The sequence below is a fragment of the Capra hircus genome, chromosome 29, assembly GCF_001704415.2.
Source record: "Capra hircus breed San Clemente chromosome 29, ASM170441v1, whole genome shotgun sequence".
NCBI lineage: Eukaryota > Metazoa > Chordata > Mammalia > Artiodactyla > Bovidae > Capra > Capra hircus.
Window position 1 is genome coordinate 42,001,614 of NC_030836.1, and position 72,089 is coordinate 42,073,702.

At 39.7% G+C, this 72,089-nt stretch overlaps 2 protein-coding genes across 2 annotated transcripts in view; both read left to right on the top strand.

Annotated features, from left to right (window-relative positions):
* Positions 4,167-52,690, top strand: LOC102176103 (solute carrier family 22 member 9). Its single transcript, XM_005699832.3, has 10 exons — positions 4,167-4,800; positions 5,781-5,884; positions 29,209-29,363; positions 29,466-29,634; positions 33,827-33,950; positions 47,101-47,216; positions 47,892-48,106; positions 50,854-50,962; positions 51,422-51,625; positions 52,536-52,690. The coding sequence occupies exons 1-10, from the start codon at positions 4,399-4,401 to the stop codon at positions 52,594-52,596; spliced, it is 1,659 nt and encodes a 552-aa protein (XP_005699889.3). The 5' UTR covers positions 4,167-4,398; the 3' UTR covers positions 52,597-52,690.
* Positions 58,545-72,089, top strand: part of LOC102175191 (solute carrier family 22 member 9) — a 14,918-nt gene continuing 1,373 nt past the window's right edge. Inside the window, 8 exon segments of the mRNA XM_013975929.2 lie at positions 58,545-59,164; positions 59,787-59,890; positions 60,821-60,975; positions 61,074-61,242; positions 62,631-62,754; positions 66,656-66,771; positions 67,988-68,202; positions 71,763-71,871. Of these exon segments, the coding sequence (XP_013831383.2) occupies positions 58,763-59,164; positions 59,787-59,890; positions 60,821-60,975; positions 61,074-61,242; positions 62,631-62,754; positions 66,656-66,771; positions 67,988-68,202; positions 71,763-71,871 (1,394 nt within the window). The 5' untranslated portion in view covers positions 58,545-58,762.

A 72,089-nucleotide genomic window follows, 5' to 3' on the forward strand; every position in this document is an offset into this window, starting at 1 on the left:
TTGGTTGGTTGGTTGGTTGATTTTTCACCATCCCATGGACACATAATCTTTCTTTCCAGAAGACTCAGAGACATTAGTTGAGCCTTGTTCCCTTTGTTCAGAGTCCATGAGCTGCTGTTGATCACATGACAGAGGTTAAGAGGCTAAGTCACCATTAGCCATTGTCTGCACAGCATGCTCTGTAGGAGCTAAAAACTCTTATATGAGGATATCTCAACTACAGAGCTGCCATTTGTCATCTATCAATATGTTTTACTTCCTAGATATAGTGTTTATTGTTTCACTTTAGATAACCAGTGGTAATAATAAAAGAAACATATCATCCTTCTGGGCAAGATAGATGGGCCACAACAAGAGTATGACTTAATGCATACATCTATTCTTTGGGTCCTTGGTTAAGGGGATGTACATCCTTCAGTGTTACACCTACTGACATCCTTTACAACAACCAGAGTACTACACATATGTAATATATCCAGTGTCACAACACATTCAGCAATATCAATCACTACTACTTGATGGCCCAAAAGTTCCAACCCACAAAATTACATAAGCAACATCTTAGCAAGATGGCAGAAAAAGAAGCCCTAGACCTTCCTTCTCCACAGATTTAACAACAAAATTACAAAATACTTCTCTGAGAAATCCAGAATCCAGTTAAAATATTCATGCACCCCAGATGAGCATGAAGCCAACATCATCAACCAGTAGGGAATTCCTAACACTATCCACCCTCTCTGATCACAGCTCCTCTATACACCTCACACTGAGGGGCATTTGACTAGAAATCACCGAATTCTCTCTTCTTTCTGGAGAAGAAATTAAAATATTGTAAGTTCAACTGATTTACACCAGGTATCTGGAGAGATTATCATCTATATAAACAGGAACGGATGCCAGGTTGAAGAGAGTGTCTCTGAAAATGCAGACATAAACCTTGCACCAGGATATGCAATACCATAAACAGACACTAGAAGGAGACCCAGGACAGTGATTTACCACAGCACCTGCTATCCTCAATACTACATGGGGAGAAGTCCTGAGTAAAAATCAGCCAGCTTCTTCAAACTGGAGATGAGACACAGAAGTCAGAGAGGACATATATCTAGAAAAGGTTTGAGAGGTCTCCAGAATCTCTAGCCAGGCTTTGTTAAAGTCCTCCCTGTATGAGACCAGATTACAGAGTTTGAAAGAGCTAGCTGATTCTTCAGATGTTAAATGGCATTGAAACATGTATACTATCATGTAAGAAACGAATCACCAGTCTATGTTCAATACAGGATACAGGATGCTTGGGGCTGGTGCACGGGGATGATTCAGAGAGGTGATATGGGGTGGGAGGTGGGAGGGGGGTTCAGGATTGGGAACTCATGTACACCCGTGGTGGATTCATGTCAATGTATGGCAAAACCAATACAGTATTGTAAAGTAAAATAAAGTAAAAATAAAATTAAAAAAATTTTTAATCTCAATAAGAAAAATAACAAAATATTCAATGAAACAGGCAATCATGACACATTTAAATGAACCACTAAATCTCCAGAAACTGGACCTAAAAGAAATAGAAATACATGAATTGCCAAAAAATGTAAAATTACCATGATAAGAATGCTCAGTGACTTAAAGAGAGCACAGACAATGAAACAAAACTGGGGTTGGGGGAGAAATGTGTGAACAAAATGACACTATCAACAGAGGTGTAAACTATGAATGAAAACCAGACAAATTCTGGAACTGAAAAATAGAAAAACTAAATTGAAAATTTTATGGGAAGGACTAAACACCAGACTTGACCAGGCAGAAGACAGAATCAACCAACTCGAAGACCGAACTTTTGAAATTACAAAAGCAGAGGATCAAACAGAAGAACAAATAAAGAAAAATGAAGAGAGCTGAAAGGACTTATGGAACACATTCAAGTGGAACAACATGAACATTATGGGAGTCACAAAATAGGAGAGAAAGGAGCAGAGAAGCAATCTGAAGAAATAATAGCCAAAAATTCCCAAGTCCAAGGAGACAAATAGAAAATCAAGTTGGGACTCCAACTGAGATAGGTCTAAAGAGACCTATCCTGAGGTACATTATAAACATCTCATCAAAAGCCACAAACAAAGAGAGAATCTTGAAAGCAACAAGAGAGAAACAACTTGTTATGCACAAGACAGTGCCTATTAGATTATCAGCAGGTTTTCAACCGAGATCTTGCAGTCTAGAAGGAAGTGGAATGATAAAAATCAATGAAAAATACACTGCGAATCAAGAATACTATATCCAGCAAAACTATCCTTTAAAAAAAAGAAGAAAGACTTTCCCAAACAAAAAATGAAGAAGTTTATCATCACTGGATCAGGCCTATATGAAATGCTTAAAGAAGTCCTACAAGTTAAAGCAAAGGGACAATAAGCAGCAAAGAAAACCATGTAAAAGTCTAAAATGCCTGACAAAGTTAAATATAGAAACAAATATAGAACCCTGTGGCTTGTATTGTAGATGAGTGTCTTTTCATTTGTTTGTATCTTCCTCAATTTCTTTCACTGATGTCTTTATTGTTGTCTAGTTTTTCAGTCATGTCCAACTCTTTGCAAACCCATAGACTGGTCCACCAGGTTTCTCTATCCATGAGATTTCCCAGGCAAGAATACTGGAACGGGTTGCCATTTCTTTTTTCCAGGGGATCTTCCAAACCTAGGGATTGAACCTATGTCTCCTGCTTGACAAGCAGATTCTTTACCACTGAGCCACCTGGTAAGCCAGAGATTAGCATGATGTGATGTCTTATGTTTTCCAAATACAACTCTTTCACCTAGCTAAATTTTCTTTTGATGCAATGTTTAAGGTGATTGTTTTCTTAGTTTTTCTTTCTAACAGATTTTTAATTTATAGAAATGCAACAGATTTCCATATATTAATTTTGCATCCTACAACTTTACAAAATTAGTTTATCAGTTGTTCAGTTTTGTAAATCATCACTTCAGGATTTTATATATAGTTTTATGTCATCTGCAAATAGTGACAGTTTTACTGTGGCCTTTTCAGTAAGGATCCTTTGAATTGTTTTCTGTCTGTTTTCTATGGCCAGGATTTCCAATACTATGTTTAATAAAAGTGGCAAAAGTGAGTATCCTTTCTTGATCCCAGACTTAAAATGTTTTCAGTATTTCACTAAGTATGATGATGGCTGTATGTTTATCATATATAACCTTTACTTATGTTCCTTTTCTACCCGCTTAGTCAACTGTCTTTATCATAAATGGATGTTGAATTTTGCCAAAAGCTTTATGCATCTATGGACTTGATAATATGATTTGATTTTTTCTACTCTTCAATTTGTTAATGTTGCATATCACATGGATTCATTTGTGACTATTGAACCATCTTTGCATCCTTGAGCTAAATCCCACTTGACATGGTATATATTTATTTTGAAGTCAACATGAATCTGCCATGGGTGCACATGTGTTCCCCATCCTGAACTCCCCTCCCGCCTCCCTCCCCATCCCATCCCTCTGGGTCATCTCAGTGCACCAGCCCTGAGCACCCTGTATCATGCATCAAGGACTGATGCTAAAGCTCCAATACTTTGGCCACCTGATGTGATGAGCTGACTCATTGGAAAAGACTGTGATGCTGGGAAAGATTGAAGGCAAAAGAAGAGGACAACAGGGTAAGATGGTTGAATAGCATCACCAACTCAATGGACATGAGTCTCAGCAAACTCTGGGAGATGGTGAAGGAAAGGGATGCCTGGTGTGCTGCAATCCGTGGCGTCTCAGTGTTGGACATGACTTAGCAACTGAACAACAACAGTTTTCATTGTGTTGATTTTCATTGATCTGATTTGAACCGAAGCAGTTACTGGAAGGGAAGGATTTCATCATATTTCACTTGTTTTAATTTAACTCAGGATTATTTTCATTAACTCTTTTAATAAAGATTTAGTACTAACTGAGCAAAAATCTACTTTCACTTCTTTTCACACACAAAAAGTCATAAAGCACTTAACGTTTGAGTCTCACATATTTTGAAAAGGACTGTGCATACAATACAGAAGGTTATTTTAGTTTATTTACTAGAGAATCTACAAGTCAAAGTTCAATGCTACTTTGAATCTTGCTGGAAGAATTTTTACAAAGTAAACATGTAACAGATGTGATCATCAACTGCTAGAGTTACTCAGCAAATTATTTATCTCTAATAAATCGCTAATTACTTACCTGACCTTAAAACAACACGGAGAAACAGCTTCCACTATCCTGATGGAAGAGCCAGTTGAGGAGAAAGTGTGGCCAGGATCAACACACACTTAGGGTGACATTGCAGCTGGAAATATTTTTTCCCTTGAACTTTTCTAGATAGTCATTTTGCCTCCTTTTGAGGATCACCGGCTCATCCTTGATGGCCTTTCAGGACCTTCTGGATCAAGTTGGAGGCCTGGGGAGATTCCAGATCCTTCAGATGGTTTTCTTTTGTATCTCTAGCCTCATAGTGTACCCTCACATCCTACTGGAGAACTTCACTGCAGCCATCCCTGGTCATCGCTGCTGGGTCCACATCTTGGACAATGACACTGGTTCTGCTAATGACACTGGGACCCTCAGTCAAGATGCCCTCCTGAGAATCTCCATCCCACTGGACTCAAACCTGAGGCCAGAGAAGTGTCGTCGCTTCAGCCACCCCCAGTGGCAATTCCTTCACCTGAATGGGACCTTCCCCAACATGACTGACCTGGACACAGAGCCCTGTGTGGACGGCTGGATGTATGACCGAAGTTCCTTCTCCTCCACCATCGTAACTGAGGTAAGAGGCCCCATTTACCTCTTGTGAGTACATGATCTGGGTGTTTAGGGGTAACAGAATAATAAACATTCTTCTAGCCTTTAGTCACTAGGTAGGTGTTCATTCTTCATCCTTTCAGGAAATATCAATTACCTCTCTATTAAATGCCAGGCACCTACATTTTTAATGAGTCTGCTGTTGCTGCTGCTGCTAAGTCGCTTCAGTCGTGTCTGACTCTGTGCGACCCCATAGACAGCAGCCCACTGTCTAACAAATTCCAAAATAGAAATGAACCCTTCTATTATAGTACTTTTATTCTTGGGATGACCAAAGTCTAAACAAGTAATTTATGTAATGTGTTTAAAATATTATACCAGGTCAGTAATGTTCATCGTTTGATTGTATATTACAAATATTTATTAGACTGATGAAAAACTCCATTCCCAGACTATATTCTGGAGCAATCATATTACATCTACTGTAAAGTTCTAATTAGTAAAATTTTACATCTCCTCAAGTGAGTTCACTCTGTGGCCAAGACTGAGAACTGCTTAGTTTGATATAAACTAGAGATTATTAAAACCAACAGATTTAGAGTACACTTCCCTAAGGAAGTTATGTTTAAATGAGACCTGAACTAATGTAGAAAAAAAGAAGCTGAAGAGGGTGATAAAGGCCCAAAATATTGAACTTTGCAAGTTATATTAAGAAGTTTTGACCAGATTTCCACTGAGAGATTGTTTATTTTTTATTGGAGGAAAATTGCTTACAAAGTTGTGTTGGTTTCTGCCATACAACAATATGAATAAACCCTAAGTATGCATATTCCATTCCGTCTTGAATCTCCCTCCCACCTCCACATCCTACCCCTCTAGGTTGTCACAGAGCACTGGGTTGAGCTCCCCGCATTATATAGCTGTTTTCCACTAGCTATTTTACATATGGTAATGAGATTTTAAGCTGCTGTGAAGCTCTGCAGTGATGGTGTCCTTCTCTTTCAGTGGGACCTGGTATGTAAATCTCAGTCACTGATCTCAGTGGCTAAATTCCTAGTCATGAGTGGAATTCTGGTGGGAGGCATCATATATGGCTATTTATCAGACAGGTGAGTATCTCTCAATCATAGCTTTCTTTATTCTCAAGTACTTTCAGCTTATAAATTATACTTTCATTAAAGAAATATATATTTCAACTTAGTTTTCAGTTCAGTTCAGTTCAGTTCAGTCACTCAGTAGTGTCCGACTTTTTGCGACCCCATGAATCACAGCACGCCAGGCCTCCCTGCCCATCACCACCTCCCGGAGTTCACTCAGACTCATGTTCATCGAGTCAGTGATGCCATCCAGCCGTCTCATCCTCTGACCTTCTCCTCCTGCCCCCAATTCCTCCCACCATTAGAGTCTTTTCCAATGAGTCAACTCTTTGCATAAGGTGGCCAAAGTATTGGAGTTTCAGCTTTAGCATCAGGCCTTCCAAAGAAATCCCACGGCTGATCTCCTTCAGAATGGATTGGTTGGATTTCCTTGCAGTCCAAGGGACTCTCAAGAGTCTTCTTCAACACCACAGTTCAAAAGCATCAATTCTTCGGCGCTCAGCCTTCTTCACAGTCCAACTCTCACATCCATACAGGACCACAGGAAAAACCATAGCCTTGACTAGATGGACCTTAGTCAGCAAAGTAATGTCTATGCTTTCGAATAAGCTATCTAGGTTGGTCATAACTTTTCTTCCAAGGAGTAAGCATCTTTTAATTTCATGGCTGCAGTTTTATGAAGCATCAATCATAACAATTGAGAAGTCTTTTATTTAACTTTGTTTTTTTTTATTGTCTTCTTCTTCTCTCTCTCTCTCTCTTTTTTTTTTTTTTTTACTTTATTTTGCTTTACAATACTGTATTGGTTTTGCCATACATTGACAAAATCCGCCACGGGTGTACATAAGTTCCAAATCCTGAACCCCCCCTCCCACCTACCACCCCATATCATCTCTCTGGATCATCCCCATGCACCAGCTCCAAGCATCCTGTATCCTGTATCGAACATAGACTGGCGATTTGTTTCTTACCATAGTATATATGTTTCAATGCCATTCTCCCAAATCATCCCACCCTCTCCCTCTCCCACAGAGTCTAAAAGTCCGTTCTATACATCTGTGTCTCTTTTGCTGTCTCGCATACAGGGTTATCATTACCATCTTTCTAAATTTCATATATATGTGTTAGTACACTGTATTGGTGTTTTTCTTTCCAGCTTACTTCACTCTGTATAATCGGCTCCAGTTTCACCCACCTCATTAGAACTGATTCAAATGTATTCTTTTTAATGGCTGAGTAATACTCCATTGTGTATATGTACCACAGCTTTCTTATCCATTCATCTGCTGATGGACATCTAGGTTGTTTCCATGTCCTGGCTATTATAAACAGTGCTGCAATGAACACCGGGGTACATGTGTCTCTTTCAATTCTGGTTTCCTCGGTGTGTATGCCAAGCAGTGGGATTGCTGGGTCATAAGGCAGTTCTATTTGCAATTTTTTAACGAATCTCCACACTGTTCTCCATAGTGGCTATACTAGTTTGCATTCCCACCAACAGGGTAAGAGGGTTTCCTTTTCTCCACACCCTCTCCAGCATTTATTGCTTGTAGAATTTTGGATCACTGCCATTCTGACTGGCGTGAAATGGTACTTCATTGTGGTTTTGATTTGCATTTCTCTGAAAATGAGTGATGTTGAGCATCTTTTCATGTGTTTGTTAGCCATCCATATGTCTTCTTTGGAGAAATGTCTATTTAGTTCTTTGGCCCATTTTTTGATAGGGTCATTTATTTTTCTGGACTTGATCTGCAGGAGTTGCTTGTATATTTTTGAGATTAGTTGTCAGTTGCTTCATTTGCTATTATTTTCTCCCATTCAGAAGGCTGTCTTTTCACCTTGCTTATGGTTTCCTTTGTTTTGCAGAAGCTTTTAATTTTAATTAGATCCCATTTGTTTATTTTTGCTTTTATTCCAGTATTCTGGGAGGTGGATCATAGAGGATCCTGCTGTGACTTATGTCAGAGAGTGTTTTGCCTATGTTCTCCTCTAGGAGTTTTATAGTTTCTGGTCTTACATTTAGATCTTTAATCCATTTTGAGTTTATTTTTGTGTATGGTGTTAGAAAGTATTCTAGTTTCATTCTTTTACAAGTGGTTGACCAGTTTTCCCAGCACCACTTGTTAAAGAGATTGTCTTTAATCCACTGTATATTCTTGCCTCCTTTGTCTAAGATAAGGTGTCCATAGGTGTGTGGATTTATCTCTGGGCTTTCTATTTTGTTCCATTGATCTATATTTCTGTCTTTATGCCAGTACCATACTGTCTTGATGACTGTGGCTTTGTAGTAGAGCCTGAAGTCAGGCAGGTTGATGCCTCCAGTTCCATTCTTCTTTCTCAAGATTGCTTTGGCTCTTCGAGGTTTTTTGTATTTCCATACAAATTGTGAAATTATTTGTTCTAGCTCTGTGAAAAATACCGCTGGTAGCTTGATAGGGATTGCATCGAATCTGTAGATTGCTTTGGGTAGTATGCTCATTTTCACTATATTGATTCTTCCGATCCATGAACACGGTATATTTCTCCATCTATTAGTGTCCTCTTTGATTTCTTTCACTAGTGTTTTATAATTTTCTATATATAGGTCTTTAGTTTCTTTATGTAGATATATTCTTAAGTATTTTATTCTTTTCGTTGCAATGGTGAATGAAATTGTTTCCTTAATTTCTCTTTCTATTTTCTCATTACTAGTGTATAGGAATGCAAGGGATTTCTGTGTGTTGATTTTGTCTCCTGCAACTTAACTATATTCATTGATTAGCTCTAGTAATTTTCTGGTGGAGTCTTTAGGGTTTTCTATGTAGAGGATCATGTCATCTGCAAACAGTGAGAGTTTTGCTTCTGCTTTTCCAATTTGGATTCCTTTTATTTCTTTTTCTACTCTGATTGCTGTGGCCAAAACTTCCAGAACTATGTTGAATAGTAGCAGTGAAAGTGGGCACCCTTGTCTTGTTCCTGACTTTAGGGGAAATGCTTTCAATTTTTCACCATTGAGGATAATGTTTGCTGTGGGTTTGTCATAGATAGCTTTTATTATGTTGAGATATGTTCCTTCTATTCCTGCTTTCTGGAGAGTTTTTATCATAAATGGATGTTGAATTTTGTCAAAGGCCTTCTCTGCATCTATTGAGACAATCATATGGCTTTTATTTTTCAATTTGTTTATGTGGTGTATTACACTGATTGATTTGTGGATATTGAAGAATCCTTGCATCCCTGGGATAAAGGCCACTTGGTCATGGTGTATGATCTTTTTAATGTGTTGTTGGATTCTGATTGCTAGAATTTTGTTAAGGATTTTTGCATCTATGTTCATCAGTAATATTGGCTTGTAGTTTTCTTTTTTGGTGGCATCTTTGTCAGGTTTTGGTATTGGGGTGATGGTGTTCTCATAGAATGAGTTTGGAAGTTTACCTTCCTTTGCAATTTTCTGGAAGATTTTGAGTAGGATAGGTGTTAGCTCTTCTCTAAATTTTTGGTAGAATTCAGCTGTGAAGCCTTCTGGACCTGGGCTATGTTTGCTGGAAGATTTCTGATTACAGTTTCCATTTCCATGCTTGTGATGTTTCTGTTAAGATTGTCTATTTCTTCCTGGTTCAGTTTTGGAAAGTTGTACTTTTCTAAGAATTTGTCCATTTCTTCCACGTTGTCCATTTTATTGGCACATAATTGCTGATAGTAGTCTCTCATGATCCTTTGTATTTCTGTGTTGTCTGTTGTGATCTCTCCATTTTCATTTCTAATTTTATTGATTTGATTTTTCTCCCTTTGTTTCTTGATGAGTCTGGCTAATGGTTTGTCAATTTTATTTATCCTGTCAAAGAACCAGCTTTTGGCTTTGTTGATTTTTGCTATGGTCTCTTTTGTTTCTTTTGCATTTATTTCTGCCCTAATTTTTAAGATTTCTTTCCTTCTGCTAACTCTAGAGTTCTCCATTTCTTCCTTTTCTAGTTGCTTTAGGTGTAGAGTTAGGTTATTTTTTTTTCTTGTTTCTTGAGGTATGCCTCTATTGCTATGAACTTTCTTCTTAGCACTGCTTTTATAGTGTCCCACAGGTTTCGGGTTGTTGTGTTTTCATTTTCATTTATTTCTATGCATAATTTGATTTCTTTTTTTATTTCTTCTGTGATTTGTTGGTTATTCAAAGCATGTTGTTCAGCCTCCATATGTTGGAATTTTTAATAGTTTTTCTCCTGTAATTGAGATCTAATCTTAATGCATTATGGTCAGAAAAGATGCTTGGAATGATTTCAATTTTTTTTAATTTATCAAGCTTAGATTTATGGCCCAGGATGTTATCTATCCTGGAGAAGGTTCCGTGAGCACTTGAGGAAAAGGTGAAATTCATTGTTTTGGGGTGAAATGTCCTATAGATATCAATTAGGTCTAACTGGTCTATTGTATCATTTAAAGTTTGCATCTTTGTTTATTTTCTGTTTAGTTGGTCTGTCCATAGATATGAGTGGGGTATTAAAGTCTTCCACTATTACTGTGTTATTGTTAATTTCCCCTTTCATACTTGTTTTGTCTTAGATATTGCGGTGCTCCTATGTTGGGTGCACATATATTTATAATTGTTATATCTTCTTCTTGGATTGATCCTTTAATCATTATGTAGTGGCCTTCTTTGTTTCTTTTCACAGCCTTTGTTTTAAAGTCTATTTTATCGGATATGAGTATTGCTATTCCTGCTTTCTTTTTGTCTCTATTTGCATGGAATATCTTTTCCCAGCCCTTCACTTTCAGTCTGTATGTGTCCCTTGTTTTGAGGTGGGTCTCTTGTAGGCAGCATATATAGGGGTCTTATTTTTGTATCCATTCAGCCAGTCTTTGCCTTTTGGTTGGGATTTCAATCCATTTAGGTTTAAGGTAATTATTGATGAGTATGGTCTCGTTGCCATTTACTTTATTGTTTTGGGTTCAGGTTTATATGCCCTTTTTGTGTTTCCTGTCTAGAGAACATCCTTTAGCATTTGTTGGAGAGCTGTTTTGGTGGTGCTGAATTCTCTCAGCTTTTGCTTGTCTGGAATGCATTTGATTTCTCCTTCATATTTGAATGAGATCCTTGCTGGGTACAGTAATCTGGGCTGTAGGTTATTTTCTTTCATCACTTTAAGTATGTCTTTCCATTCCCTCCTGGCCTGAAGAGTTTCTATTGAAAGATCAGCTGTTATCCTTATGGGAATCCCCTTGTGCATTATTTGTTGTTTTTCCCTTGCTGCTTTTAATATTTGTTCTTTGTGTTTGATCTTTGTTAATTTGATTAATATATGTCTTGGGGTGTTTTGCCTTGGGTTTATCCTGTTTGAAACTCTCTGAGTTTCTTGGACTAGGGTGATTATTTCTTTCCCCATTTTAGGGAAGTTTCCAACTATTATCTCCTCAAGTATTTTCTCATGGTCTTTCTTTTGGTCTTCTTCTGGGACTCCTATAATTCGAATGTTGGAGCGTTTCATATTGTCCTGGAGGTCTCTGAGGTTGTCCTCATTTCTTTTAATTCGTTTTTCTTTTTTCCTCTCTGATTCATTTATTGCTACCATTCTATCTTCTATTTCACTAATCCTATCTTCTGCCTCCTATATTCTACTATTTGTTGCCTCCAGAGTGTTTCTGATCTCATTTATTGCATTATTCATTATATATTGACTCTTTTTTATTTCTTCTAGGTCCTTGTTAAACCTTTCTTGCATCTTCTCAATCCTTGTCTCTTGGCTATTTATCTGTGATTTCATTTTGATTTCAAGATTTTGGATCATTTTCACTATCATTATTCGGAATTCTTTCTCAGGTAGATTCCCTATCTCTTCCTCTTTTGTTTGGTTTGGTGGGCATTTCTCCTGTTCCTTTACCTGCTGGGTATTCCTCTGTCTCTTCATCTTGATTATATTGCTGCATTTGGGGTGGCCGTTCTGTATTCTGGGAATTTGTGGAGTTCTCTTTATTATGGAGTTTCCTCACTGTTGGTGGGGTTGTATCAGTGGCTTGTCAAGGTTTCTTGGTTAGGGAAGCTTGTGTCGGAGTGGGAGTAACTTGAGCTGCCTGTATATTGAAGCTCAGGGGTGTGTTCCTGTGTTGCTGGAGAATTTGTGTGGTATGTCTTGCTCTGGAACTTGTTGACCCTTGGGTGGTGCTTGGTTTCAGTGTAGGTATGGGGGCATTTGATGAGCTCCTGTCGATTAATGTTCCCTGGATTCAGGAGTTCTCTGATGTTCTCAGGATTTGGACTTAAGCCTCCTGCTTCTGGTTTTCAGTTTTATTTTTACAGTAGCCTCAAGACTTTTCCATCTATAAAGCACCGATGATAGAACATCTAGGTTAAAGATGAAAAGTTTCTCCACATTGAGGGACACCCAGAGAGGTTCACTGAGTTGCATGGAGAAGAGAAGAGGGAGGGGGTAGTTAGAGGTGACTGGAATGAGATGAGGTGGGATCAAAAGAGGAGAGAGCAAGCTAGTCAGTAATCACTTCCTTATGTGCGCTCCTCAGTCTGGACCGCTCAGAGATGTTCACGGACTTATACAGAGAAGAGGAGATGGAGGAAGGAGACAGAGGTGGCCAGGAGGATAAAAGAGGGAAATGAAAAGGAGAGAGACAGATCCAGCCAGTAACCAGTTTCCTAAGTGTTCTCCATTGTCTGGAACACACAGAGATTTACAGAGTTGGGTAGAGAAGAGAAGGGGGAGGGAGGAGACAGAGACAACCTGGTGGAGAAAAAGGAGAGTCCAAAGGAGGAGTGGTCAAGCCAGTAGTCTCGCTCTCAGGTAAAATTGGGTACTGAAGATTGGGTTTTTAAATGTACAAAATTGACAACAAATACCAAAAAGCAAAGATTAAAAATCTAGAGTAGAGGTTGGATTTTCAAAAATACAATATTAAAGAAAAGAAGAACAAGAAGAAAGAAAAAAAAGTCACGAGAATTATTAAAAAACAACAACCACAAAAAATACATGTATACGGCATTTGCTTTAAAAATAGGGTCTTTTTTTTGAACAGTGATAGTAGGTTATAAAAATTAAAATTAAAGGAGAAATAGAGGACTTAAAATTTTTTTAAAGTTTAAAAAAAAGGAGAAGAAAAAGAAAAGAAGAAACAATCAAACAACAATATCAACAACAACAACAACAAAAGAGAGAATGGTCATAAAAATAATAAAGATATTTTTGAGACTTTCTCTGGTGTTGTGGGCAGTGTGGGGTCACTTCCAAGGCAGTCCCCTCTGTTTAGCTTCTTCTGTTTGCTGGTCTCTTCAGTGTCTGATTTCCACCCTGACACATGGGGGCAGTGGTGGACACTATTTTTTTTTTAGGCTCACTTGTTCAGTCGTGCTGTGGGGAGGGAGGGATGCTGCAAACAAATAGCCCTGGAATGTGCTCACAGTGTCTCAGCCACACTGGGCATGCCCCTGCACATGGAGCGCACCACTCAGGCTCTACGTTGCTCCTCTGGGAACCATCTGAGGCCGGCCCTAGGCTTCATGCACCTCCCTGGTCTAAGCTGCTCAGGCTCGGCTCTCAGGTAGCCCTCACAGGCGCAGATTCGGCTGGGCCTGCGTTTTGTGCCCTTCCCAGGACCGAGTAGCTCAGGTGTTTGGCGAGCGCGGTCGCTGCGACTTATCGCCTTTCCCTGCTGCTCAGTGTTCTGGGTGGACCGCTGGCGCCCTTGTCAGGCAGATGGTGACTGTCCAGAACCCCCAGAAGTCTTAGTCAGCAAAGAAGCCAGCTTGCAGTTTGGTAGGTAAAGTCTCTCCGGGGCTGCAATTGCCCCCTTCCAGCCCTTACGGCTCTGGCTGCCTGTCACTGGCGGGGGATGGTCTGCAGCTGGCTATTTCTGTTCCGTCCTTTGTTCTGTGTGTGGTCCTGGCGGTGTCTTATGTTAGAGCTTTTTGTGTGGTAGCTATCCCACAGTCTGGTATGCTAGCCCAAGTTAGTTCGCTCTGGTTACATTCGGGGCATTCCAGCCTGATTCTTAAAAAGCACTGCCGCCCACGCCTCCCTGCCCAGCCCCCACTTGCTAGTGGCAGATGCAGGCATCTGTGCTGCTTCTCCACTGGGGGAGTTACCACTGGGCTCATAATCTGTTGATTTTAATTATTCATTTATTTTTCTTCCCTGTTATGTTGCCCTCTGTGTTTCCAAGGCTCGCCACAGACTCGGCAGTGAGAGTGTTTCCTGGTGTTTGGAAACGTCTCTCTTTTTAAGACTCCCTTCCTGGGACGGGACTCCCTTCCTGGGACGGGACTCCCTTCCTGGGAAGGAGCTCCCTCTCTACCTCCTTTGTCTCTTTTTTCATCTTTTATATTTTTCCTACCTGTTTTTGAAGACAATGATCTGCTTTTCTGGGTGCCTGATGTCCTCTGCCAGCATACAGAAGTTGTTTTGTAGAGTTTACTCAGCGTTGAAATGTTGTTTTGATGAATTTGTGGGGGAGAAAGTGGTCTCCCTGTCCTATTCCTCTGCCATCTTAGGACAGCCCCCTTTTATTTAACTTTGAATAATCATTGTGTCCATATAGTTAAATATTCAAAAAATTGCAACAAAAAGAATACTTATTACAATTACTTCAGTATTACAAATACTTCAGTATTCTTGCCTTGAGAACCCCATGAATAGTACAAAAAGGCAAAAATGTAGGACACTGAAAGATGAATTCACCAGGTCAGTAGGTGCCCAATATGCTACTGGAGATCAGTGGAGAACTAACTCGAGAAAGAATGAAGAGATGGAGCCAAAGCAAAAGCAACACCCAGTTGTGGATGTGACTGATGATAGAAGCAAGGTCCAATGCTGTAAACAGCAATATTGCATAGGAACCTGGAATGTTAGGTCCATGAATCAAGGCACATTGAAAGTGGCCAAACAGGAGATGGCAAGAGTGAACATTGACATTTTAGGAATCAGCGAACTAAAATGGAATGGAATGGGTAAATTTAACTCACATGACCATTATATCTGCTACTGTGGGCAGGAATTCCTTGGAAGATATGGAGTAGCCATCATAGTCAACAAAAGAGTCTGAAATGCAGTACTTGAATGCAGTCTCAAAAACAACAGAATGATCTCTGTTTTTTTCCAAGGCAAACCATTCAATAGCACAGTAATCTAAGTCTATGCCCTGGCCAGTAATGCTGAAGATGCTGAAGTTGAACGGTTCTGTGAAAACCTACAAGACCTTTTAGAACTAATACCCCCAAAAGATGTCCTTTTCATTACAGGGGACGGGAATGCAAAAGTAGGAAGTCAAGAAACACCTGGAGTAACAGGCAAATTTGGCCTTTGAGTATAGAATGAAGCAGGGCAAAGGCTAATAGAGTTCTGCCAAGAGAATGCACTAGTCATAGCAAAAACCCTCTTCCAACAACACAAGAGAAGACTCTACACATGGACATCACCAGATGGCTAACGCCAAAATCAGATTGATTATATTCTTTGCAGCCAAAGATAGAGAAGCTCTATACAGTCAGCAAGAACAAGACTGGGAGCTGACTGTGGCTCAGATCATGAACTACTTACTGCCAAATTGAAGAAAGTAGAGAAAACCACTAGACATTTACCTGTGACCTAAGTCAAATCCCTTATGATTATACAGTGGAAGTGAGAAATAGATTTAAGGGACTAGATCTGATGGACAGAGTGCCTGATGAACAATGGATGGAGGTTTGTGACCTTCTACAGGAGACAGGGATCAAGACCATCCCCAAGAAAAAGAAAAGCAAAAAGTGAAATGGCTGTCTGAGGAGGCCTTACAGATAGCTGTGAAAAGAAAAGTGAAAAGCAAAGAAGAAAAGGAAAGATATACCCATTTGAATGCAGAGTTCGAAAAAACAGCAAGGAGAGATAAGAAAGCCTCAGTGATCAATGCAAAGAAATAGAGGAAAACAACAGAATAGGAAAGATTAGAGATCTCTTCAAGAAAACTAGAGATACCAAGGGAACATTTCATGCAAAGATAGGCTCAATAAAGAACAGAAATGGTATGGACCTAACAGAAGCAGAAGATATTAAGAAGAAGTGGCAAAAATACACAGAAGAACTATACAAAAAAGATCTTCATGACCCAGATAGTCACGATGGTGTGATCACTCACCTAGAGCAAGACATCCTGGAATGTGAAGTCAAGTGGGCCTTAGGAAGTATCACTATGAACAAAGCTAGTGGAGGTGATGGAATTCCAGTTGAGCTATTTCAAATCCTGAAAGATGATGCTGTGAAAGTGCTGCACTCAATATGCCAGCAAACTTGGAAAACTCAGTAGTGGCCGCAGGACTGGAAAAGGTCAGTTTTCATTCCAATCCCAAAGAAAGGCAATGCCAAAGAATGTTCAAACTACCGCACAATTGCACTCATCTCACACGCTAGCAAAATAATGCTCAAAATCCTCCTGCTGAAGCCAGACTTCAGCAATATGTGAAATGTGAACTTCCAGATGTTCAAGCTGGATTTAGAAGAGGCAGAGAAACCAGAGACCAAATTGCCAACATCTGCTGGATCATCAAAAAAGCAATAGAGTTCCAGAAAAACATCTATTTCTGCTTTATTGACTATGCCAAAGCCTTTGACTGTGTGGATCACAATAACCTGTGGAAAATTCTGAAAGAGATGGGAATACCAGAGCACCTGACCTGCCTCTTGAGAAACCTGTATGCAGGTCAGGAAGCAACAGTTAAAACTGGACATGGGCCAACAGACTGATTCCAAATCGGAAAAGGAGTATGTCAAGCTGTATATTGTCACCCTGCTTATTTAACTTTTATGCAGAGTACATCATGAGAAACGCTGGGTTGGAAGAAGCACAAGCTGGAATCAAGATTGCCGGGAGAAATATCAATAACCTCAGATATGCAGATGACACCACTCTAATGGCAGAAAGTGAAGAAGAACTAAAGGGCCTCTTGATGAAAGTGAAACAGGAGAGTGGAAAAGTGGGCTTAAAGCTCGACATTCAGAAAACGAAGATCATGGCATCCAGTCCCATCACTTCATGGGAAATAGATGGAGAAACAGTGGAAACAGTGGCTGCCTTTATTTTGTTGGGCTGCAAAATCACTGCAGACGGTGATTGCAGCCATGAAATTAAAAGACGCTTACTCCTTGGAAGGGAAGTTATGATCAACCTAGATAACATATTCAAAAGCAGAGACATTACTTTGCCAACAAAGGTCCTTCTAGTCAAGGCTATGGTTTTTCCAGTGGTCATGTACGGATGTGAGAGTTGGACTGTGAAGAAAGCTGAACGCCAAAGAATTGATGCTTTTGAACTGTGGTGTTGGAGAAGATCTTGAGAGTCCCTTGGACCGCAAGGAGATCGAACCAGTCCATCCTAAAGGAGATCAGTCCTGGGTGTTCATTGGAAGGACTGATGCTGAAGCTGAGACTGGAATACTTTGGCCACCTGATGTGAAGAGCTGACTCATTTGAAAAGACCCTGATGCTGGGAAAGAATGAGGGCGGGAGAAGAAGGGGACGACAGAGGATGAGATGGTTGGATGGCATCACCAAGTCAATGGACATGAGTTTGGGTAATCTCTGGGAGTTAGTGATGTACAGGGAGGCCTGGCGTGCTGTGGTCCATAGGGTTGCTAACAGTCGGACACAACAGAGCAACTGAACTGAATTGAACGGTATTACAATTACAATATTGTAGGACTTACGTAATTGCCCCAGGGATATAGATACACAAATGGAGAATTAACCAGTGTGATAAATGCCATTTTGTCAACACTAAGTTCTGCATACAAGATACAGAAGCAACATCTCCATCAGACCTGGAAGCGTTTCTGGACAGAATTTAGAGAGGGAATGCCATAACATGTAATTTGGAAATTAACAGCTATCTATGGGAACAAAAAGAAGATGTTCCATGACATGGGATTCCACTTCTTTGCAGACATCTTATGGCTAAAAGTGTTTTTATCCTTGGCCATGAGTATTGTATTGATTTGTTCCTAAGCTCTGTTAGCTGAATGGTTATGGATGCTCAGAGAATGGTCATCACATCATAGTTGCCCATGTGTGATGGGTATAAATCCTATTAAACTAAACATATGGGTAAACAGCAATGTGTCATTAGTGGTCTATTGAAAAAGTATGCCATAATTTTGATTTTTGCAAAAACAGTTCTCTAAAGATAACTTTGACAACCATACAATTAATCCAATAACTGCTGTTTCTTTTTTTTTTCCTTGTTTTTTTTTTATTTTAAATTTATTTATTTATTTATTTTTTCTTAAAATTTTAAAATCTTTAATTCTTACATGCATTCCCAAACATGAACCCCCCTCCCACCTCCCTCCCCATAACATCTCTCTGGGTCATCCCCATGCACCAGCTCCAAGCATGCTGTATCCTGCATCAGACATAGACTGGCGATTCAATTCTTACATGAGAGTATACATGTTAGAATGTCATTCTCCCAAATCATCCCACCCTCTCCCTCTCCCTCTGAGTCCAAAAGTCCATTATACACATCTGTGTCTCTTTCCCTGTCTTGCATACAGGGTCGTCATTGCCATCTTCCTAAATTCCATATATATGTGTTAGTATACTGTATTGGTGTTTTTCTTTCTGGCTTACTTCACTCTGTATAATCGGCTCCAGTTTCATCCATCTCATCAGAACTGATTCAAATGAATTCTTTTTAATGGCTGAGTAATACTCCATTGTGTATATGTACCACTGCTTTCTTATCCATTCATCTGCTGATGGACATCTAGGTTGTTTCCATGTCCTAGCTATTATAAACAGTGCTGCGATGAACATTGGGGTACGTGTGTCTCTTTCAATTCTGGTTTCCTCAGTGTGTATGCCCAGCAGTGGGATTGCTGGGTCATAAGGTAGTTCTATTTGCAATTTTTTAAGGAATCTCCACACTGTTCTCCATAGTGGCTGTACCAGTTTGCATTCCCACCAACAGTGTAGGAGGGTTCCCTTTTCTCCACACCCTCTCCAGCATTTATTGCTTGCAGATTTTTGGATCGCAGCCATTCTGACTGGTGTGAAGTAAACTACAGGCCAATATCACTGATGAACATAGATGCAAAAATCCTCAACAAAATTCTAGCAATCAGAATCCAACAACACATTAAAAAGATCATACACCATGACCAAGTGGGCTTTATCCCAGGGATGCAAGGATTCTTCAATATCCGCAAATCAATCAATGTAATTCACCACATTAACAAATTGAAAAATAAAAACCATATGATTATCTCAATAGATGCAGAGAAGGCCTTTGACAAAATTCAACATCCATTTATGATAAAAACTCTCCAGAAAGCAGGAATAGAAGGAACATACCTCAACATAATAAAAGCTATCTATGACAAACCCACAGCAAACATTATCCTCAATGGTGAAAAATTGAAAGCATTTCCCCTAAAGTCAGGAACAAGACAAGGGTGTCCACTTTCACTGCTGTTTCAATATCTTTAAGTCCTGTGACAGTACTTCTTCTGAAATAGACAATCATTGCCACCACTGAAGTATGTCTCCCACAGACACATTGGAGAACTGAGGAGAGTCTTATCACCCATCTGCATAATGGTAACTGTTGCTCAGCTAAAAACTATGAAACTGGAATTAGTGAAGCTCAGTCGTGTCTGACTCTTGCAATCCCATGGACTATACAGTCCATGGAATTCTCCAGGCCAGAATACTGGAGTGGGTAGCCTTTCCCTTCTCCAGAGGACCTTCCCAACCCAGGGGTCAAACCCAGGTCTCCCACATTGCAGGCAGATTCTTTACCAGCTGAGCCACAAAGGGAGCCCAAGAATACTGGAGTGGGTAGCCTATCCCTTCTCCAGCGGATCTTCCCGACCCAGGAATCAAACTGGGGTCTCCTGCATTGCAGGCGAATTCTTTAACAACTGAGCTATGAGGGAAGCCCCTATGAAATTGGAATATATCATAATAAATGTAAATTTGAAAACAGCTCAGAATCAGAGTACTCACTTTCAACAAACCTGTAACCCAGGCATCTGTGAAAATGTCATGAGAAAATGCAGAGATCAATATTCTTATTGAGTTATAATTGACAGATACAACTATATATATTTATAGTGTACATGATGTTTTGACATACGAATACAATATGAGCTACATTACTTGTATGTATTGAATTGGTCATACTCTTTTTATCCTTCTTTACGTTAATGTGATGTATCACATTAATGATTGTGTATGTTGAACTATTCTTGCATCCCAGGGATAAATCCCACTTCCCACTTTATCAGTTCAGTTCAGTTCACTTCAGTCACTCAGTTGTGTCCAACTATTTGTGACCCCATGGACTGCAGCACACCAGGCTTACCTGTCCATCACCAACTCCCAGAGCTTGCTCAAACTCATATCCATAGAGTCAGTGATGGCATCCAACCATCTCATCTTCTGCATCCCCTTCTCCTCCTGCCTTCAATCTTTCCCAGCACCAGGGTCTTTTCCAATGAGTCAGTTCTTCACATCAGGTGGCCAAAGTATTGGAGCTTCAGCTTCAGCATCAGTCCTTCCAATGAATATTCAGGACTGATTTCCTTTAAGATTGACAGGTTTGATCTCACTGTCCAAGGGATTCTCAAGATCTTCTCCAACACCACAGTTCAAAAGCATCAATTCTTAGGCACTCAGCTTTCTTTATGGTCCAACTCTCACATCCATACATGACTACTGGCAAAACTGTAGCTTTGACTAGATGGACATTTTCAGCAAAGTAATGTTTCTGCTTTTTAATATGCTAAGTTTGTTATAGCTTTTCTTCCAAGGAGCTAGCACCTTTTAATTTCATGGCTATAATCACCATATGCAGTGATTTCGGAGCTCAAGAAAATAAAGTCTGCCACTGTTTCCATTGTTTCCCCATCTATTTGTCATGAAATGATGGGACTGGATGCATGATCTTAGTTTTTTGAATGTTGCATTTTAAGCCAGTTTTTTCACTCTCCTCGTTCACTTTCATCAAGAGGCTCTTTGGTTCCTCCCACTTTATCAGGGTGTATGATTCTTTAAGTGTACCATTAAATTAAGCTTGCTAATATTTTGTTGCTTCATGATTGGTTCTTAGTAGGTTGTATGTTTCTGAAATTTATCCATTCCTTAAAGGCCATCCAATTTGTTAGCATATAATTATTTGTAGTACATGCTTATGATTCTTTGTATTTCTGTGGTATCAGTTTTAATGTTTCCTCTCATTTCTGATTTTATTCATTTGAGTCGTCTCAATGAAGAAGTCTAGTTTTTGGTCAGTCTAGCTAATAGTTTGTCAATTTTGTTGATTAAAAAAAATGGCTTCATTGATATTTTATATTTTCTAATCTCTATTTTATTTATCTCTGCTCTGATCTTTGTTACTTCCTTCCTCTGCTAGCTTTAAGTTTAGTTTCCTGGTTCCTTGAGGTGTAAAGTTGGGGTGCTAATTTGAGTTCTCTCTTTTTTAACATAGGAATTTATTTTTATAAATTGTGTTTAAAATTGTTTTAAAATGATTTTGCTGCATTCCATGGCTTTTTTTATGTTGTACTTGCCTTTTCCTTGGTATCATATTTTTGTTTCTCTTTTGATTTCTTCTTTGATCCATTGATTGTCCTGGAGAGTGCTGTTTAATTTCATCATGTTTGTGAATTTTCAGTTTCCTTTTGTTATTAATTTCAAATTTTATAATAAATAACTTCCAATTTCCAAAGAGGTTGGAAAAGATACTCGATATAATTTTGTTGTTGTTTAGTTGCTAAGTCATGTCCGACTCTGAGACCCCATAGACTGTAGCACACCAGGCTTCCCTGTCCTTCACCCTTCCAGATATGATTGCAATCTTCTTAAATTTGTTAAAGCTTATTTCACGACCTAACTTATGATCTATCTTTTATGTGCACTTGAAAAGTATGTATATTCTGCGATTGTTACATGGGATGTTCTATATATTCTATTAAGTTCCTTTAATCTAAAGTGTACTTCATATTTTCTATTTCTTCCTGGTTTATTTTTAGGAGACTACTCCTGTCTAAGAATTTATCCATTTCCTCCAGGTTGTCCATTTTATTGGCATGTATTTGCTTGTAGTGGTCTTTTACAATCTTTTGTATTTTTGTGGTGTCCACTGTAACTTCTTTTTCATTTCTAATTTTATTGATCTGAGTCCTCTCTCTTTTTTTTCTGATGAGTTCAGTGAAAGGCTTATCAATTTTGCTTATCTTTTTGAACCAACTCTTAGTTTTATCTTTGCTATTGTTTTCTTCAATTCTATTTTATTTACTTCTCCTCTAATCTTTATGATTCTTTCCTTTTACTATCTTTGGATTTTTTGTTGTTGTTGTTGTTCTTCTTTCTCTAGTGGCTTTAGGTGTAAGGTTATGTTGTTAATTTGTGATTTTTCTTGCTTACTTAAGCAAGATTGCATTGCTATAAACTTCCCTCCTATAATTGCTTTTTCCACATCCCATAGGTTTTGGATAGTGATGTTTGTTTGCAGATGACATAATTTCTATACATAGAAAATTTTAAAGGTGCTAGAGTTGAACTATGAAGAAGGCTGAGCACCGAAGAATTGATGCTTTGGAACAGTGGTGTTGGAGAAGACTCTTGAGAGTCCCTTGGACTGCAAGAGATCCAACCAGTCCATTCTGAAGATCAACCCTGGGATTTCTTTGGAAGGAATGATGCTAAAGCTGAAACTCCAGTACTGTGGCCACCTCATGCGAAGAGTTGACTCATTAGAAAAGACTCTGATGCTGGGAGGGATTGGGGGCAGGAGGAGAAGGGGATGACCGAGGATGAGATGGCTGGATGGCATCACTGACTCAACGGACTTGAGTCTGGGTGAACTCCGGGAGATGGTGATGAACAGGGAGGCCTGGCGTGCTGCGATTCATGGGGTCACAAAGAGTCAGACACGACTGAGCGACTGAACTGAACTGAACTAGAAAACTACTAGAGCTCATCAAAGAATTCAGTAAAGTTGTAGGATACTAAATTCATACACAGAAATTTGTTGCACTTCTATATGCTAACAACAAAAGAACAGAAAAAGAAATTAAAGAAACAATCCTACCTAAGGAGACAAAAGTGGCAAGAATACACAGAAGAACTGTACAAAAAAGATCTTCACCACCCAGATAATCATAAAGGTGTGATCACTCACACTCACCTAGAGCCAGACATCCTGGAATATGAAGTCAGGTGGGCCTTAGGAAGCATCATTATGAACAAAGTTAGTGGAGGTGATGGAATTCCAGTTGAGCTATTTCAAATCCTGGAAGATGATGCTGTGAAAGTGCTGCACTCAATATGGCAGCAAATTTGGAAAACTCATCAGTGGCCACAGGACTGGAAAAGATCAGTTTTCATTCCAATCCCAAAGAAAGGCAATGCCAAAGAATGCTCAAACTACTGCACAATTGCACTCATCTCACATGCTAGCAAAGTAATGCTCAAAACCCTCCAAGCCAGGCTTCAGCAATACGTGATCCATGAACTTCCAGATGTTCTAGTTGGATTTAGAAAAGGCAGAGGAACCAGAGACCAAATTGCCAACATCTGCTGGATCATCAAAAAAGCAAGAGAGTTCCAGAAAAACATCTATTTCTGCTTTGTTGACTATGCCAAAGCCTTTGACTGTGTGGATCACAATAACCTGTGGAAAATTCTGAAAGAGATGGGAATACCAGAGCACCTGACCTGCCTCTTGAGAAACCTGTATGCAGGTCAGGAAGCAACAGTTAGAACTGGACATAGGAAAAGGAGTACGTCAAGGCTGTATATTGTCACCCTGCTTATTTAACTTTTATGCAGAGTACATCATGAGAAACGATGGGTTGGAAGAAGCACAAGCTGGAATAAAGATTGCTGGGAGAAATATCAATAACCTCAGATATGCAGATGACACCACCCTAATGGCAGAAAGTGAAGAACTAAAGGGCCTCTTGATGAAAGTGAAACAGGAGAGTGGAAAAGTGGGCTTAAAGCTCGACATTCAGAAAACGAAGATCATGGCATCCAGTCCCATCACTTCATGGGAAATAGATGGGGAAACAGTGGAAACAGTGGCTGCCTTTATTTTGTTGGGCTGCAAAATCACTGCAGACGGTGATTGCAGCTGTGAAATTAAAAGATGCTTACTCCTTGGAAGGGAAGTTATGACCAACCTAAACAGCATATTCAAAAGCAGAGAGATTACTTTGCCAACAAAGGTCCTTCTAGTCAAGGCTATGGTTTTCCCAGTGGTCATGTATTGATGTGAGAGTTGGACCTGAATAATTGATGCTTTTGAACTGTGATGTTGGAGAAGATCTTGAGAGTCCCTTGGACTGCAAGGAGATCAAACCAGTCCATCCTAAAGGAGATCAGTCCTGGGTGTTCATTGGAAGGACTGATGTTGAAGCTGAAACTCCAATACTTTGGCCTCCTTATGCGAAGAGCTGACTCATTTGAAAAGACTCTGATGCTGGGAAAGATTGAAGGCAGGAGGAGAACAGGACAACAGAGGACAAAATGGTTGGATGACATCACTGACACAATGGACATAGGTTAGGGTGGACTCCGGGAATTGGTGATGGACAGGGAGGCCTGGCATGCTGTGTTTCATGGGTTCACAGAGAGTCAGACACGAATGAGTGACTTAACTGAAGGAGACAAAGACCTACACTCTGAAAACCATAAGACCCTTATGAAAGAAATTGAAGACAATACAAAGAGATGAAAATATATATTATGTTCTGGGATTGGAAGAATCAATATTGTCAAAATGGTTATACTAGCTAAGGCAATCTGCAGACTCAACGCAACCCCTATCAAATTACCAATGGCATTTTTCACAGAACTAGAACAAAAAAAAATCTTAAAATGAGTATGGACACACAGAAGACTCCAAACAACCAAAGTAATCTTGAGAAAGAAAAATGGAGCTGGAAGAATCAGCTGTGGTCATCAAAACAGTATGGTACTGGTACCACTAGATAGATAAATCAATCAATATGGAGCAGGATAGAAAGTCCAGAAATAAACCCACACACTTATGGTCAATTAATCTACAACAAAGGAGACAAGACTATACAACAGAGGAAAGACATAAATGGTGCTTGGAAAACTGCAAAGCTCCATGTTTTTAAAAAATGACATTAGAACATTTTTTAACACCATACACAAAATATAAAATTGAAGTGGATTAAAGACCTTAATGTAAGACTGAATACTATAAAACTCTTAGAGGAAAACATATGCAGAACACTCTTTGACATAAATCACAGCAATATCTGTTTTGAGCCATATCCTAGAGTAATGGAAATAAAAGCAAAATAAACAAATGAGACCTAGTCAAACTTAAAAGCTCTTGCACAGCAAAGGAAACCATAGACAACATAAAAAGACAGCCTTTGTGATGGGAGAAAATATTTGCAATAGATGCAACCGACAAGAGATTAGTCTCCAAAATTTACAAACAGCTCATGTGTCTCAATATAATATGGAATTTAGAAAGATGGTAATGATAACCCTGTATGCGAGACAGCAAAAGAGACACAGATGTACAGAACAGACTTTTTGACTCTGTGGGAGAGGGAGAGGGTGGGATGACTTGGAAGAATGGCATTGAAACATGTATAATATCATATAAGAAACAAATCCCCAGTCTAGGTTCGATGCAGGATACAGGATGCTTGGGGCTGGTGCACTGGGATAACCCAGAGGGATGGTATGGGGAGGGAGGTGGGAGGGGGTTCAGGAGTGGGAACTTATGTACACCCGTGGTGGATTCATGTTGATGTATGGCAAAACCAATACAGTATTGTAAAGTAAAAAAAATTTTTTTTAATTAAAAAAAAAATCAAAAGAGCAAGCAACCAAACAATGGGCAGAAGACCTAAATAGACATTTTTCCAAAAAGACATACAGAGAGTCAGGAGGCACCTGAAAAGATACTCAACATCACTAATTATTAGAGAAATGCAAGTCAAAACTACAATAAGATATTGCCTCACACTGGTCAGAATGTGTAGTCTTAGTCAATCAGTCGTGTCTGACTCTTTGCAACCCCACGGATTGTAACCTGCCAGGCTCCTCAGTCCGTAGGATTCTCCAGGCAAGCATACTGGAGTGGGTTGCCATTCCCTTCTCCAGAGGCCCTTCCCAACCCAGGTCTCCTGCATTGCAGGTAGATTGTAGTCAAAACGGCCATCAACAAAAAAATCTACAAACAATAAATGCTGGAGAAGTTGCAGAGAAAAGAAAACCCTCCTATACTGTTGGAGGGAATATAAATTGGTATAGCCTCTATGGAGAATTGTGAGGAGGTTTCTTTAAAAACTAAAATATAGCTATTATAGGATCTAACAATCTCACTCCTGGGCATACATCAGGAGAAAAACACTGTTCAAAAGTATACATGCTCCCCTGTGTTCATAGAGCACTATTTACAATAGCCAAGACATGGAAGCTATTTAAATGTCCATCAACTGTTGAATGGATAAAGATGTGGTTCATATATACAAAGGAATACTACTCAGCAACTAAAAAGAATGATAAAACCATTTGTAGCAATGTTGATGGACCTGGAGATTATCATATTAAGTGAAGTTAGTCATACAGAGAAAGACAAATATATGATATTGCTAATATGCAGATGGTGATTGCAGCCATGAAATTAAAAGACGCTTACTCCTTGGAAGGAAAGTTATGACCAACCTAGATAGCATATTCAAAAACAGAGATATTACTTTGCCAACAAAGGTCCGTCTAGTCAAGGCTATGATTTTTCCAGTGGTCATGTATGGGTATGAGAGTTGGACTGTGAAGAAAGCTGAGCACCGAAGAATTGATGCTTTTGAACTGTGGTGTTGGAGAAGACTCTGGAGAGTCCCTTGGACTGCAAGGAGATCCAACCAGTCCATCCTAAAGAAGATCAGTCCTGGGTGTTCATTGGAAGGACTGATGCTGAGGGTGAACCTCCAATACTTTGGCCACCTCATGCGAAGAGTTGACTCATTGGAAAAGACCCTGATGCTGGGAGGGGTTGGGGGCAGGAGGAGAGGGGATGACAGAGGATGAGATGGCTGGCTGGCATCACCAATTCGATGCACAAGAGTTTGGGTGATCTCTGGGAGTTGTTGATGGACAGGGAGGCCTGACGTGCTGCAATTCATGGGGTTGCAAAGAGTCAGACACGACTGAGCTGAGTGAGCTGAATTGAACTGAGCTGAACTGAATATGCAGAATCTTTAAAAAAAGTGATACAAATGAAGTTATTCACAAAACACTGACTTACAGAATGAACTTATGGTTTCCAGTGGGGAAGGGTGGGAGGGAGGGATAGACTGGGAGAAAAAAAATAAAGTTCATTATTTCCTATTGATTTTCCATTTCCATTTTCCACTGTTGAAAGTGGTATTGAAGTCCCCTGCTATTATTGCACTGCTGTCTATTTCTGCCTTCAGATTGTTAATATTTGCTCAGTATTTTATTTTGCCCTTCTCTTAATTTGTCTTTCTCTTTCTCTTCTTCTTTTGGGACATCCATAATGAGAACAGTATTTTATTTGTTGGTGTTCATAATCCAACAGGCATTCTGTACTCTCTTTAATATTTTTTCTTTGCTCTTCTCTGATTGGAAAATTTCAAATGACTTGTCCTTGAGTTCGTAGATATTTCTTCCATTTTATACATCTCTTGTTGGTGCTCTGTATATTGTTTCACTTACTGCATTCTTCAGCTTTAGAATTTGGTTCATATTTATCATTTCTAGCTCTCTGTTCAACTTCTCATTTTGTTCATGTATTATTTTCTTAATGTCATTGAATTGCCAACCTGCCTTCTCTTGTAGCTCATTGAGTTTCCTTAAGACAGTTTCCTTGAATTCTTCATGAAGCAGTTCAAAGACATCCACTTATTAGAGGTCAGTTGCTGTCAAACTATTCTGTTTCTTTGTTGGTGTCCTGTTTCCTTGATCTTTTATGTTTCTTATAGTGTTGCATTGATATATGCACATTTCATGGAACAATTACCTCTTCCAAACTTTATAGACTAGATTTGTTGGAGAAAGACCTTCACTTGTCGGGAAACGAGCAGGTACCAGCAGGGTGGGATGTGCCAATTCCAGCTGTGAGGAAGGTCCAGTAGTGTAGCCTCCATGCAGCTCCGCCAAGTGAGCGCTGCATTGGTAGCAGCCCTCTAATATTATTGGTGCAAGGACTGTTATGTGTATGGATGCCTACCACATCTTTCCTCAGAGTGTGCTGGTCATTTTGCCCTCGATAGGAAGTGTAATTGTTGTTGCAAAGTTCACAGCCTGCACTGAATGTTGGGTAGATCCTCCTCTTTGCTCCGTGACTGTCATAGCCCTGTCAGGGGTGGGATCTGATCCCCAGTTGTTGGAATAGAAGCCCTAAGGGTCAGATTCCATAAGGCTCCATTGCCCTTAAGTGCAAGCTTTGTGCCAAAGGAAGTGAGTCCTATAGCAAGTGGGGCCCATGTGATCACAGTGAACTTATGTACCTCCCATGCAAGCATTCACAGTTCTGCCCAGTAGCAGCCCAAATTTTCATCCCTTCTCTGTTGTGTTCATCCTAACATAGTACTATAGTGGCTCTGGGAGCTGGCGTGCTGAAGCTGCAGGGATCAAGGTGGCTGTCCTTCTGCCTGGGACTTGGGGGCCTGCCTCTTTAAATCCCTCTTTTAGGGAAAGATATACCCAACTGAATGCAGAGTTCTAGAGAATTGCAAGGAGAAATAAGAAAACCTTCTTCAATGAACAATGCAAAGAAATAGAGGAAAAAAAAAAAAGAAAAAAAAAGTATTTGCTTCTGTGTTTCTTTCTTCGCCATCTTATCAAGTTCCTCTAAGAATTTTCCAAGTCCCTCTGCTCTGTCATGACTGTCTTCTATATTGTTTTAGAAGGAAACCTGTTGCCCAAAGCCAACAAACCCAAAGTCAGCAAGGAGGGTCTCATATGCAACCCATCAGCCACTGTGATGGATTTATTCCACAGACATTGTTTTCAAATAAGTTCTGTTGTAAACTGTGTGAGCCTAAATTGGCAAGTACAACTTTAGATTCCCTGAGTGTAGGTTTTATACAGAATCCCTATGCTAAAAGCATGTGTTAGTAGAAGGGACAGTTATGATATTTTAAAATTCAAAAATATTGCAACCTGCCTATATGATTTGAATTTGTGTCGACCCAATACTAGTAACAGAATAGAGAAGAGGCTTTGATACATTCAGTTTCTGTTTACACACAGGAAGTTTGCTTCTCAGATCTGCCATTTATTATTGATTCTTTAAGGATTCAAAGTCCTTTCTTTTTGCTAGTTTTTACAAGAGGTTGTTATTGTTCCGATAGCCTAATTTGGTGTTTTCTTTCTCAGGTTTGGGAGGAAGTTTATAATCAGGTTGTGTTTCCTCCAGCTTGCCATTGTTGATACCTTTACAGTCATTGCCCCCAATTTCATCATTTACTGCTCACTACGTTTCTTGGCTGGAATGTCTGCTACATGTCTCCTGACAATTAACGTTTTGCTCAGTAAGTCAATGCTTTGTATCTTCAGTGTTTTCCGAGTCTTAACTCCGACCTTGAAATTCCATGTTTACTTGAATTAAAATTTCCATTTGTGTTTTCTTTCAGCACTGGAATGGACAGAGCCCCGATTCCAAGCCATGGCAACAACACTGTTGATGGCTGCCGCTAGTCTGGGACAGACAATCTTTGGAGGCCTGGCTTTTGCCATTCGAGACTGGCACACTCTCCAGCTAGTGATGTCTGCTCCACTCTTTGTTTTGTTTCTGGCCTCAAGGTATAAGCCTTCTTTCCTTCTTTGTCTTGTGAGAGTCTGGGGTGAGAATGTACATGGAATCCGATACAAGAATTCTGTTTGGTCCTGGTCTATCCCTGAGTATTGAAGAAGGAAATGGCAACCCATTCCAATATTCTTGCCTGGAAAATTCCATGGACAAGAGCCTAGTAGGCTACAGTCCATGGGGTTGAAAAGAGTCGGACATGACTGGGTGACTTTCATTTCACTTCATACCTGAGTATGTACTCTCCTTATATGTGCCCTATATACAATCCAAGAAGCAAAACAGGTAGAGTTGCCAGATAAAATTAAGGACATTCAACGAAATTTGAATTTAAGATAACCAGCTCATATTTTTGTGAAATTATATCCCAAATATTGTAAGATACATAATTATACTGAAAATTGTTCATGATTTATATGAAATTTCTAACTGGGTTCTGTATTTTTGTTTGCTACTGAATAAAACACAAGAAATCCCATTATATCCAAATTTCAAACAAGCAACAAATAATTTTTTATCTAAAATATTGCCAGAATTGAAAGAGACACATGTACCCCAATGTTCATCACAGCACTGTTTATCATAGCCAGGACATGGCAACAACCTAGATGTCCATCAGCAGATGAATAGATAAGAAAGCTGTGGTACATATACACAATGGAGTATTACTCAGCCACTAAAAAGAATACATTTGAATCAGTTCTAATGAGGTGGATGAAACTAGAGCCGATTATACAGAGCGAAGTAAGCCAAAAAAAAAACACCAATACAGTATACTAATGCATATATATGGAATTTAGAAAGATGTTAATGATAACCCTGTATGCAAGACAGCAAAAGAGACACAGATATATAGAACAGTCTTTTCGACTCTGTGGGAGAGGGAGAGGGTGGGATGATTTGGGAGTGACGTTGAAACATGTATAATATCATATAAGAAACAAATCGCCAGTCTAGGTTTGATGCAGGATATGGGATGCTTGGGGCTGGTGCACTGGGATGACCCAGAGTGATGGTATGGGGAGGGAGGTGGGAGGGGGTTCAGGATTGGGAACACATGTACACCTGTGATGGATTCATGTTGATGTATGGCAAAACAAATACAATACTGTAAAGTTAAAAATAAATAAATAAATAATTTTTAAAAAGAAAAGCAAAAATAAAATATTGCATGGGGCATAATTCTAATTAAAAATTTACCTTTTAAACTTGAAGTTCAAATTTAATTAGGCACACTAGTTTTACATGCTAAAACCAGCAATCCTAAAGACAGAGGACAGCAAAGAATCTTCTGGGAATTCTGAGTCTTTTGAGGTCTTTCCATCCTTACTAATAAGACTTAACAAATATGATGCAAACAGAATTGATACAAAAATATTATCCCTACAGAGAAATCATCTGAAAGTGAGCCAGCCTCCATTACAATCTGTGATTATAGGTATGACTTTGCAAGAAAATTATGTGATACAGAAGATATGGACATTTTTCATTTTTTTAACTGATATTGGAGAGGAATGGGAAGCAAATTCACCTCCACAACTTCGTAAAGAAAAAGCAGCATGGTTACTCTAGTTTAAATTAAGTCAGATTGGATCCGTTCAGTTCAGTTCAGTTACTCAGTTGTGTCCGACTTTTCACGACCCCAAGGACCACAGCACACCAGGCCTCCATGTCCATCATCAACTCCTGGAGTCTGCTCAAACTCATGTCCATTGAGTTGGTGATGCCATCCAACCATCTCATCCTCTGTTGTCCCTTTCTCAAACCACCCTCAATCTTTCCCAGCACCAGGGTCTTTTCAAATGAGTCAGCTCTTTGCATCAGGCGGCCAAAGTATTGAAATTTCAGCTTCAACATCAGTCCTTCCATTGAACATCCAGGACTGACCTCCTTTAGGATGGACTGGTTGGATCTCCTTGCAGTCCAAGGGACTCTCAAGAGTCTTCTCCAACACCATAGTTCAAAAGCATCAATTCTTTGGTGCTCAGCTTTCTTCACAGTCCAACTCTCACATCCATACATGACTACTGGAAAAACCATAGTCTTGACTAGACAGACCTTTGTTGGCAAAGTAATGTCTCTGCTTTTGAATATGCTGTTTAGGTTGGTCATAACTTTCCTTCCAAGGAGGAAGCATCTTTTAATTTCATGGCTGCAATCACCATCTACAGTGATTTTGGAGCTCCCAAACATAAAGTCAGCCACTGTTTCCACTGTTTCCCCATCTATTTCCTATGAAGTGATGGGACCAGATGCCATGATCTTCGTTTTCTGAATGTTAAGCTTTAAGCCAACTTTTTAACTCTCTTCTTTCACTTTCATCAAGAGGTTCTTTTGTTCTTCTTCACTTTCTGCCAGAAGGGTGGTGCCATCTGCATATCTGAGGTTACTGATATTTCTCCTGGCAATCTTGATTCCAGCTTGTGCTTCCTCCAGCCCAGCATTTCTCATGATGTACTCTGCATATAAGTTAAATAAGCAGGGTGACAATATACAGCCTTGACATAATTCTTTTCCTATTTGGAATCAGTCTCTTGGCCCATGTCCAGTTTTAACTGTTGCTTCCTGACCTGCATACAGGTTTCTCAAGAGGCAGGTCAGGTGCTCTGGTATTCCCATCTCTTTCAGAATTTTCCACAGGTTATTGTGATCCACACAGTCAAAGGCTTTGGCATAGTCAATAAAGCAGAAATAGATGTTTTTCTGGAACTCTCTTGTTTTTTCAGTGATCCAGCAGATGTTGGCAATTTAATCTCTGGTTCCTCTGCCTTTTCTAAAACCAGCTTGAACATCTGGAATTTCAAGGTTCACGTATTGCTGAAGCCTGGCTTGGAGAATTTTGAGCATTGTTTTACTAGTGTGTGAAATGAGTGCAATTGTGTGGTAGTTTGACCATTCTTTGGCATTGCCTTTCTTTGGGATTGGAATGAAAACCGACCTTTTCCAGTCTTGTAGCCACTGCTGAGTTTTCCAAGTTTGCTGCCATATTGAGTGCACCACTTTCACAGCATCATCTTTAGAGATTTGAAATAGCTCAGATTGGATGGTTTTTATCATTTGTTCTATGCACACTCTGAGAGTCCCTTGGACTGCAAGGAGATCAAACAAATCAATCTTAAAGGAAATCAACCCTGAATACTCATTGCAAGGACTGATGCTGAAGCTGAAGCTCCAATACTCTGACCACCTGATGCAAACAGCTGACTCACTGGAAAGGCCCCTGATGCTGGGAAAGATTGCAGACAGAAGGATAAGAGGATTACAGAGGATGAGACGGTTGGATGGAATCACCAATGCAATGAACATGAACTTGGGCAAAGTTCAGGAGATGGAAGGGGACAGGGAGGCCTGGTGTGCTGCAGTCCATGGGGTTGCAAAGAGGCAAACACAACTTGGCAACTGAACAGCATGCACAGCTTTGCCCTTCTCTTTAAAAAGACTTAGAGTTATCATTACCATCTTACTAAATTCCATATATATGAATGGCAATTACACCCCTCTCCCTAAGAAGGCTGTTCAGAAGATTATTGTCTGAAAATGACTCTCCCTCAGGGAAATGATTACAGATATATTAATAATATAGTGAGGTGAGTTCATTTAGACTGGAGGATGTAGTCTCTCTCAGGCTCATCCATTATGTCACTACATCCTCATGACAATTCTACAGAGTATGTGGGACTGCCTCCTTGTTACACAGATGATAAAATCAAGGCAGCTATAAGTAACTCTCTTCTGTAGCCAGATTCCATCATAACTGGTAGGAGCAGGAGTGATTCCCATCTGTGTGAGCCTTTGGCATACATAAAACACTTAAGGGCCCTTATTTTAGAAAAATGACACATTATGAGGAGACATTTCTTATGCCCTTAAGAGATCTTGGCAAAGGCCTGCACAAGTAAGGATCCCTCACATTTCAGCTTCATGAGCTCCCTGGTAAATTTGCCTCTGGTTGAGAAGGGAATCAATATGACTCCAGCCTACAATCTCAATAGTGAAGGTAAACGCCACAGAGAGGTCATCTCATTTTTCCCTAGTTATGGCAAAAGAGAATGTAAGTTTATAAATTTTGGTATAATCCAACAAGCAGTAGGCATCAGACTGGAGGGGGAAGTCATCTCTGGACAAAGGCTATGTGCAAAAAGGACAAGTGAAAGTTGACTACACTTTTGTCCTACTCTTCTTTTTTAGGTGGCTGATAGAATCTGCTCGGTGGTTGATTACCATAGACAAACCCAAAAAGGGCTTAAAGGAACTTCAAAAGGCAGCCCACAGAAATGGAAGGAAGAATACTGGAGATACCCTAACCATGGAGGTGAGGAGGCTGGGAGTTGGTTACAGAATGCAAGAAAAACATATATGTTATTCTTTATATTATTTATATGTCATATATATCATTCATATCCATAAGAGGAAGGGAAAGCAAGATCACAGTGGTGGTTATGAGGCTTCTTACCTCGCTGTCCTAGTTCTCAACGAGTATCAGCGTCGTTTGTGTTGGCATTGGCAGAGAACACGTTGCTGCTAAAAGTAGACACAGATGTTTTACTTAACAGAGGAAAAGGTCACTAATTATTAACAAGTGGAAAGACTGAGCATTGGCCACACATTAACTTGGTAAGAGAAAGTAACCAAAACTAATTTATTCTTTCCAGTTCAATGTTTTGATAGCCTTTTTTCAGGGCAACAAGACCAGAAGGAAGGTTCCATGACTGTGCAAAATAGAGCATATGGAACTTCATATTTCTGTTCATTCACTCACAAACACTTTGATCCATGAAATCTGCTGAATGCTTACCTATGGCAAGTTTGGTTATATCCCTGGAAATATGACAGTGAACACAACAATACAAATCTCTGTTTTGTGAAATTGACAGTCAACTTACCACAAGTCTCAAGGGTAAAACTGAATAGGTATGCCTCAAAGAAGTGATTTTCTTTTTTATTTTCCTTCCTAGGTAAGTAAAACATTGTAGACCATTAAGTGATTCATTCATCATATCATGCACATACATAAAATACTTATCAAAAGATTACAGTGTGTGAGACATGTTACTTGGTCATGAATAACAGAATAAGCCAGGATTCCAGCCTTCCAGAATCTTTCATATAGATATGAGGGGGAAAATAACAGATATTTTTCAGTCTAAATATTGCAATGACAGGGGATAGAAAGATTTCTATTGAAGACCCTGAAAAAAGAGTCTACCTTCATTTTATTGGAAAAAATAATAATTAGCTGGTTCAGGAAGAGAAATACAACATTTTTGGAAGCATATTCAATGACATATCTAATGAAAATTTTTATACTCCCCAAAGAATGCAGAGGCTCTTTTTAAAAGAGATTTGAATAAGGAGAAACAAAATGCTTCTGAGAGTTAAGATTCGACTGAAGATGGGGGAAAGTAATCAAAGGATGCTCAGTTGTGTCTGACTCTTTGCAATTCCATGGACTGTAGCCTGTCAGGTTCCTCTGTCCACGAGCTATTCCTGGCAAGAATACCAGAGTGGGTTGCCATTTCCTTCTCCAGGGGATCTTCCTGACCCAGGGATTGAAGCTGTGTCTCTTACATCTCCTGCTTTAGCAGGTGGGTTCTTTACCACTGAGCCACCTGGGAAGAAATTAAAATTTCTCCCATAATGAAGTCATTACATAGGGATAATACCCCTGAGGGTCCTTGATATGATGGAGAATGTTGGTACACACTTCTGAAATAAAAAGAAAACCTCTAAATTGGTATTGACCTATGATTCTTTTAAAACTGCATTGATATAACCCTATCTCATACAAAATTAAATTGTACTAACTTACTTCTGAGGAACTATCTTTATAGTCAAGCCCGAATCTAACATTTTGCCTACCAGTTTGGCCCAGTACAGAGAATGAAAGATTTGATGTTACAAGGGACAGGTACATAACAAAAACAAGTACAAAAACAAGTGATACAAGCAGAAAGTAAGACAAGAATTAAGCATTATCTAAGTGAAAGGCAGCTGACAATCACCTCAGTGCCAGGAGAAGAAAGGGAGCTTTGCACAAGAGAAACAACTGAAACTTGGCTTACAAAATGAATTCACTGCATGAATGACTAGTCAATATTGTTTAATTTTATTTTTTTATTTTGTAAAAATAATTTAGAAATTTGTTGTCTTAATCTTGTTTTAACTTCATCTGATGAATTGCCTGACACACCCACTTCAATCATAACTTAAGTTTGTTCCACTTATATCCACTCAAATATCATTTTATCTTTTAATAAACTTTTAATTATACTCTTTAAAAAGAGTATAATTGTTTTACAATATTGTGTTAGTTTCTGCTGTACAATGAAGTGAACCAGCTATATATATACATGTATACCCTCCATCTTGGACCTCCCTCCCACCTTCCATCCTTCCCACTCATCTAGATTATCACAGGCACCCTGTGCTATGCAGCTATCTATTTTATACATGGTAGTGTATATATCTCAATCCTAATCTCCCAATACATCCACCCTCCCCTTCCTCTACTCTGTACATATGTCTGTCTTCTACATCTGCATCTGTATTCCTGCACTGTAAATAAATTTATCTGTATCATTTTTCTATATTTCACACATATGCATTATTGATTACTCCAGTCTTGAATGTCTGACAGCCCAGTATATAACACATCTCTTTTCCCCAAAACACATACAACTTAGGTACAATTTTAAGATCACAGAAAGATAGAAAGCAAAATCTTTGTTTTTCACTCCAGTGAAAATTGAAATAATAGATGTGACTTTAAATATCTAGCAGCAGAGTATCATCAGCAAGATGAAGGGCTAGGAGAGGCCAACACTTGTCTCCCCCTTAAAAACAATAAATAAACAGCTTGTTGTTGCTGTTTAGCCACTAAGTTGTGTATAACTCTTTTGCAACCCCATGGACTATAGCCCACCAGGCCCCTCTGTCTGTCTGTAGGTTTCCCAGGAAACAATGCTGGATTGGGTTGCCATTTCCTTCTCCAGGGGATCTTCCTGACCCACATTCCCTGCATTGACGGGCAGATTCTTTACACTGGGCCACCAGGGAAGCCCAAAATAAACAACTACCAACTGAAAAAAACAGCTCTGGAAAAGGCTGGAAAACAAAGATGGTGTGATCACTCACCTAGAGCAAGACATCCTGGAATGTGAAGTCAAGTGGGCCTTAGAAAGAATCACTACGAACAAAGCTAGTGATGGAATTCCAGTTGAGCTATTTCAAATCCTGGAAGATGATGCTGTGAAAGTGCTACACTCAATATGCCAGCAAATTTGGATAACTCAGCAGCGGCCACAGGACTGGAAAAGGTCAGTTTTCACTCCAATCCCAAAGAAAGGCAATGCCAAAGAATGGTCAAACTACCACACAATTGCACTCATCTCACATGCTAATAAAGCAATGCTCAAAATTCTCCAAGCCAAGCTTCAGCAATACGTGAACCGTGAACTTCCTGATGTTCAAGCTGGTTTTAGACAAGGCAGAGGAACCAGAGATCAAATTGCCAACATCCACTGGATCACTGAAAAAACAAGAGAGTTCCAGAAAAACATCTATTTCTGCTTTGTTGACTATGCCAAAGCCTTTGACTGTGTGGATCACAATAACCTGTGGAAAATTCTGAAAGAGATGGGAATACCAGAGCACCTGACTTGCCTCTTGAGAAACCTGTATGCAGGTCAGGAAGCAACAGTTAGAACTGGACATGGAACAACAGACTGGTTCCAAATAGGAAAAGAATTATGTCAAGGCTGTATATTGTCACCCTGCTTATTTAACTTATATGCAGAGTACATCATGAGAAATGCCGGGCTGGAAGAAGCACAAGCTGGAATCAACATTGCCGGGAGAAATATCAATAACCTCAGATATGGAGATGACACCACCCTTATGGCAGAAAGTGAAGAGGAACTAAAAAGCCTCTTGATGAAAGTGAAAGAAGAGAGTGAAAAAGTTGGCTTAAAGCTCAACATTCAGAGAACGAAGATCATGGCATCCGGTCCCATCACTTCATGGGAAATAGCTGGGGAAACAGTGGAAACAGTGGCTGCCTTTATTTTGGTTGGGGGGGGGGGGCTCCAAAATCACTGTAGATGGTGATTGCAGCCATGAAATTAAAAGATGCTTCCTCCTTGGAAGGAAAGTTATGACCAACCTAGATAGCATATTCAAAAGCAAAGACATCACTTTGCCAACAAAGGTCCGTCTAGTCAAGGCTATGGTTTTTCCAGTGGTCATGTATGGATGTGAGAGGAGTTGGACTGTGAAGAGAGCTGAGCACCAAAGAATTGAAGCTTTTGAATTGTGGTGTTGGAGAAGACTCTGGACAGTCCCTTGGACTGCAAGGAGATCCAACCAGTCCATCCTAAAGGAGATCAGCCCTGGGTGTTCTTTGGATGGAATGATGCTAAAGCTGAAACTCCAATACTTTGGCCACCTCATGCGAAGAGTTGATTCATTGGAAAAGACTCTGATGCTGAGAGGGACTGGGGGCAGGAGGAAAAGGGGATAACAGAGGATGAGATGGTTGAATGGCATCACCGACTCAATGGACATGAGTTTAAGTGATGTCCGGGAGTTGGTGATAGACAGGGAGGCCTGGCATGTTGCAATTCATGAGGTCAAAAATAGTCGGACAGGACTGAGCAACTGAACTGTCTGACTGGCAAGGACATAACAGCAGAAACACAAAAGTCAAAAGGATATCTGCATAGAAGAAGTGCAGGAAATATTTTAGCTGCATCACCCCGTGCTCCAATCCAGAGTAGCTTGGTGACAGGAGGAGTCCCCATGCAGGGATCTTACCCTATGAGGAAATGGAGAGCAGGATACTTCTGCAAGCCTCAACCCTCATGGACTTTTGCAGACTTTGCTTCTGAGGACTCACATAGGCTTCACCTATGCTGATCAGACGTCAGAGATACCTGCAGTCCTAGATACTGTGTTTCTTCTCCAAGGCTGGCACTGTCACTGTGGTGAGACCTTTCCCCAGGAACCCCAGTCACTGTTGTGTCCAGCTCTCTGTGATCAAGATTCCACAGAATTAAATATCCTTTCATGACATAAATTCTAAAAAAATCAGGTATAGAGGCGATGTACCTAAATATGATAAAGACCATATAGGACAAACCCATAGCTAACATCTACTCAATGGTGAAAAGTTAAAAGCCTTTCTTTAAGATCAAGAACAAGACAAAGATGCCCACACTCATCATTTCTATTCAACATAGTTTGAAATCCTCACCATAATAATTAGGCAAAAAATAAATAAATAAAGCCATCCAGGTCAGAAAGGAAGAAATAAAATCAATTCTGCTTGCAAATGATATGATCTTATGTACAGTGTTGACATGAAACAGACTGCTAGATATTTCTCCAGTAAAGATGGGTTTATTCAGGATCAATAGAGAATTGCATTTCAGGGCTTGCAACCATGGTGAGCCATATGCAAGCTGTGCATGGCAAGGGAAAGAAAACACCTTTATAGGTAGGAAAAAGCAGTTAGAAAATCTTTTATAGTTAACAGAGAGTCCATAGCTTCATTGGTTTGTCCTTGCCAGGAAAGAAAAGGAGTCTTTCTTCTTCCTATTGGGCTCTACTACTATCACAAGACATAGAAGCTCCCCCTTCTAATCTCTTGATTCTATTTAATTGAAGTTTCTGTTTATTAAGTTTATACAATAGAAAATCCTAACAATTCCATATAAAAAGCCTGTTAGAACTGATAAGCAAATTCAGTAAAGTTGAAGGATAAAAATCAATATTAAAATTAATTATATTTCTATACACTAAAAACCAACTATATGAAAGAGAAATTAGGAAAGCAAACCCATTTACAATAGTAAAAAAAACGATAAAATACTTAGGAATAATTTAAGCAAGGAGGTGAATATTTTCTGTATACAGAAAACTATAAAATATTAACGAAAGAAACTGAAGATAAAAATAAATGGAAAGATATTCCATTATTGGATTGGAGTAATTAATATTATGAAAGATTCATACTATCCCAAGTAATATACAATCTCTCCCCAAGCAATCTCTATCAAAATTCAAATGTGTTTCTCTTTGAAGTAGAAAAAACTATCCTGAAACTTGTGCGGTACCACAAAAGACCCTGAATAGCCAAAGCAATCCTGATAAAGAAGAACAAAGCTGGAGGTGTCACACATCCTGATTTCAAACTATATCACAAAATTGTAATAATCAAAACAGTATGGTGCTGGCATAAAAACAGGCACAAAGGATGGTGGATCAGATAGAGAGCCCAGATACAAACCCATACATAAATGTTCAACAAGATTTTAATAAGGGAACACACAATGAGGAAAGAATAATGTCTCCAATAAATAGTATTGGGGAAATTGAATATTCATATGCAAAAGAATGAAACTGAGTCCCAGTCTTACACAAAAATTAACTTCAAATAAATTAAAGATATAAAGGTAAATCCTAAAAGCAAAACTTCCAAGGGAACATTTCACGCAAAGATGGGCTCAATAAAGGACAGAAGCGGTGGGGACCTAACAGAAGAAGAAGATATTAAGAAGAGGTGGCAAGAATACACAGGAGAACTACATAAAAGATCTTCATGACCCAGATAACCACAATGGTGTGATAACTCACCTAGAGCCAGACATCCTGGAATGTGAAATCAAGCGGGCTTTAGGAAGTATCACTACGAACAAAGCTAGTGAAAGTGATGAAATTCCCGTTGAGCTATTTCAAATCCTGAAAGATGATGCTGTGAAAGTGCTGCACTCAATATGGCAGCAAATTTGGAAAACTCAGCAGTGGCCACAGGACTGGAAAAGGTCAGTTTTCATTTCAGTCCAAAGAAAGGCAATGCCAAAGAATGGTCAAACTACCATATAATTTCACTCATCTCACACGCTAATAAAGCAATGCTCAAAATTCTCCAAGCCAGGCTTCAGCAATACGTGAACTGTGAACTTCCTGATGTTCAAGCTGGTTTTAGACAAGGCAGAGGAACCAGAGATCAAATTGCCAACATCCGCTGGATCATGGAAAAAGCAAGAGAGTTCCAGAAAAACATCTATTTCTGCTTTCTTGACTATGCCAAAGCCTTTGACTGTGTGGATCATAATAAACTGTGGAAAATTCTGAAAGAGATGGGAATACCAGAGCACCTGACCTGCCTCTTGAGAAACCTGTATGCAGGTCAGGAAGCAACAGTTAGAACTGGACATGGAAGGACAGACTGGTTCCAAATAGGAAAAGGAGTACGTCAAGGCTGTATATTGTCACCCTGCTTATTTAACTTATGTGCAGAGTACATTATGAGAAACACTGGGCTGGAGGAAGCACAAGCTGGAATCAAGATTGCTGGGAGAACTATCAATAACCTCAGATATGCAGATGACATCACCCTTATGGTGGAAAGTGAAGAAGAACTAAAGTGCCTCTTGGTGAAAGTGAAAGAGGAGAGTGAAAATGTTAAAGCTCAACATTCAGAAAACTAAAATCATGGTATCCGGTCCAATCACTTCAAGGCAAACACATGGGGAAACAGTGGAAACAGTGTCAGACTTTATTTTGGGGGGCTCCAAAATCACTGTAGATGGTGACAGCAGCCATGCAAGTAAAAGACGCTTACTCCTTGGAAGGAAAGTTATGACAAACCTAGACAGCCTATTTAAAAGGAGAGATATCACTGTGTCAACAAAGGTCTGTCTCGTCAAGGCTATGGTTTTTCCAGTAATTATTGTATGGATGTGAGAGTTGGACTATAAAGAAAGCTGAGTGCTGAAGAATTGATGCCTTTGAACTGTGGTGTTGGAGAAGACTCTTGAGAGTCCCATGGACTGCAAGGAGATACAACTAGTCCATCCTAAAGGAGATCAGTCCTGGATGTTCAATGGAAGGACTGATGTTGAAGCTGAAACTCCAGTACTTTGGCCACCTGATGCAAAGAGCTGACTCATTTGAAAAGACCCTGATGCTGGGAAAGATTGAGGGCGGGAGGAGAAGGGGACAACAGAGGATGAGATGGTTGGATGGCATCACCGACTCAATGGACATGGGTTTGGGTGGACTCCAGGAGCTGGTGATGGACAGGGAGGCCTGGTGTGTTGCGGTTCATGGGGTCACAAAGAGTCGGACACAACTGAACGACTGTACTGAACTGACTGAAAAGCATAAAACTCCTAGCAGGGAGAGGTGGTGGAAACAGGAAAAGAGCTTCTTGACATGAGTCTTGGCAATGTTTCTTGAATAAGACATCAAAAGCATAAGCAACAAAAGCAAAAATGAAAAGGTAGGACTGCATCAAACTAAAGAGCCTCTGCACGGCTGAGAAAACAATGAATTAAAAAGGCAGTTTACAACTTGGGAGAAATTAATGTATGGCAAAACCACTACAATATTGTAATTAGCCTCCAATTGAAATAAATTTATATTAAAAAAATAATTTTCAAACCATATATCTGATTAAGGGTTAATATTAAAAATATATAAAGAAAGTGTTAATTTTCTCAAAAGAGAAAATAATTCAATTTTAAATGAGCAAATGATCTGAATAGCCATTTTTCTAAAGAAGAAACAAATGGCCAATAGGTATGTGAAAAGGTGCTCAGCATAATTTAGGGACATGCAAACTAAAACCCAATGAAGTATTATCTCACACCTATTGTCAAAAAGATAAAAGATAACAAATGTTCACAAGGATGTTGAAAAAGGACAACCTTACACACATTGTTGATGGGAATGTAAATTGGCACAGCCATTGTGGCAAATGCTATGGTAGTTTCTCAAAAAATTAAAAACTGAACTACCATATGACCCAGCAATTCTACTTCTGGGTGCATATCCAAAGGAAATGAAACCAGTATCTTGAAGGGAAATCTGCACATCCATATTAATTTAGCAATTTTCAGAATAGACAAAATTAAGAAATAGTCTAGACATCCTTCAAAAGTTAAATGAGTAAAGAAAGTGTGAGAGACACAGACATATGCAATGGAATATTATTCTGACTTTTAATTTTTTTTTTATTTTCTTGCAGCATTTTTTTTTAAATTTTTTAATTTTTTTTTATTTTTTAAATTTTAAAATCTTTAATTCTTACATGCGTTCCCAAACATGAATCCCCCTCCCACCTCCCTCCCCACAACATCTCTCTGGGTCATCCCCATGCACCAGCCCCAAGCATGCTGCACCCTACGTCAGACATGGACTGGCGATTCAATTCTTACATGAGAGTATACATGTTAGAATTCCCATTCTCCCAAATCATCCCACCCTCTCCCTCTCCCTCTGAGTCCAAAAGTCCGTTATACACATCTGTGTCTTTTTTCCTGTCTTGCATACAGGGTCGTCATTGCCATCTTCCTAAATTCCATATATATGTGTTAGTATACTGTATTGGTGTTTTTCTTTCCAGCTTACTTCACTCTGTATAATTGGCTCCAGTTTCATCCATCTCATCAGAACTGATTCAAATGAATTCTTTTTAACGGCTGAGTAATACTCCATTGTGTATATGTACCACTGCTTTCTTATCCATTCATCTGCTGATGGACATCTAGGTTGTTTCCATGTCCTGGCTATTATAAACAGTGCTGCAATGAACATTGGGGTACATGTGTCTCTTTCAATTCTGGTTTCCTCAGTGTGTATGCCCAGCAGTGGGATTGCTGGGTCATAAGGTAGTTCTATTTGCAATTTTTTAAGGAATCTCCACACTGTTCTCCATAGTGGCTGTACTAGTGTGCATTCCCACCAACAGTGTAGGAGGGTTCCCTTTTCTCCACACCCTCTCCAGCATTTATTGCTTGCAGATTTTTGGATCGCAGCCATTCTGACTGGTGTGAAGTGGTTTTGATTTGCATTTCTCTAATAATGAGTGATGTTGAGCATCTTTTCATGTGTTTGTTAGCCATCCGTATGTCTTCTTTGGAGAAATGTCTATTCAGTTCTTTGGCCCATTTTTTGATTGGGTCGTTTATTTTTCTGGAACTGAGCTGCAGAAGTTGCTTGTATATTTTTGAGATTAGTTGTTTGTCAGTTGTTTCATTTGCTATTATTTTCTCCCATTCAGAAGGCTGTCTTTTCACCTTGCTTATATTTTCCTTTGTTGTGCAGAAGCTTTTAATTTTAATTAGATCCCATTTGTTTATTTTTGCTTTTATTTCCAGAATTCTGGGAGGTGGATCATAGAGGATCCTGCTGTGATTTATGTCTGAGAGTGTTTTGCCTATGTTCTCCTCTAGGAGTTTTATAGTTTCTGATCTTACATTTCAATCTTTAATCCATTTTGAGTTTATTTTTGTGTACGGTGTTAGAAAGTGATCTAGTTTCATTCTTTTACAAGTGGTTGACCAGTTTTCCCAGCACCACTTGTTAAAGAGATTGTCTTTACTCCATTGTATATTCTTGCCTCCTTTGTCAAAGATAAGGTGTCCATATGTGTGTGGATTTATCTCTGGGCTTTCTATTTTGTTCCATTGATCTATATGTCTGTCTTTGTGCCAGTACCATACTGTCTTGATGACTGTGGCTTTGTAGTAGAGCCTGAAGTCAGGCAAGTTGATTCCTCCAGTTCCATTCTTCTTTCTCAAGATTGCTTTGGCTATTCGAGGTTTTTTGTATTTCCATACAAATTGCGAAATTATTTGTTCTAGTTCTGTGAAAAATGTGGCTGGTAGCTTGACAGGGATTGCATTGAATTTGTAAATTGCTTTGGGTAGTATACTCATTTTCACTATATTGATTCTTCCGATCCATGAACATGGTATATTTCTCCATCTATTAGTGTCCTCTTTGATTTCTTTCATCAGTGTTTTATAGTTTTCTATATATAGGTCTTTAGTTTCTTTAGGTAGATATATTCCTAAGTATTTTATTCTTTTCGTTGCAATGGTGAATGGAATTGTTTCCTTAATTTCTTTTTCTACTTTCTCATTATTCGTGTATAGGAATGCAAGGGATTTCTGTGTGTTGATTTTATATCCTGCAACTTTACTATATTCATTGATGAGCTCTAGTAATTTTCTGGTGGAGTCTTTAGGGTTTTCCATGTAGAGGATCATGTCATCTGCAAACAGTGAGAGTTTTACTTCTTCTTTTCCAATTTGGATTCCTTTTATTTCTTTTTCTGCTCTGATTGCTGTGGCCAAAACTTCCAGAACTATGTTGAATAGTAGCGGTGAAAGTGGACACCCTTGTCTTGTTCCTGAATTTAGGGGAAATGCTTTCAATTTTTCACCATTGAGGATAATGTTTGCTGTGGGTTTGTCATATATAGCTTTTATTATGTTGAGGTATGTTCCTTCTATTCCTGCTTTCTGGAGAGTTTTTATCATAAATGGATGTTGAATTTTGTCAAAGGCCTTCTCTGCATCTATTGAGATAATCATATGGTTTTTATTTTTCAATTTGTTAATGTGGTGAATTAAAAATATAAGGAGATCTTCCCATTTGCAGCAATATGGATTAACCTGGAGGGCATTATGCTAAGGGAAATAAGCAAGAGAAATATTTTATGATATTATTTACATGTGCAATCTTGAAAAAAGAACAGTTTCTTAGAAACACAGAACAGAATAGTGGTTGCAAGGGGCTGGAGAAAAGGAGAAATGGGGAGACATAGGTCAAAATGTAAAAACCTTCAGATATAAGTCTGGGAAACTAATGTACAGCATGGTGACTATAGTTAAAGATAATGGTATCCAATGAATGCTTCCCTGGTAGCTCAGACGGTAAATAATCTACCTGCAATGCAAGAGACCTGGGTTTGATCCCTGGGGTGGGAAGATCCCCAGGAGAGGGGAATGGCTGCCCACTCCAGTATTCTTGCCTGGAGAATGCCATAGATGAGCCTGGTGGGCTACAGCCCATGGGATTGCAAACAGTCAGACACAACTAGTGACTAATACACTTACATCCTATGAATGAATAAAGATGTGGTATATACACAATGGAATATTGGCCAAAAGAAATGAAATATTGTCATTTGTAGCAACATGTAGGGACCCTGAAAATAGCTTACTAAATGAAGTAACTCAGAGAAAAACAAATTACTTATCACTTATATATGCATTCTTAAAAAATATATATATGATACAAATGAATCTATTTACAAAACAGATTCACAGACATAGAAAACAAACTTATGGTTACCAAAGGGGAAAGGTGAGGTGGGGGGTGTAAATTATGAGCACAGAATTAATAAATACACACTATTATATATGGGCTCCCCTGATGACGCAGGCAGTAAAAACTCTGCCTGCAATGCAGGAAACCCGGGTTAGATCTCTGGGTCGGGAAGATCTCCTGGAGAAGGGAGTGGCAACCCACTCCAGCATTCTTGCCTAGAGAATCCCATGAGCAGAGGAGCCTGGTAGACTACAGTCCATGGGGTTTCAAAGAGTCAGACACAAACTGAGCAACTAACACTAACACTAATATATATGAAATAGGTAATCAGCAAGGGTTTACTGTATACTTTATAACACAGGGAATAATATTAAGTGTTTTATAATAACCCAAATAAAAAGCAAAACCCATATAAAAACCTGAAAATTTTTATACATATGATTATATGCATAATATATGTATGGATCACTTTGCTGTAAGTCCAAAACTAACATGATATTATAAATCAATTGTATTTCAATTAAAATTAATAAATAAAAAATTTTACTTAATAAGTTAATAAGGATCTCAGCCGTACTAGATGTAAACTGATAGGCACATTTGTGACTACAAATCTCTGTGAGAAAGGCATTATTTTTTATTCTCCTAATATCCTAATCCTGATTCTCTGATTTATTTATCTGCTTATTCTTCTTTTGAATGACAAGGACACTGAGGCTAAAAGATATTCAATTCACTTCTCAAGGTACATACCTGGAAAATGGCAGAGCCATTGTATAACACCAGGTAATAAAGTGTGGGCATAAAATATACTACTCCAAGATCTCCTCTGATTTTGTCCTTAGATTTAATGCCAGGCATTTCATTCATGAAGGCACAACATGCTAGGATTTCCCTTAAAGAGGCTGACTCATAGACCAAAGTTAAGGCTGTCACAAGAATTAGTCTCCTTCCTGAAAAAAACGTTTTTTTCTACCAAGAGCAGCCAACTGAGGACCAAGCTCAGTTTCCAGACTTTCAGGCCCCTCTCATAAAAATGAAGCTTTGGACCTAAATTTAAGTAACTCTTCCTTTAATGCCTTCCTGACCTAAATCTACAATCTTGACACCCCTTTTTATTCCCAAAAGGCAAATTGAGTCTCATGTCAAAATGCCATTGCCACTGTACAGTTTCCCTTTAACTCCATGATTCTCCATTCATAACACTGTATACCTGTCATTACATATTCAGTGTCTATATTTTCCAGTAGGAACAAAGGGAAGTCATCTACCTGGTCCTCTGTTGGGAAACTCACAAAGCCTACAATTGTGCGACCACTGAACAGTTTGTTTTGTTGAAGGTCCTGAGATCTGCCATGCAGGAGGAGCTGGAGGCAGCACAAACCAAACCTTCTGTGTTTGACTTGTTCCGCACACCCAACCTGCGTAAAAGGATCTGCCTCCTGTCCTTTGTGAGGTGGGCTTCACACAGTACATGAGGGATCTTAAAATAGTGGAGATGTGATTGTATTTGTTATTTCAACATCTATAACATGCTAGAGGGACAGATTTGAGACAAAGTATGAGGAAGTTAAGAATATGGTTGATATGTTTGGTAAAAGGGAAAAGGTTATGAAAAGGCAAGCAAAGAAGTAATTATACAATGATAAGTTCTGTTTGTCATACACCCTACCAGGCTCATCACTACAGATGCTGAGAATGTCGATCATGGCACATGATTGGCTATAAGTTTCTTGGCTATAAGTTTCTTCCCTTGTTCTAATTTTAATTAAAGTAAAACTACAAATAGTAAAATGAACAAATAGATGCTATTCAATGAATAATTATTCCACATATAGATAGCCGTCACCCAGATCAAGGTATAGAAAAAAAGCTAAAATTCTAGAAGGCTCCATAATATCTCCTCTACAGCAAAACTCTCTCCCCGAAAGTGTAATAATATTTATGACCTCCATCATCATTCAATCATTTTATGATAATTTTAAAGTGATAGTCTTACAAGAAAATATTTCACAAAATAGACCATTCCTTAAGAGTTTATCACCAACCACTGCCTGTCTGGGCCAATATTATTGCAATTGGTAGGGCCTATAGTCTAAACTTACGTGTCTTTCACCTTTGTTCACCACAGATTTGCAAACGTGCTGACTCATTTTGGCCTGACTCTCCACCTTCAGCACTTGGGGAGCAATATTTTCTTGTTCCAGATTCTCTTCGGCATAGTCACCATCCCAGCCAATTACGCCGCTCTTTTGGCACTGAATCACCTGGGCCGTCGAATAACCCAGATGCTTTTCATATTTCTGCTGGCAGTCTCCACTCTAACCATCACTTGTGTGTCTGAAGGTAAGAAAAGGCCAAATATTCAAGCAAGAAAATGTCTTCCCCGCCCTCATTTCTCATGAATTGTACTGGTCACACCTATTTCAAGCAAGAAGAAGATGGAGATTGGGTTCTAACAATTCCCCAAAACCAATCTGGAGTTTTAGTACACGTCCATGCTAAGTCACTTCAGTCTTGTCTGACTCTTTGTGACCCTATGGACTGTGGCCCACCAGGATCCTCTGTCCATGGGATTCTCTAGGCAAGAATACTGGAGTGGGTTGCAGTGCCCTCCTCTAGGGGATCTTCCTGATTCAGGGTTTGAACCTGCGTTTCCTGCCTCTCCCACATTGACAGGCAGGTTCTTTACCACTGGTGCCACCTAGGAAGCCACAGGTGTTTTAGTACATATTCTGCTATTAAGTTGCTGGGAAAAGAGCCAAAGATCCGTCAAGATTGGCTCTGATATAACGTCCAAGAAGTATCTGGAAACTGGTACCATGTATTACTGGCAGTTTCTCTAAGACAGCATTTGATCACTTGGCTTTGCTTAGTCACGCTTCCTTTGGGTGTTTGATTGCTTGCTTGTTTTTGGCCATGCGGTGCAGCATGCAGGGATCTTAGCTCCCTGACCAGGGAACGAACCCAGGCCCCCTGCAGTGTAAGTGCGGAGTCTTAACTACTGGATGGCCAGGGAAGTCCTGCCTTTTTATAGTAAGTATGAAGGGTCTAGGAGCTTCGCTGGTGCCTCAGCAGTAAAGAATCTCCTTGCAATGCAGGAGACGCAGGTTCAGTCCCTAGGTTGGGAAGATCTCCAGGAGAAGGAAATAGCAACCTACTCCAGTATTCTTGCCTGGAGACCCCCATGGAGCCTGGCAAGCTACTGTCCATGAGATCTCAAAGACTTGGACACGACTTAGAGACTAAAACAACCTGGAGGGTCTAGACCTTGTAACCGCATGTCATGCAAGGACACAATACTCTCAGCTCCTCTCTTCAGGCTCTCTCTCTCTCTCTCTTTTTTATTTTAATTAACTTATTTATCTTAATTGGAGGATAATTACTTTACAATTTTGTGATGGTTTTTGCCATACATCGATATGAATCAGCCTCAGGTATACATGTGTCCCCATTTCTGAACCCCCCCCAATTCCACCTCCCTCTCTACCCCATCCCTCTGGGTTGTCCCAGAGCACCAGCTTTGAGTGCCCTGCTTCATGCAGTGAACCATGACATTTTATTCCATGATTCTGTCTCCAACTCTGGTTTAGGGGTGTGGTCTTGATCTCAAGAAAACAAGAATTTCTTATCTTCAGGCAGAGAAGAAATATCCATTAGGAACAAGTCACTGTAGTTAAGGGCCCCTCTTAGAATCCATTTCACTGAATTAAGCAATCATGTGTAATAAATAGGGGAACCCAGATGGTCACCATGCTTCATCTGACTCCCAGTGTGCAGTTATATATTTTACATGATACTTGATTAGCACGTTCCTCTCCTCATCTTTTCATTATTATTATTATTGGAACATAATTGTTTTATACTGTGTTAGTTTCTGCTGTACAAAAAAAGTGAGTCAGCTATACGTATACAGAGATCCCCTCCCTTTTGTAGCTCCCTCCTACAGACCCCCACCCCACCCATCTACCTCATCACAGATCACTGAGCTGAGTCCCCTGTGCTATACAGCAACTTCTCACTAGCTAGCTATTTTACACCTGGTAGTATATGTATGTTAATCCTAGATTCCACACATATGCATTAATATACAGTACTTGTTTTTCTCTTTCTGACTAACTTCACTCGTATGACAGACTCTAGGATCAGCTGCATCACTACAAAGGGTCCAACTTCATTCCTTTTTATGGCTGAATAATATCCCCTTATATATAGGTACCACCTCTTCGTTATCCATCCATTTGTCTGCTGATGTACATTTAGGTTGCTTTTATGTTCTAGCTCTTGTAAACAGTGCTGCAATCAAATTGGAGTAGATGTGCTTTTAGAATTATGGTTTTCTCAGGATATATGCCCAGTAGTGGGATTACTGAGTCATATGGTAGCTCTGATTTTAGCCTTGCTCCTCTCTTCATCTTGAACAGCATCAGCAGAGCAAGTTTGCTGCCTTACAATCAGCGTCACTCCAGTGTTGCAATATTCTTGTGAGATTTTCTGTAACTGGGTGGAAACTGACTGAACCTTGCCTTCAGTGTTTCCTGAAGGCTAGCATTCTTTCCCTTGTGAAGGTCCTTACTGCTGATTTTCTAACATTATTCTAAATCTAGTTGCTCTTCAAATTGTTCATTAACATAGCAGCCCTGCCCTTTTATTATATGCTTCTGCAATATGAGTCCCTTGTAAATATTACATATGCACCAATGTTTCAAACCCATGAGGATTTAAGTGATGATCATACCCCTCAGAAACTGCCAAGAGTTCTACATTCTACCTCAAGGGTAGAGGAGACACAGAACAGAATCAGTGCCAGAGAACATCTGCTGGTCTCACCTTCTTTTTCCTCTCCTACGAATCTCAGACATCCAAGGAGAATTGATGAAATAACCCAGACCCTTTTATTCATCATGAGTCATAAAAAGTAGATAAGTCACATTTCTCAGTCTATTAGACACTGCACATTTTTGACCCCTGTGCAGCTTCTCTACAATGTATACTTGCCAACACCTCCATTCAGATCTTCTTTACTTATAATTACAGGAACGCAATTGCTTCAGCTCAGATTTCATGAGCCTCACTGGTCTTTCTCTCTCCAGAAATGCAGGCCCTGCGTATGGCTTTGGCAGCTTTAGCAATAGGAGTTTCTTTCGCCACATTTGCCAGTAACTTTTGCCATGGAAGTGAACTAATTCCTACTGTGCTCAGGTATACTGAAATCTCATGGATACTCTTTCAGGATCAAAATAGACCTTTCTGAGTTAACTGACATTTATTGAAGGAAGAAGAGAAGATTGGTTAGTTATCAAAGCAATCAACTATAATTATAAAACACCAGCAATTTGTAAGCAAATCTAATTAAAGCAGACTTTGTTAGGCAATGGGTGATGCCCTTAAATGCATCACCTTATATAGTCTTCTGAACCACACAAAGGATAGATGGCATGAGTAATGGTATATTTTAATGATCAAACTGTGTTTTAATGCACTTAATGTACTTGAATTTGAAAAACTCGCTTATGACTAACAGAAAATTTCAAAAGCAAGCATATGTCATCAGCCTTCTCTTCTGCTATGCTATCTCCCATAATCAAAGCAAAAAATAAATCACAAATTACATTGTAGATTTGTACTTGACTTTCTTGTATTACTGTTTATACCCCCAAGGGTAACATCTGTGGGAATCATGGGAATTGCTTCTAATACTGGGGCAGCCCTGGCTCCCCTCTTGATGATCCTAACGGTGTATTCCCCTCACCTGCCCTGGATCATCTACGGAGTCTTACCCATCCTCGCTGGTCTTGTTGTCCCACTCCTTCCTGAAACCAGGAATAAGCCTCTGCCTGATTCTATCCAGGATGTGGAAAATGAGTGAGTAAACCCTCTACATGTCCCTTGGGGGAGCTGTGCACTCAGGGTTTGTGATGAAGAGGGCAAAACGTGAATTGAGACACTGTCCCCCAAACAAGCTAAGATCTAAGCTATTTCCAGGTGATCCGCACCTTTGGTTTAGCTATAGTCTCATCCCTCCCCACAGTGACCTCAGACTCCCCCAGGCTTCCTTGGATCACCCAGACCAACATCAGTATGCACCAGTAGGTTTAGTGGTGAAGAAGCCAAAATCAGATGCCCTGGTGTGACATACACACCTCTGAAGGTGTTTCACAAACAGGCATTGATTCAAACACCGGATTCTCATCCCTCAGACCCTGGCAGACCTCAGCCCAGTGAGGGCAGTAAGCTCTCTGAGATTGTTGGTGTCTGTAGGTCTGTGACCTGCCCAGGTCACTGAAGACCTGAGGGAGACCAAGAAGAAGACAAGAGCCCCTCCCCTCCCACAGACGGCAATGTATCTGGGGGGAAAGAGTCCTATTGTGTTGCCTGTGAGATTCGGACCATCTGACTTTCCCTGGAAATGAAATATTACAAAAAGAGAGAAGAAGAGTAGTAAATATTGGGATTTTAAAGTAATGACTGGGAAAGGATTCTATGACTTTCTGTGTTCCATTTGCCTTTACCAAAAACTTTTGACCAATGCAGTGGTTTCCAAAAGTGAAAGTAGAAACTATCGAAGCTGCCTTCCCAAAGTTTGCTCTGGGAGTTTGGTCTTTTTCTTCACAAGATTCATTCCAACTCTCAGGGCTGGGGTCACAGTTTTCACCCAAGCTGGTGAACAAAAGTTTAGCTTATTCTAAAAAAATAAACATGTAGGGCATATAGGCTTCTTCCATGTCTTTTTATTGTTTGTGTTTGATTACTGGTTTATTTGTATTTGTCCTAGGGAAAAAAGCTCAAGAAAAACAAAGCAGGAAGATACTTTCATGAAAGTGACACAGTGTTAAGGGATTCCAGGAATGAACTGTTAACCAAAGAGGAAGAAAAAATTGGTGTCTTTCCTAAATATTAACAAAATTTGAAGAATAAATGAAACAAACAATATGATAAAAACATTGATGCATGGCAAAACCAATACAATATTGTAAAGTAATTAACCTCCAATTAAAATAAATAAATTCATATTTTTAAAGAAAATAGATCCCATTTACTATTATTGTATTAATTGCTAAATATTCAATACCTACAACCAATCATTGTAAGAGGTATAAATGAAAATAAAATTATAAAAATATATTTATATTAGAATGTTTATGTAATGGTAGAAACCTAGTATGCATCTAGATAGTAAAATTATTAGTCTTAAAAGCACTAATGTTTTTTGCAGTTACTTGGTAGAATAACTGGTAGAGGAATTACAATTTAAAAAAACCTATATATTTTGAGATGTTAAATCTTGTTTCAAATACATTTAGAAATTAATAGTAGACAAGATGATTCAGAAAAAGATGATTACAGAGTGCATTGAGCTGCTTGTTAAGTAGAGAAGCATGTACAAGTCTTTAATATTATAAGCTATAATAGTAAACAAAAAAAATAGTGATAGCAGATGCATTTTCAAATAAAAAGAAATCCAGAAACAGACCATAGTATTTAAACATTTAATATATCATAATTTGGGTATAAGTCACTAGAGGAAATAGAGTATTGTGCAAAAAAATAGCATTAACCATGTGGTTGCTGCTGCTGCTGCTGCTAAGTCACTTCAGTCATGTCTGATTCTGTGTGACCCCATAGACGGCAGCCCACCAGGCTCCTCCATCCCTGGGATTCTCCAGGCAAGAACACTGGGGTAGGTTGCCATTTCCTTCTCCAATGTATGAAAGTAAAAGGTAAAAGTGAAGTCGCTCAGTCCTGTCCAACTCTTAGCAACCCTATAGACTGCAGCCCACCAGGTTCCTCTGCCCATGGGATTTTCCAGGCAGGAGTACTGGAGTAGGGTGCCATTGCCTTCTCCGAACCATGTGGTTAGAAGTTGCTAATAATTTGATCACATAGTAAACCAGAACAATCTACCTGAATAAAGTTAAATGGAACAAATAAACAAGAGAGATGATCATACTGCTTTCTTTCTGTTTTGAATAACTTTTATCTCATTTTCTTACCTAATCGCTCCAGCTGGGACTTCCAGTACTATGTTGAATAGAAGTGTCAAGAGTGGACATTCTTGCCCTGTTCCTCGTATTAAAGGAAACACTTTCAGTTTCCCCTGTTAAGTACAATGTTAGCTGTGGGCTTCTCATAGATAGCCTTTAGTATGTTCAGGCAATTTCCTTCTATTCCTGTTTATTAGTGTTTTTATCACAAAAGGGTGTTATTTTTGTGAAATTTTTTTCTGCATTCATTGAGACGATCATTTTATTTTTATCTCTCATTCTCTTAATGTAGCATGTCACATTATTGACCTGATGTGTTGAACCATCCTTACATAACAGGGGTAAATCCCATGTCGTCATGATGTATAACCCTTTTAACAAGCTGTCAAATTATTTTCTAACATTTTGTTGGGAATCTTTGTGTCCACATTCATCAGGAATACTGGCCTATAACATTCTTTTCTTGTATTAATATATTTTAGCTTTGGTATCAGGATAATGCTAACCTCAAAATATTAATTTGGGAGTGTTCCCTCTTCTTCAGTTTCTGATAGAGTTTTGAGAACTTGTGTTAATTCTTTAAATGTCTGCTAGAATGCATCTGTGAAACCATCTGGTCCCGAGCTTTTCTTTGTTATAACAAAGTGCGTATGTGCTCAGTCATGTCCGACTCTTTGCAACCCTTTGGCCTCTAGCCCTCCAGGCTCCTCTATCCATGGGATTTTTCAGGCAACAATACTGGAGCGGGAACTCCTCCAAGGGATCTTCCTGACCCAGGGATCTGACCCATGTCTCCTGAGTCTTCTATGTTGACACGTGGATTCTTTACCAATGAGCCATCCGAGAAGTCTGGCACCGAGGCTTGGGTGATTCAGCTGGTAAGGAACTTGCCTGTCAATACAGGAGATGCTGAAGGAAATCAGTCCTGAATATTCATTGGAAGGACTGATGCTTAAGCTGAAGCTTCAATACTTTGGCCACCTGATGTGAAGAACAGACCCATTGGAAAAGACCTAGACACTGGGAAAGACTGAAGGCAGGAGAAGGGAATGACAGAGGATGAAATGGTTGGATGGGATCACTAATTCAGTGGGCATGAGTTTCAGCAAACTCTGAGAGATGGTGAAGGGCAGGGAAGCCTGGTGTGTTGCAGTCCATGAGATCACAAAGAGTAGGATAAGACTGAGCAACTGAACAACAACAACCCCATCCTGAAGCTATGCTATAGCCCAGCAAGAGCAGCCTCATCAGAACAAAAGGAGGTCCATCACCTTCTTTTTACAAGGGACTTATCAGTTACGTTTCAGGAACAGATCAAATATTAGAATAAAAGATACTCCCAGTGCCTTAATCTCTCAGGAAATTAGAAAGCTTTGGGGCCAGGAGCCAGGTACAAAGACCAAAATATATACTTCTTACCATATCACAATATCATATTAAATCACAAAGAAAAATCAGTAATTTCTATGATGGAATATGATGACATATTCCAATCTACAACCTCTAACCATCTAAAGAAAATTAAAAATTAATGCAATTAAAAAAAATTAAAAGACTTTCCCTTCTGAAACTCGCAAAGCTACCTCTGAAGTATCTCTTTGTTGAAAGAGGAATAAATCAACTGAAATTTCAGACTGCTTAAAAATAAAAATAATTAAAAGACTAAAGACAGGAGACACAGGGTTTTTAAAAAATAGTAATCAAACACAAATTATAGCACTAAATATTTCTCTCACAAATAATAAAAGAATGAAAATAATGAATGAATTTCCAGCCAAGAAACTACAAAAAGTAAAACAAAACAAAACAAATCACAATAATAGACCAAAGACAAAAAGGATTCAAGTATAGCACAGAATAAAGAACACAAAATTAATACATATTGTATATCTGAAAATATTTACCAAATACAAAAGTGCTAGCTAAAGTAATCAAGGAAAAGGGAGAAAGTGCAAATGTAGGAAACATAACATGAAATGAGTAACAGAGCAAATTGGGAAAAATCACCAGCTAGACGCAGAGCTCCTGCTGGTGGTGGCCAGGCAGAGTCCCTGAAGGTGCCAGCGGTGCACCACCCTCTCTCCACCTGGTGAGAGGTGGACGCAGTGGACAGCAGCCCACACCAGCCAGTGGCAGAGGCGTCTCCCTGCAACACCCACACTCCAAGGACTGGAGCTTCACCTTGCACTGTGTCCCAATGGCCACAGGCTCCAGAACTGACCTGGCCACCGCCTCTCCCCATGCTCTCCAAGCCGACTGAACCTGACAACCGCTGCACCCCCAGCTTACCCTCACCACCACCACCTCCTCTAGTCACTGCAGTGACCAGAGCAAGCAGGAGGGTGAGGCGCAGTTAGTGAGTGGTCCTTGGCATCCAGACTACCAGATTGTCCAACTGGAGGACAGAGCCAGAGGAATTGGCCAATGGTGCTGCCATGATGGCTATTTGGAAGGAGGCTGGAGTGCAGGAAATAGTTAGTACCTAGGCAATATTGGAGAACCAAGACAGAAAGGCCAGAACACAAGTGTGTGTTCTGTTCTGACGGTCACTGAACTGTGAGGAGATTGGAAATGTTCTACAACTCAGGGGTCCCCAACCTCTGGGGTCTAATGACTGATGATCTGAGGTGGAGCTAATGTAATAATAATAGAAATAGAGTACACAATAAATGTAATATGCTTGAATCATCCCCAAAATCATCTCCCCCCCATCCATGGAAAAATTGTCTTCCACAAAACCAGTTCCTGGTGCCACAAATGTTGAGAACTGCTGCTGTAACTGTAGGATAGAGAATGGTTCAAGGGAGTGGATGCAGTCAAAGTTCTGGAATGTCATAAACCTGCACTTGCGGTGTATATGCAAAGCAGAAGCTTGGTTGTTGCCAGCCAGTGGAAATTCTAAGCCCTGGTCCCACATGACCCACCTTCAAGATAACAAAAATATGTCTACAGCTGCAGAACATTCCTCTGGATAGTGTAAGATAAAGACAGTGAAGAGGCTGTCTACCAAAGGTACAACGGAGAGGGAGTGGGGAAGTGCAGGTGGGTATAGAGGTGTTGGGGGGATGCATTTTTTCAGTTGACACTTCATAAGGTAACAATTTTATTTTACAAATTCCAGTTGGTGATTATTTCTCAATTATCCAATAACTATTTTGACAAATTAGAGAGGCCTCTGTTAGTACCGAGGCTCTGATTCCTCATAGAGTTCAGGTGAAGAAGAGAAGTCTGCTCTGGATCCCTTCATGGTCACCAAAACTGTTGATTGAAATATCATATGGTATAATATGAGAGTTGTGAGTTTAAGTTTTATTTGGGACAAAATGAGGGCTATAACCTGGGAGACAGCATCTTAGGTAGCTCTGGGGGAAGGTCAATATTATATATGGTTTAATAAAGGGCAATAAATGCAGTCAAGCACACATTTTGGCAGAGGCTTGTTGCTAGCCACAAGGAACAGGTTTCAACATTAATAATTTTAGTGCTTTTCTAGACGGGGGGAGATGCAAGATTTTGAGCTCATAAAATCTTCTGAAAATATCTAACTATCTGAAGGTGTAATTATATATTTGCCAGTTTTTCCCTTGAACAGTGTTGATCTTGACTCCAGAATACTTTCAGGGTGTGTTGGAGGTCAGCAATTGCAGTGGCTAATAAGTTAATTCTTACAGAAGCAGATGGCAAGTGCCAGTTTTTAGTTGGTAGCTTCTATGAATTTGCTAGAGTGGCTTACTTAACGTAAAAAAGAGAGCTTTATTGCTCTCAACACAGGAAATTCCAAGGTTTTAAGAGCTCTGTGCCAGGAACTAAGATGAAGACCAAATATATATTTCTAATCATATCACAATATTACAGTGAAGGAAAAAACAAGCACACTAGATAAAATTGAAATTTCTGTCACCTTTAGCCACAGTTGGGCTTTCGTGGTGGCGATAAAGATGCTCTATAGAGATAATAGTGATGGTTGCACAAATTCTGTGATAACTATAACTCAGTGAGATGTACACTTTAAATAGATGATTTAGATGGCATGTAAAAGCTATCTCAATAAAACCATAAACAGAGAAATTTTAACAGATGATTTAGAGCTAATCAATAGTGTTATGACATTTTATCCTATACTTTCTCTGCAATTCTTCCCCAGCACATTGTTCATGTGCCACATGAATTTTATGATATCAGAGTATAATTATTTATTTCTCCTTTACTCACCAGACCGTAAGAGCTGTGAAGATGTTGTTTGACATAATGCTGTATTTCTAAAACTAGAACAGAAAAAGATCCTCACAAATGTTATCTGAAATGATCAATAACCCAGTAAAAATAAGCCTCCATATGAGCTGACACAAACTAACCTCTCTGGCCTCCATTACTGCCCACTCTGCCTCAATTTTGAGTAACTTATTTTCAGAGGGAATTTATGGTATGATTTGAACTGAAATAGAATGCCACTTACCAAAATGGGAAGGGTTGTATCATATTTCACTTGTTTAACTTGATAGAGTTTTCATTAACACTTTAATTAAAGTTCAATACTAAACAAGTAATACACTTTCTGTTCTTTTAAAAAGAAATCAAAAGCATTTCACTCTTGTGTCTCACAAATTACATTTTCTGGGAAGAACTGTAAATCGTTTAGCAGATTTATTACAGTTCTTTTAGCAAAGTCCAAAGCCCAATATTGTAATTCAGAGTCCAACACTGACTTCGTGGTATTGCTCAGTACAAAATTTTCACAAAGTACACTTTTAACAGATTTAACTGTCAACTGCTAAAGTTACCTCAGCAAAATATTTCCCTCCATGAGTTAATGAAACCAGCTACCTTCCTGACCCTCCAACAACTTGGAGAAGCAGCTTCTATGGCCCAGCTTTAGAGGTGAGACAGGGCCAATTGAGGAGAAAGTGTAGTCAGGATCAACACACTTAGTGTGACATTGCAGCTGGAAATATTTTTCCTTTTGAACTTTTCTGGATAGTCATTTTGCCTCTTCTTAAGGGTCACCTGCTCAGCCTTGATGGCCTTTCAGGACCTCCTGGATCAAGTTGGAGGCCTGGGGAGATTCCAGATCCTTCAGATGGTTTTCCTCTGTATCTCCAGCCTCACAGTCAGCCCTCACATCCTACTGGAGAACTTCACTGCAGCCATCCCTGGTCATCGCTGCTGGGTCCACATCTTGGACAATGACACTGGTTCTGCTAATGACATTGGGACCCTCAGTCAAGATGCCCTCCTGAGAATCTCCATCCCACTGGACTCAAACCTGAGGCCAGAGAAGTGTCGTCGCTTCAGCCACCCCCAGTGGCAGCTCCTCCACCTCAGTGGGACCTTCCCCAACATGAGAGAGCTGGACACGGAACCCTGTGTGGATGGCTGGGTATATGACCAAAGTACCTTCTCCTCCACCATCGTGACTGAGGTAAAAGTCTTCATTTACCTCCTGTGAGTGCATGGTCTGAGTGTTTAGTGGTAACAGAGGAATGAACATGGCTTCTATCCTTTAGTCACTAGGTAGGAGTTCGTTCTTTGTTGTTCTGGCAAACATTACTTACATCTCTATTAAATGATGGATTCAGAAATAGACATGAACCCTGCTTTCACAGTGCTTTTATTCTTAGGAAGATCAGGTTTAAGCAAGGATTACACGATATTTGGTAGTGAGTTAGAAACATCTGGAAGTTTAACAAAAATCTCTATACCCAAGACTACCTCAGAACTATCATATAAGAACATCTATGGCAAAATTCAGGCATCGATAAATTCTTAAAACTCAAATCGCTGCACTCTGGGGCCAACATTTAGAACCAATTAGTATGCAGTGAAACAGGGCATTAATAGAACTTACAGATTGAGAGGAGGCTTCCCCAAAAAATTAATGTTTAAACTGAGGTCTGAATGAGAAGATCAGCTAATGCAGAAAGGGAAGATTAAGAGGAAGGTAGAGGCCTGATATTAAAGTTGCAAGTAATATTAAGGTTTTTCCACTGAGGACTTATAAGATGCTATGGAACTCTCCTCTACTGGTTCTCCTTCTCTTCCAGTGGGACCTGGTTTGTGATTATCAGTCACTGAACTCAGTGGCTAAATTCCTACTCATGTCTGGAATGCTTGTTGGAAGTGTCATATATAACTATTTATCAGACAAGTGAGTATCTCTAGATAATAGCTCTTTTTATTCCTGGGTGTTTTCATCAATTCAAGAATCATTCTTTCATTAATGAATAAATATAGCAAATTTCACCATCCTAGAGCTACCCCGGTCTCCAATCTTTTAGAAACACAAACAGAGAATTAATCAGTGTGGTGAATGCTATTTTTTCAACATTAAGTTTTGTACACTAAACACAATAATGATATTTCCATCAGATCTGGAAGCACAGCAGGACAAGATGTGGAAAGGAGGTGCTGTAACATGTGGTTTAGGAGCTTGAGAAAGAGTTATCTATGGAAACAGAGAAGAAGATGCTTCATGGCATGAGACTCAGCCTGTCTGAAGACACAGATATGGAAAATGACTTTGTTGGGCCTTGGTTCGGGCTGCCAAGTTCAGTCCTTCCTGGACTCTATGGGATGAATGACTGTGGCTTCTTAGAAAATAAGTCTTAGAAAATTTAGAATATTAAAATCATAACAAGAATCTTTTCTGACCACAGTATGAAACTAGAAATTAAAAAACAGGAGATCTTTCACATCAGGCTAGCCTTAGCCTGCAGAGTCTTAGAGTCCCTAAATCCCCTGTGTTCTAGACGCTGAAAAATCTTCTTACTGTGCTAAATACATCTGTTGGCACAAGAAATATTTATGGTGTGTGAAAATTTCTAATACTGCAGCCTGTCTTATTTGGTTTCAATTGGTGTTGAAGATTCACTGGTAACAGAGTAGAGAAGACACCGTGTTATGCTCAGGTTATGAATAAGAAGGCTGCTTCTGAGATCTGTTGTTGATTCTTTTAGGTTTCAAGTGTGAAGTTTCACTTGTTAAAACATTCCCTAAGTTTCACAATGTGCTCTTTCTTCATGTATGATTATAATATATTGCTATCGGTTCCATATTCTGACCTGTACTTGTTTCTCAGGTTTGGGCGAAAGATGACTCTCGGGTGGTGTTTGCTCCAGCTCGCCATTGCTGACACCTGTGCAGCCATTGCTCCCACCTTCCTCGTTTACTGCTCACTGCGCTTCTTGGCTGGGCTTCCTGTCCCCGCCATAATAGCAAACACTACTATACTTAGCAAGTCAACACTTTGGATATTGTACATTTTGACTTGACTGTGATGGTGACATTCCACCTTGGCTTGAGGTCAAAGTTCTGTTTGTATTTTCTTTCAGTTTTAGAGTGGACGGTGCCCCGATTCCAAACCGTGGGAACGGCACTAGTAATCTGTGCCAGCGGTGCTGCACAAATGCTCTTAGGAGGTCTGGCTTTTGCCATTCGAGACTGGCGCACCCTTCAACTGGTGTTCTCTGTGCCATTATTTGTCAGCTTTCTGTTTTCAAGGTATAAGCTCTCCCTGAGTATTAGAAGGTCCTAGAATGAAAGAAGCATGGGAATTCCCCAGCAGTCTAGTAGTTAAGACCCCCGCCTTCCAATGCAGGGAGTGCAGGTTCAATCCCTGGTCAGGGAACTAAGATACCACATGCTGCAGGGTGTGGCCAGACATTAAAATAAATAAATAAAACTTGCAAAAAGTAAAAGAAAGAAAGAAGCTGGAATCAGGACAGTTGAATTCTGTTTGGTCTTTGCTCAACCCTTGAGCATGTACTCTACTAATCTGTACAATTCAATAGGCTAAATAGACAGAGTTGCCAAATAATATTATGGACATTAAATTTGAATTTCAAATAGGCAACAAATATTGTTGTGTAATAATATGCCAAATGTTACCTGACATATAGTTACAATGAAAAGTATTCATTGTTTGTGTGAAATTTCCACTTATCTGAGAGTTCTGTATTTTTACATGCTAACTGGATGAAATGTAGGCTATCTCATCAAATTCAAATTTCAGATAAATAACAAATAAAATGCTAGTATAAGTATGTCCAAAATATTTCTTGGAGTTATTCAGTTTGTTTGATTAGAAATTTAACTAAGCACAGTATACTTTTATCTGGTAAAATTGCCACATCTCCTGAATAAGAGAGGAGCCAATAAACCTCCTGTCTGTGTCATCTTTACACTTTCTTTGTTATGGTACAAGAGGAATAATTTTATATTTTCTGGTATAATCTATCAATGATGAGTATTAGATGGGAGGAAAAAGGCATCTACAGGGGAGGAAAAACTTCCTTCTACCTTCTTACATTCTGTGGGTAGCCTGGGACACAAGAGAGATTAACAGGAGAAGTGCACACAAATGTATTTAATATTTTTACATGTATAAATGAGTCTTCAGAAGGAAAATTAAAACCCAAAGAAGCATTAAGCCCTAAAGCTTATATGCCTTTTTACATTAAAAGCAATCAACTGTGAGTATGTGACAAGACAAAGAGGAAAGGGCAGTAATTTATGGAATAGTGACTAGAAAGCCTATGGAAAAACTAAGGAAAAGGAAGAGTGGTTTCAGCAAGTTTGTTTGTACAGGTCTGTTTTGGCATCACTTCCCAGTCTTTGGTGATAAGACTGTTCTTCCCTTCCTGACACAGAAAGGGCATCTTTCTCAGGGGAAAGTTTATGACCCACTTTTAGGTAGAAAGGGGAGGTCAGAGAGTTCTCTTCCTGGATCTTCCACTTCTCAAGTGCAGTGCCTTCAGCTCAAAATTATCAATATACCAAAGCATCATTTTTTTTTTGTATAGCACATTCCAAACCCCTTCATATTTCTGGACAAAAGTTATGAAAAACAGGAAAATGTGAGTTAGTTGTACTCTGTCCTCTTTGATCAGGTGGCTGGCAGAGTCTGCTCGGTGGCTGATTATCACCAACAGACCCGAGGAGGGCTTAAAGGAGCTTAAAAAAGTTGCGCACAGGAATGGAAGGAAGAATGCTGGAGATACCCTAACCATGGAGGTGAGGAGGCTGAGAGGTGGTTATGGAATATAGGGAAGATATAACCTAACATCTATAGGTAGTTAGTATCTATAAGAATGGCAGGTAAGATCACAGGTGTGGATGTAGGTCTTCTGACCTTATCATCCTGGTTTTTGAAGAGTGTTAACATCATTTGAGCTAAAATTAGAGAAGGATATGCAGTTGCTAAAGGACTGGACACACATCTTAGTCAACGGAAGCAGAAAGCACTGAGCAATAATAATCATGAAGATTGTGTATTGGTCTCACTCTGCGTATGAGAAAGTATTTTTTTTATTTTTTTATTTTTTTTTACTTTATTTTACTTTACAATACTGTATTGGTTTTGCCATACATCAACATGAATCCGCCATGGGTGTACACGTGTTCCCAATCCTGAACCCCCCCTCCCACCTCCCTCCCCACACCATCTCTCTGGGTCATCCCAGTGCACCAGCCCAAAGCATCCCATATCCTGCATCAAACCTAGACTGGTGATTCGTTTCTTATATGATATTATACATGTTTCAATGCCATTCTCCCAAATCATCCCACCCTCTCCCTCTCCCACAGAGTCCAAAAGACTGTTCTATACATCTGTGTCTCTTTTGCTGTCTCGCATACAGGGTTATCATTACCATCTTTCTAAATTCCATATATATGCCTTAGTATACTGTATTGGTGTTTTTCTCTCTGGCTTACTTCACTCTGTATAATAGGCTCCAGTTTCATCCACCTCATTAAAACTGATTCAAATGTATTCTTTTTAATGGCTGAGTAATACACCATTGTGTATATGTACCACTGCTTTCTTATCCATTCATCTGCTGATGGACATCTAGGTTGCTTCCATGTCCTGGCTATTATAAACAGTGCTGCGATAAACATTGGAGTACATGTGTCTCTTTCAATTCTGGTTTCCTTGGTGTGTATGCCCAGCAGTGGGATTGCTGGGTCATAAGGCAGTTCTATTTCCAGTTTTCTAAGGAATCTCCACACTGTTCTCCATAGTGGCTGTACTAGTTTGCATTCCTACCAACAGGATAAGAGGGTTCCCTTTTCTCCACACCCTCTCCAGCATTTATTGCTTGTAGATTTTTGGATTGCAGCCATTCTGACTGGTGTGAAATTGTACTTCATTGTGGTTTTGATTTGCATTTCTCTGATAATGAGTGATGTTGAGCATCTTTTCACGTGTTTGTTAGCCATCTGTATGTCTTCTTTGGAGAAATGTCTATTTAGTTCTTCGGCCCATTTTTTGATGGGGTCATTTATTTTTCTGGACTTGATCTGCAGGAGTTGCTTGTATATTTTTGAGATTACTTGTTTGTTAGTTGCTTCATTTGCTATTATTTTCTCCCATTCTGAAGGCTGTCTTTTCACCTTGCTTATAGTTTCCTTTGTGTGCAGAAGCTTTTAATTTTAATTAAAGCCCATTTGTTTATTATTGCTTTTATTTCCAGTATTCTGGGAGGTGGGTCATAGAAGATCCTGCTGTGATTTATGTCGGAGAGTGTTTTGCCTATGTTCTCCTCTAGGAGTTTTATAGTTTCTGGTCTTACATTTAGATCTTTAATCCATTTTGAGTTTCCTTTTGTGTATGGTGTTAGAAAGTGTCCTAGTTTCATTCTTTTACAAGCGGTTGACCAGTTTTCCCAGCACCACTTATTAAAGAGACTATCTTTAATCCATTGTATATTCTTGCCTTCTTTGTTGAAGATAACGTGTCCATAGGCGTGTGGATTTATCGCTGGGCTTTCTATTTTGTTCCATTGATCTGTATTTCTGTCTTTGTGCCAGTACCATACTGTCTTGATGACTGGCTTTGTAGTAGAGCCTTCAGGCAGGTTGATTCCTCCAGTTCCATTCTTCTTTCTCAAGATTGCTTGGGCTATTTGAGGTTTTTTGTATTTCCATACAAATTGTGAAATTATTTGTTCTAGCTCTGTGAAAAAATGCTGCTGGTAGCTTGATAGGGATTGCATTGAATCTGTAGATTGCTTTGGGTAGTATACTCATTTTCACTATATTGATTCTTCCAATCCATGAACACGGTATATTTCTCCATCTATTAGTGTCTTCTTTGATTTCTTTCACCAGTGTGTTCTAGTTTTCTATATATAGGTCTTTATTTTCTTTAGGTAGATATATTCCTAAGTATTTTATTCTTTTCATTACAATGGTGAATGGAATTGTTTCCTTAATTTCTCTTTCTACTTTCTCATTATTAGTGTATAGGGAAGTTTTGGCCACAGCAATCAGAGCAGAAAAAGAAATAAAAGGAATCCAAATTGGAAAAGAAGAAGTAAAACTCTCCCTGTTTGCAGATGACATGATCCTCTACATAGAAAACCCTAAAGACTCCACCAGAATATTCCTAGAGCTAATCAATGAATATAGTAAGGTAGTTCTCTTTTTAATTTTTTATGAACCTCTACACTTTTTTCTATACTGGCTTCACTAATTTACATTCCCACCAATAGTATTTAAGAGTTCCCTTTTCTCCACATTCTTGCCAATACGTGACATTTCTTATCTTTTAGATGATAGCCATTACAACAGAATATATATCACTGTCATTTTCATTTTCATTTCCCTAATGATTAGGAAGGGGCTTCCCTAGGAGCTCAGCTGGTAGAAAATCTGCCTGCAATGTGGGAGACTTGGGTTCCATCCCTGGGTTGGGAAGATCACCTGGAGAAGGGAACAGCTACCCACTCCACTATTCTGGCCTGGAGAATTCATGGACTGTATAGAGTCGGACATGACTAACTTTTCACTTTCACTTTCAGTGATTAGGGATGTTGAACACTTTTTCACGAATCTATTAGCCATCTGTATATCTTCCTTGAAAAAAAAATGTCTATTCAGACACTCTTCTCATTTTTTAATTGGATTGTTTGGCTTTTTGCTATTGAGTTGAATGTGTCCTTTACATCTTTCAGATTTTAATCCCTTATCAGATACATAATTTGCAAATATTTTTTCACATTGTGTAGGTTGTCACATTTAGGGGGTTTTCCTGGTGACTCAGTGGTAAAGAATTCACCTGCAGTGCAGGAGATGCAGCAGTAGCAGCAGGTTCAATCCCTGGGTGGGGAAGATCCCCTGGAAAAGGAAATGGCAACCCACTCCAATATTCTTACCTAGGAAACCCTATGGACAGAGGAGCCTGATGGGCTAAGTCCATGGAATTGCAAAGAGTCAGACACAACTCAGCAACTAAGTGCACACATTTTTTTTATTCCTAGTCATCTTTTTAATGAGAAAGAAATCAAGGCTTAGAGATGTCCTATTACCTTCATTAAAGTGTATATTTAGCATTTAGCAAAGCCATTGCATAATGACAGGTAATAAAGTCTGGGTGTAAATCATACTACTCCAATATTGCCCCTGATTTTTGTCCTCAGATTTAATTCTAGGCATCTCATTCATGGAGGCGCAACATGCTGGGGTTTCCCTGAAAGAGGTTGACCCAAGAGCCAAAATTAAGTCTCTCAAGGAAATTATTCTCCTCCTTCCTGGAAAAAAAAAAATTCTGCCAACAGTCACCTGAGAAGCAAGCTCAGTGCCAGACCTTCATGCCCCTCTGGTACAAGTGAAGCTTTGGGCCTAAATCTAATAACTATTCCTTTAGTCCCTTCCTGACCTAAATCTATAACCTCGACTTCCCTTTTGATGCCCAGCAGGCAATTTGAGTCTCTTATTGAAATTTCCTTGTCACTGCACAATTTCCCTTTACCTCCCTGATTCTCCATTCACAGCACTTTGCATCTTCATTACTCATCATTACATCTTCAGTGGCTATATTTTCTAGTAGGAACAAAGGGGAGTCATCTGTCGGGGGCCTTATACTGCCTACCATTGCATGACAACTGAATAGCTTGTTGCTGTTTCAAAGGTCCTGAGATCTGCCATGTAGGAGGAGCTGGAGGCAGCACAGACCAAACTTTCTGTGTTTGACTTGTTCCGCACACCCAACCTGCGTAAAAGGATCTGTTTCCTGTCCTTTGTGAGGTGGGCTTCACACAGTGCATGAGGGATGTTAAAATAGCAGAAACGCGATTGTATTTGTTATTTCAGCGTCTATGATATGCTAGAGAGACATATTTGAGATAAAGCATGAGGAAGTCAAGAACATGGTTGCTATGTTTGGAGAAAGTAAAACAGTTTTGAAAAGACAAACACAGAACCAATTATACAGTGAGGAGTTCTATTTATCACATCACCCTAAAGGTTTATCACTAGAGATGTTGCTGAGAATGTCAATCATGGCACAGATCTTGGCTATAAGTTTCTTCACTTGTTTTCATGTTAATTGAAGTAAAAATATAAACAAAAGTAAAGTGCTCAGATACATGCACTTCAATGAATAGTTCCATATGTAAATATATAACCATCACCCAGATCAAGGTTTAGAAAAAAAGCTAAAATTCTGGAAGGCCCCATTATGTCTCCTCCATAACAAAACTCCCTGCATTCCCCCCAAAAGTGTAATAAGAATTATGACTTCCATCATCATATAATTATTTTGTGATAATTTTTAAACCATCACCTCACAAGGAAATGGTTTCTATAAAGTCCTCAAGATTTGTTTTAACAAGATATGTTAAGACAGGCAAACTTGGAAATGACTGTCATGAAGGAAGTTTTATTCACAAATCCCTAGAAAGAGGAAGTATGTGACAAGCCAGATGGGGCCATGCAGGGAAGCACCTGGGTGGGTCAATCAGAAGATGGCCCCAAACCTTTATTGGGGTTTTGTGGGAGGGAATGAGAGGAGATTATATGCTTAGGGTTGGACTGTTTGAATAATTTCAGCAGAATCTGTGATATAGAGATGGCTCTGAGTTGTTCAATGCCTGACCCTGGAGTTATTTAGGACAAGGAGAATATTGGCTTGGTGTGAGAGTTTGATAAAGGGGATGCTAGGGGGTATGGGCCCTGGATTGGTGGTTTGTATATCAAAGGTGCACTCACAGGGCAGCAGTTTGCCAACTTATCAGTGAGCCCTGGAAGAGGCAGACTCTCCACGATCAAGGCCCCATCTGCCAGAGAATCAAAAATACAGAAAATTTTACAGCATAATCAAAATTGAAATATTCTACAAATCAGACCATGTCTGTCTGAATACTCTAAAGCCAAGCCTTAGCTTCCTGGCACAATATCACTATTTGTATGATTGGAGAATCTAAACTCATGACATCTGTCTTTCCTTTTTGTCCACCCACAGACTTCTAACCACCGCAACAGTTTTTGGCCTGTCCCTCCACCTCCAGTTTGTGGGGGAAAACATTTTCCTACTCCAAATTCTCTTTGGCATAGTCCAACTTCCAGGCAATTATGCTGCAGTTTTAGCATTGAATCACCTGGGTCGCAGAGTAAGCCAGATGGTCTTCATTTTTCTGCTGGCCGCCTCCATTCTCGTCCTGATCTTCATACCCCAAGGTGAGAAAATAACTCAGCGTGAAAAATAGGTTTCTCAGCATCCTCCCCTCAGGGACTGTATGGATCACATCTACCTAAAGCCGGAAGGAAAGGCAGCATTGTGTTCTAAGGATTCCCTGAAACCAATCTAGGGGGTTAGTAAAGCTTCTGCACTTATGTTGCTGGGAAAAGAAGTATCAGAAGGAAGTAATTTTCCTCTGCCCTTTTAAGTTCTTCTGTCTGGACTAAGAATTAAATTGACATGAGACGAACTAACAGGAGAAAATCAAAAGTTTAATAATGTGTATAAACATGGGAAAGTGAAAGTGTTAATCACGCGGGAGGATCTGCGACCCCACGGACTGAAGCCTCTGTCCCTGGAATTCTCCAGGCAAGAATACTGGAGTGAGTAGCCATTCCCTTCTCCAGGGGATCTTCCCGACCTAGGGATTGAACCCAGGTCTCCCATATTGGTGGCAGATTCTTTACTGACTGAATCACGAGGGAAGCATAGACCCAGGCAGAACTGAGTAACCTATGAAAATAGCCAAAGCCCCACCTTCAATACCATCTTCAGCTAAAAGCAAAAGAGGAAAATAGCATATTGAAGGGTAGTGGTTTGGGACTTCAAACGGGAGGAAGGCGATTCGCCTGGAGATGGAAAAGATGTCTGGTAAACAAATGTTCTTTTGGCCATGTAGAAACAGTGGGACATAGAGTGGATGCTGGTCTCTAGGCCCCACTGAGTTTCCCCCACCATACCTAGCCCATGTTGTCTGCAGACATTTCTAGTGTTAGGTCTATTCCAGGACTAAGCCCTTTGCCTAAATTCTTTCATCAGCTAAGGAGGAGGTAAAAAAAAAAAAAGACTTCCTGAGTCTTCTATTTCTCAAAACTAACCAACCTAAATTAACCTTCAGGCCAAAGAGATACATTTTGGGTTGGTGAGTTTTGCTCCCGTACAGAATCAAACATAATTAAAGTCAGCACAGACATGTGATTGTATTCATAACACCTGAGAAATATCTGGAAACTGGTGCCATCTGTGACTGGCAGTTTCTCTAGGACAGCAATTAATCACTTAGTGGTGGTGGTTTACTGACTAAGTTGTGTCCAACTGTTTACGACTTCATGGACTGTAGCCCCATAGACTGCAGCCCACCAGGTTCCTCTGTCCATGGAATTTCCCAGGCAAGAAAACTGGAGTAGGTTGCCGTTTCCTTCTCCACGGGATCTTCCCATCCCAGGGATTGAACCTGTGTCTTCTGCATTGCAGGAAAATCCTTTACCCCTGAGCCACCTTTGGCCAATCATACTTTACACAGTAAGCAAGGAGGGTCTAGACCTTGTAATAGTCTCTCATGTGAAGACATAGTACTGTCACTTCCTCTGGCTGGGCTCTTTCTTGGTTCTATTGCTTCACTGAAAATGTATCCTCTGATCTCTATGTATACGTCTCATGTCTGGTCACCATTAGGGCAACTCTAGTTTAGGGCTGTCATCTTAACGTCAAGAAAATAAAATTCCCTGTCTTCAAGCAGAGAAGAGAACAGTAGGAACAAGGCAGAAAGCACTTAAGAGCCTGTCTTATGATCTATTTTACTAAACTGAACGATCACATGTAATGAAGAGGGAAACCCAGCTGTTCACATGCTTCTCCTGACTCCCAGTGCAGGGATGCACTTTATGGGATCCCAGATTGTTGGGGTTCCACTGCTCACCTTGAATATTAGCAGTGATGCAAGTTTGCTACCTAATGACAGAGCCCACCCCCAGTATTGTAGCACTCATAATGGAGCACTACTCATAATGGGGGACATGCAGGCATAGAAAACAGACTCTCTGAAATTTCCCTTCTGTTGTTTCCAAATCAGGCTATTTTTCCCAATAGAGATTCTTATATTTGATTATTGAAACATTCCTAGATAAAGACACTCTCCAGATTATCCATTAATACAGGAGTCCTGTCCTTGTATTCATCGCTTCTGCAATACTAGTCCATGTCAATATTGTGAAAGCTCCTAGGTTTTAATCTGTTGAGAGATGGATGAATCCTACACCCCTCAGTTATTGCTCACATGACCATCCTGAAAGGTTGTTGTTGAATTACGATGCCGGGATTCTTGGCCCCAGGAGGAGAAGAATTCAATCCGGGGCCAGAGACGAGGCTTGATCGCTCAGAGCTTTTGTGTAACAAAGTTTTATTAAAGTATAAAGGAGATAGAGAAAGCTTCTGACATAGGCATCATAAGGGGGCAGAAAGAGTACCCCCCGCTAGCCTTCAGCTGGATGTTATATAGTCACAAGCAGCCTGTTAATGAAAGAAAGGAATGTCTCAAAACTTAGAATGGCACCAGGCCCCTCACCCATAGGATGTATTTTGGGATAATCTTGGCTCCAAATGGTTCATCTTGGGCCATAAAAGGATTAACTTGAATCTTGAAGAAGGGCAGAGCACCATGCAAATAGTGTTATTTGCATAGATTAGAGGAACAATATCGGAGTATAACATACTGGTTTATCAAGTAGGTTCTGAGCCCAAAAGGTGGAACCGACCTGAAGACAGAGTTTGGGGTAAATGCATAGTACATTGGCATAGCTTAAGATAAACATTCCATAAGAAAAAGGCAATGGTAACTTCAGGTGAAACCAGGTGTCATTATGGCAACACAGAATTTTAAGAGAAACCTCCTGTTAAATTTGTATAGAGAAGGAAAAAATATCGCTAGTTTATTTCCTCCTGCCGCTTAAGAGAGATAAAAATGTCTGACACTTGCAGGCTATTTCCTCCATTTGGAGACCCCTGGCCTTCCTGCCTGTTGCCCTCTTAATCCTACATGCTGCCTGAAGGGCAGAGGAGACACTGGAGAAAATAAATGAAATCAAGTTCTGCTGGTCTCACCTTCCCTCTCCTTTTCTGGCAAATCTCAGAGAGGCAGGGACAGTTGATAAAATAATTCAGAGCCTTTTATTCACCAGAAGCCATACATTTCTCAGCCTATTAGACACCGCACATTTTCAGCCTCTGTGTAGTTTCTCTTCTATGTATTTTACACTTGAGAACAGCTCCAATAGGGTTCCCTGGTGGCTCAGAGGTTAAAGCATCTGCCTGGAATGAGGGAGACCCGGGTTCAGTCCCCTGGGTCGGGAAGATCCCTTGGAGAAAGAAATGGCAACCCACTCCAGTACTCTTGCCTGGAGAATCCCATGGAGGGAGGAGCCTGGTAGGCTACAGTCCATGGGTTCGCAAAGAGTCGGACACCACTGAGCGACTTCACTCTCACTTTCACTTTCATTTGATCGGGCTTCCCAGTTGTGCAGTGGTAAAGTCTCTGCCCGCCAAGGCAGGAGACCCAGTTTCCATCCCTGGGCTGGGAAGATTCCATAGAGTAGGAAACATCAACCCACTCCAATGTTCTTTGTCTGGAAAATTCCACGGATAGGGGTTGCAAAGAGTCAGACATGATTGATCACAGATGAACAGTGTGTTACAGGCTCTATCTCTATCTCATTTGTAATTATGGGGATGCTGATTCCTTCAGCTCAGATTGCCTGAGCCTCACTGGTTTTCTTCTCTCCAGAAATGCAGACCCTGCGTGTGGTCACAGCAGCTTTGGCAGTAGGAGTTTCTTGTGTCGCATTGTCCAGTTGTCTTTCTCATGCATTTGAGCTGACTCCTACTGTACTCAGGTATGAAAATTCATAGATACCCTTTCAAAAACAGACTCTGCCAGCTAACTGACACTTACTGGAGGAGGAAAACTAAGATTGGTTAGTTATGAGAAGTAACCAAGTGTAATAACAAAAACCTAACAATTTTTACCCAAAGTTTATTTAAAGTTTTTGCCAGACACTGGGTGAAGTCCTTATGTGTGAAATCTCATGTGATCTTCTGAACTACAGGAAGG

Excerpts from the sequence above, each read along its gene's own strand:
- LOC102176103 (XM_005699832.3), top strand. The coding sequence starts at position 4,399 with ATGGCCTTTCAGGACCTTCTGGATCAAGTTGGAGGCCTGGGGAGATTC. Across the intron at positions 33,951-47,100 it reads GAGATACCCTAACCATGGAG|GTCCTGAGATCTGCCATGCA; the intron begins GTGAGGAGGCTG and ends GTTTTGTTGAAG. Across the intron at positions 50,963-51,421 it reads CTAATTCCTACTGTGCTCAG|GGTAACATCTGTGGGAATCA; the intron begins GTATACTGAAAT and ends TATACCCCCAAG.